Here is a 71224-nt window from a genome sequence, read left to right as displayed (position 1 = left end):
CGTTCAAAAAAAACTTCCTTTTGCCAAAAATTGTTCAGAAATACAAAAACTGTTTGCACATTTTCAAATTACACACTTTAAAAGAAGTATACTTGAAAAAAACTATCACTGCAGTAACTATTTCTAGGTCGTTACATTAACTTATTCAAATTCGCTATAGTGGAGCAGCAGTTTCTATGCTAGTACTAGTTCTTTATGTTGCGCGGTCGTCACAGTGGTTTTTGCTATCTTTTTTCTGTCCTGCTGTACCTCTCGATGGGCCAGCCCAGTCTCGCTCTCTCCTGTGTGATCCGCCGCCAATTTGACGCAAAGAATGTCAAATAGGGGCTCCCTTAAGCGAGACCGGATCAAACGGGCACCCCTATTTTCGCCTTAAGTGAGGAGAGGGGAAACTATCGTGCCGATCGCTACAGTATCGGACTGGTCCACTATGGGGCATATTTTTTGAAATATACTGAGTTAAATGGTCCTACAGCGACGTATCTTCCCAGAGCTGCTAACCACCACGCCACAATCAACTTGTTGTACACCATGTAGAACGCGTCCTACTAGAAGGAAAATGAGTTGGGTTTTACCCTGTTTACTTTCTTTTCCTGTTCTTTTTTTTTCTTTTTCTTCAATTTTTCTCGGTTTTCTTCGTGTTTTTATTTTTCCCCTTTTCTTTTGTCTTTGTTTGGTTTCCCTTTTTCTTCTCCATTTTTTGCTTTTTCTTATGTCGATTTTTATTTTCCCTCTACATTTTTATATATGTCAAAAAACATTTTCTTAATATGCGATTCACATTTTTTGTATACGCATTCAACATTGTTCGAGCGCTTATTCAACATTTTTCAAATACTTATTTAACATTTCAATACTTGTTCAATATTTTTCAAATACTTGTTCAACATTTTTCAACATGAAGAATAACAAAAACACTCTTCAAAAACACATTTGAAAAATGTTGAACGAGTATTTAAAAATTATTGAACAAGTATTTAAAAAATATTGAATAAGTATCAAAAAATGTTGAACAAGTATTTAAAAAATATTGAGGAAGTATTAAAAAAAGTTGAACAATTTATAAAAAATGTTGAACTAGTATCATCTGTTGAATTTTTTGTTGGCATGTAATGAATTGTTGAATTATGGTTTATTTTAGTTTTGTCGAATTGAGGATGAATTTGTGGTATATGGTAGACGTGCATGTATTTGTAAGAATATGAGAAGTGTGGTTGTCTAAAAAGGCAAATAAAAAGATGGTTGACACTGTTTGTGAGTTCATCCCGTTGCATAAATATTTAGGTGGTCAAATTTGCTAGGTCATACCGTAGATGCTCTCACGACCCTTGAACACGCCCACAATGGCGTCATGTCCAAAACCATTCACGTGCGTGACGTGGTCATGCGCATGGGAGTCGTGTCAAGCGAGGGGTGGTTTTTTTCTTGAGAGGCGGGGACGCGGGAGAGCTGCGTCGGCACTAATTGCAATTAGCGCTAAAGATTGGATGACTTTTGACTGTAGGATTTTATGGATGGATAGGATAGATTTGGATCTCCGCACTTCGTGTTTTTATAGGGGTAGTTGATACATAGATAGGAGTGCAGAGATTCGGTGCCCAGACTCATCTGCATCTAGTCAAAAAATAATTCACAAAAAACTCAGATAATTCTAAAAATTCCAAAAAAAATTGCATGATATATTATTTGCTGCATGAGGTCCGCTTCAATTTTCAGATCATTTAGACGTAGGAGCTCTTAGCAAAGGGACAAATCGGGTCAGAACAATACATGAACACTGAACTTTTTTATAAACTTCAAATTTGTCTTTTTTTGTCAAGAGCTGTTCAGATGTCCAAATGATCCGAAAATTGAAATGGACCTCACGGTCAAATTGTCTACCATGCATTGAATTTTAAAATTTCCTAGTATTTATTTTGATTTTTGATTCAGGGCGGATGCAAACGAGACTGGGCTGAGGAAGTGAAGCACTCTCTTCCCCACCGCGACTCGGCGACAGGCCGACAGCCCACCCAAGCTCAATCCCCACGCGGCGCGAACGTCGACCTCTGCTCTTCATTTCCATGGGAGGACTCCCGCGCGGTCGCCTTCCACCTCCGTCGCGGCGACGCCCGCCGCCGACCTCGGGCCGGCGACGGTGCGTCAGTCTCTCTCTTCCTTCCCGATGGAACGCTGGTGGCTGCCTCTTCACCCCCTTCTCCGAACCGACTGGTACACTTCCCTTGTCTTCTTCGCACGGTGCTTTTCTTCTCACGCACATGTCCTGTTTGCTGAAATGCCTTCTTACATGGCGACACTCCTGATGGATCGGATTGGTGGTCCTGCGGCAAGCCTGAAACAACCTCCAATTGGTTGATGAATTATCCAATGCCAGAATTAGTAAAGCTAGGCTGTTCAAGTATGGACATGTTTAGATGACACTGACCAAGCATACTCTGTGGTTCCATTAATTCCTCTAGCCAATTCCTGTGGCATGCTTGCTTGCTTGATTTCTGAAGAGCTTCCAATCGGTTTTGACCGAACTGTTTACGCTCTGACATAGAGCTTATTACAATCCCCAGACATCACTTTATTGCATATGGTACAACTCTGCATCTCGTAATCTACTTGTACTCTACATTCTGCTACCTTATAATTTGTGTATACTGAATTGATGGGCCTCTCTTTCACCAAGCATACTAAAGTTGAGACCTGTTTTTCCATCTGTTGCGGAATGCATGTAGCAATGCATATGTATTTCCTATTTATCACGTAGCCATCCTTCAATTATATGCTGCCTTTTTTTTGCAGGCTGGTGGTACTTTTGTAGCATTTTACTTGTAATCTGGGGCTTTATTCCTACAAAAAAAAAGAGAACGATCCCCAAGCTCAAGCCAAAGAGGAATTTCACTTGGTCACTAGACTCGCTACAAATGGAGTGAGCACTATCGTAAACTCTCTTAATTAGTTGCAATTCTAATTAATTGACACCTAGCTTAGTTAGCCTTGGATCCGCTGGTCAAGTCTGACATGCAAATCTTGTGGAAAGACTTGACTAGAATGTCATGCATATTCATCCTGATTAAAAATTGGTACGTAGTATAATCCGTATGTGCAACTTTGGAACTTGTCAGAACGTGCAACCCCATCATATCATGTTCACTGCACGAGAGAACAGAAGAGGTATTTTCTTTTACATCCTAATGAATGACCTTTCATATTAGTGTATGTTTAACTCAACATCTGAAATTTTATCGGATTATCACATTCGAAATTACTTTAACTCCTCGTAGTTGAAATAAGCTCAAAGAATCCTCCTCCGGCCTGGTCCATGCATTTAATTCGTTCTCCCTTCAATTCTTGTCCCGTACTGCTCCTACTGTGTAGGCACATGCTGCATGCCCGGACTCACTGCGCAGTGTGAACGGCACAGACTCTCATCCACTCCTTTCCTCATGCCTGCCCGGACTCACTGCGCAGGGTGAACGGCAGAGACTGCTTTCCTCCTGCCTTCCTAGCTCCCTACCTTGGATTTTTCTCACTTGGAACATTTGATTGAGTACCGGCTCTAAAAGGATTTGATTTGCGGTTAAACCTATGGTGTTGTTCATCTACCTGCACTTACACCCCCTCTGTGAAGTATGATTATATTTTATTTTGTCTCAGTTTTCTCATGCAAATCTTCCTCTAAACATATTTTCTCGAATGGCACGAATAATTCCTGATAATAGAAAATAAATAAAAAATCGGCTGTATGACCATCATCTGTCCTATATAGACACAGAAAGTGTAGTTAATGTGATGGACCAGAACATTGATGCACAGTGTGTAACTGTGTGTATCATATGGTACATAGGACCCATCCATGGTCTGATTAATGTTGGCTGAGGGTGGAGCATAGTCTGAGTCTGTGAAAACTTAAGGCTCACTGAGCATTAAATTTCCTGCAGCGCTTGACTCCTCACTGGTGGAGTGAGTAACTACATTTTCCTTGCACCTAATTCTTAAGCCTCTCCTGCATACTTCTTCTTCTTGCTGTTCTTCCTTAGCTAGTCTGCCATTTGGATCGGTGTTGGTGGATCATTCTGCTGCCTCATTTCCCGGGTAATTTCCTTAATTTTTACATCCATCTTCTTCTCCAGATCCCTGGCTGCTGCTCTGGTAATGCTACTCTTAACTGCACCGTGATATACAGGTGGAAGAGGCAAATCAGAAACAAGAATCTATCGAGCAGGCCGGCCTGAGAGACTGAGAGAAAGAGAGAGGGGGGGCGTTGGGCTTGGGCATCCGGTCCTCCCCGAGCTGAGCGAGCTGCTCCTCAAGGAGTACAACCTCGAAGCAGAGGGAGAAGGATACTGTTAAGAAGGGGGTCATGGACCTCAAGGCCACGCAAAGCTGCTCTTGAGAAGGTCTCCAATGTGCATTAATTTGCTGTAGCGCTTGACTTCCACCTAAGGTATGAAAGTGCTTGACTTCCCTAACACTTTCTTAAGCTCTGCTTGATGCAACGTAATGAAGTATTGTGATGATAAAAAACTGCAGCTGGAGTGGTATAGAAAAGACTGATGTAGACTTGCTAGCTCATTTTTGTGTCCACCACATCACAAGAATCCTAGTATTAATTTGTGTCTCACCCACTGCATCCTGTCAGGTATGGTATCCATGATCCACATATGCGCATGCGCCATGCTAAGATAAGCCAGCGCATAATCACGGTCGCACCGGTGGAGACTCTCCGATCGAGTTGAGTTCCAGTGATGGCTGAGCTCGCCGGGGGCGCCGTCCGCTCGCTGCTTGGCGTCATCCATGACGAGGCTAAGTTACTAGGCGGCGTCCGTGGCGATGTGCAGTTCATCAAAGAGGAGATGGAGAGCATGAACAGCTTCCTCCTGCACCTCGCCAGGAAGACGCCCCGCAGCGGGGAGCACGACGAGCAGGTCCGCACGTGGATGAAGCAGGTCCGCGACCTCGCTCATGACTGCAGCAACTGCATCGATGTCTACCTACGGCGCGGCAATCCGGCAGTCTACCGTGCCAGAGGAATACTGCTGGGTTACGTGTGGTGGGTGCCTTGGTTCGTGAAGAAGACGCTCGCTCAGCACCTCGCAGCCACCCAGCTGCGCGACCTCAAAGCCCGGGCTCGTGATGTTGGGGAGCGGCGGCTCAGGTACGGCGTTGAGGTCCCGGCGAAGCTGGACTTCGACCAAAAGCTGATGGAGGCGTCGTCGTCATCAACATTGTTCCAAGCTACTAGGGCAGTTGTAGCCGAAGGAGACCATGACTTCGAAGAAGACTACTACCGGATGATAAGTGATGATCCACGAAGGGAGCAAGCCTTTTCCGAGCCTCGCATTTCTGACAAGTGCACTGAAAAGCTAGTCCGCTGGCTTGAACAACAACAAGAGGATGGTCCATTCCAAGCCATTGCCATTGCAGCACCAGATGAAGAGGATGGAAACGAAATACCAAATGAAGCTTTATCTCATGTTGCCGTTAAGGAAAAATTCGACCACATCTTCTCTCTATATGACCGGTCTTGCCTGCAAGAACCCTGGGATTTTCTTGGTGATATCTTGGAGAACCTTGAAGAGGAATCCAACAAATCCGTCGAAGAATTTGGTGAGGAAGCTATCGACAAGAAGATTAGGAAAATCGAGGAGAAGATCGAAGAGTACCTGGAGAAAGCTGGTAATAAAGGTTACCCGGTTGAACCCTTAGCAGTACTCTGTGGCATCTTGGGGGTGCTGCTCCAGGATGCAACTGCCGGTGAGGATCAAAGTCAAACCCAGGAAAAGATCCTTGACGAGACAGTGGATAAGATGAAAAGGTATCTGGAATCAACGGGTGAATCGAGTTCCTGCAGGATTGGTGTTGAGCATCGCCAATACATAGCCATCCTACAGGAGCTGCTTCCCAAGCAGCACACCACACAGGCAAAAGTAGCCACAAATAAGCAAGCCGGCGAGGATCATATCGTGAAAAATATTAAAGACATCACGTTGAAGATTCATGTGCAGATCACTCCGGAGCTGCTGCTGCCAGTGTCACTTCATCAGCTAGATAAATCAATGGGAGAATCAGGCCAAGACCAGCTGTTGGCAGGCGAGGAGGACTGCAGGGAGATGATTGAACATGTCCTGGAGAGGATCAAAGAGCATCTGTTAATTCAAGAAACCATGGGGAGGGTTAGAGAGCATCTGCAGGGTACAAGGACACTGGTCGTTCTCCACAATGCCTCTGGCTACAAATGGGATGAGACTTCAAAGGCCTTGCGAGATTTGGGTTGCAGTTCAATGGCAGTGGTAGTTACCACAAAATACATGCAGAGGGCCAACGAGTTTTGCTATGGGACAGAACCCATCATATACTCTTCTATTGAATACTATCGCGAAACAGCACTCCAACTTACAAATCGGCATGTGAATGATGACGAGAAGTACAGCGCTGAAATCTACCATGAGATCTTGGAGAAATGTAGGGTGGATGAGTTCTGCATAAAGATGTTCATCCATGCTCTGTTTGCCAATCCAATGAGGAGCAGAGAAGAACTGGACAAATTGAGCAACAGCCTCGTGTTTGAAGGATCCGTGGAGACCAATGGCTACAAGATGATCAAGTTCTCGTACAATGATCTGCCTAGGGAATACAAGACCTGCTTGCTGTACCTAGCCATCTTCCATAAAGACGAGAAGATAAACCGGACAAGGTTAATTGGGCGGTGGGTTGCGGAAGGACTGATAACTAGACAAGACTGGCCCAGTTCAGTCAGTCAGGCCGAGCATTGTTTTGAGGTACTTGCCGACCTATGGCTTCTCTGTCCTTGCGACATTGGTACTGCAGGGAAGGTCAAGAGCATTACGTTGCATCCACTAGTGTACAACTTCATCACTAGGATGGCCAGGAAAGAACACATTCTGGACACACGCCTATCTTGGCACCTGGCTCGCCACTTCTCCGTTCTCAGCAACATCCGGCTCCGTCCCTCGGATAGCATCCTCAACTTCTTGAAGCAACCATCCCGAGCATCATCTCAGTTAAATCTCGTCAAGGTCCTGGATCTGGAAGGTTGTCCATCCCTTAGGGATAACCAACGATGGCTCAGGAATGTGTGCACCTCATTAATACTGCTCAAGTATCTGAGCCTAAGGAACACAGATGTCACTCAGCTGCCGAAGGAGATCAACATGCTCCAGCAGCTGGAGGTGTTGGACATTCGGCACACTCCTATGAATGCCTGCGCCACAAAACTGCTCATGCTACTGAAGCTAAAGCGTCTGCTGGCTGGTCACACCGGCACTGGTGGTTGTGATGCTAGCACACTTTCCACTGTCCAGATGCCTCACAAGGTCAGAAAAATGATGGACCTGGAAGTGCTGTCCCATGTACAGGCTTCGAAACATCATGCTACAGAGCTGAGAGAGATTGGCCAGCTATGGCAACTAAGGGTTCTTGGTGTGACCATTTATGATTGGAAAGCTCAACTTGAGAACTTACTCCAAGGGATTAGCGATCTGAATGAGTGCCTTCGGTCTTTGTCGATCGAGATCAAGCCTCCGCCTACCAGGCAGGCTGCTACTCCTCCTGACGTACCTGTAGCCGATGCTATCAGTGCACACTGTAAAAACACACCCAAGCTTCTCGAAATCCTGAGCATCAGTGGAGTCACGATGTATGGGCATCTTCTCCCATTGTTCGCAAGAGGCTGCCACAAACTTGCTGAGGTAACTCTTCATAACACCTCGTTAGACCACAATGATATGGAATCCCTCGCAGATTTGCCCAACCTACGCGGCCTCAGGCTCCAGCATGTTAATTTACACACTGAGGGAAAGCTTATAATCCAGACTGATGGGTTCCAAAATCTCAAGTATCTTGTCGTTGAGGGGGGCGGCATCACCGACATCAACTTTGAACTTGGAGAAGCTCCTAAGCTTGAAAACATCACCTGGCTCATCGATGGGATAGTGTCTCTGTCGGGAATCAACAACCTTCCCAAGTTGAAGGAAATGGTGTTCAATGATGGTGTCAGGCTACCAGATCAAGTGATACAAGCCATAGAAGCACATCCAAACTTCATTGATACCAATGGAATATGGGAATTATGCTAATCAGGAGTGAATCTATGGTTCCTTGATTTCAACCTTACAATGTGGTCAGCAAGGATTGCTTCATCCATTCATTCAAGCTCTACTATGATTCTGCTTTGTGTGTGAACTTGATTATGCTCGTATATCTGTTTGTGTTAAAAAAACGCGAGTTCATTTCTATACAGCCAATAGGGGTGTCTGAATGTAACGATAATGTGTCATGATTCATGAGCGTGGGTGTATGCTTATTTGTCCTAAACTAGCACAGCAGCCCACGAAATGCATGAGCCACATCTTTGGTGTCTATTTTTGTACTTACATATTTGACATTATATTAGGTAAAAAACAATTATAATTTCATATTTGTTTTGTTGTTTGAGACTTTCTGTTGCCTCGTGTTCTTAATTTTCCTCTTTCTCCCTACCATTGTTTAATTTGAAGTTTAATACCTGTCAGACGGATCCGTCATATAAGATTGAATTCTACCAGCAGTGTCGGTTCATCCAGCCGCTGGATGCATATATGAGCATGTTTCTTGTTATATGAAAAATCACTATTCCAACTGCAGTTCTTCTCTTATCAACAAAGTTCATCATTCCCTCGACCCAGTACAGCGTTTCAGCATTCTCAAAACGCTTCTTTCAGTTATACTCCTAAAAAATTCTCCATTTTCTTCTTATCTGTTTGTGGTTAACCATAATTGCCCAAAGCAGTTATCCATGTGGAGTGCACAACTCTACTCCAGTATAGCAGGATTTTCTGGTCTGTTTTTTTTTTCCCATGGTAACAAACTGATCGACGGCGATTAGATCGGTTTCAAGAACGGATGAAATGAACAACCAGCCAGGCCCAGGCTGGTACCCAAACCTTACTGAACCACCACACCTATATTTGAAGGCAGAGTGGCGTGTAAATTATTGCATTACAGGAGCTACACATAACGCGCAAGTAATACACAAAGGACTGGACAATGCATTGCTAAATAATTTAATCCAGGTTTTAACAGCAATGGGATTGGTTCAAGTTCAGAACAATTGGATCGGGTTCAGTATTACAAATGGTTCATGTTGCATTGGATGATGGAGTTATTCAGCATTACGGATGTCAGAATAAGCAACGATTTATTCAGGGCATTAGATGATTGAATTATTCAGAACATCAGGTGATGGAATGGTTAATGTTGCAGCAGCCATCAGGTTCAGCGGTAGCGTCCAGTCCAGGTGTTTACATTAGATAGAGTCCCATGAACACAACATATATGTCCACTGAAGTTTTATTGGTATCACAACAGACAATTGTGGTTCAGAAAATTCATGTCTATCCAGCAACAGAAACATCAGGCAAGTGCTTCTTACCAAATAAGTAAATTTTAACCACCACCCTATGTTGCCTTTAAAGCAAGGTTAGGACTTTGCCGTTTCGGCAGTCCATGACATGTCGCTCGGGCAGGTCTCCAAGCTAAAACTTGAGCGATGGATGACGTCGACGAGTTCTGGAGGCTGAGGCGGTGGCATCGGGACGAAGCTTGGACCGGCGGGTACCAACCCTTCATCATAAAGGATTGAAGGTAGAAGCCAAGGAGACAGGGTGGATGGAGCTCGCGAAAATGGCGCAGAAACTCACGGTCGGAGACAAAGCCAAGCCAGCGCCTGCACACGACGGCTGCGCGGACGACAGCGGTGGGGAAGCAGGATGTCGATGAGGAGGTCGTTGTTTTCCAGAACCCTGGACACGGCATCTGGTGTCAAAGCTGATTTTTTGAGCATGGTGTCAAAGCTGATGACGTCACCGCCTTCATTTTGATTTCTTCAGTGGCGGGTTTGGGTTGATATAGCAGGCAGAAAAGAGACCCTGTTGGCCTCGTATCTAAATAAAAGAATTAAAACTGCTACCTCTGTCCGGGTTTATTAGGCCCCTTAGTATTTTGAGCCAAAATTTGACCATCCATATTCCAAATAAAATATAAAATATATGCTACAAAAGGTACAAGGTTAGATTTGTATTTGAAAGAGCTTTCCGACGGTGTAATTTTTTTGACATATAGTTTATATTTTATTACTTAAATTTATTGGTCAAATTTTAGCCCAAAATGAGAGGGGGGCTAATAAACCCGGAAGGAGGGAGTACTAAGCTATCCCTGCTCTCATGCATTTGAAGTACTTTGGTGTCAGTGTAGCTGACACGTGTTGTACTACGCTTTGTACTACTAGATTTTTTAGGATGAACACAGTACAACGCTTTGTACTACTTTCTTTGGTTTTTATTAGGGGGTGATTATTGTCGGTACTAAAACCGGCGGATCTCGGGTAGGGGGTCCCGAACTATGCATTTAGGATCGATGGTGAACAAGAGACAAGGGACACAGTATTTACCCAGCTTCAGGCTCTCTCAAAGAAGTAAAACCCTACATCCGCTTTGATTGTATTGATGATGGAGTATCGAGTACATGATGATCTACCTTGAGATTGTATATTGTGTCTAAACCCTAAGGTAGGTAGTCATTCTGTCTCCATGGACTGAACCCCATGGTTTATATAGGAACCGGAGGTATCTAGGCATACACATGGTCGGTCGCCAACTAGGAATAAACATGCTGACAGGTGAAGTAGTCCTTGAAGTACATGTCAAATCTTTGACAGAGACCGTCTTGATCACGTCTGGGTTCGGGGCTTTCGGAGTCTTTCCTTATGAGATGGGCGAACCATAAGCTAGCTCGGACCTTATGAGATGGGACTGTGGGCCAACTAGGTTGTTACCCCTTAGTCTAGGACACCATCAGTAGCCCCTGAACTTGTCTTCAAAGTCGGGGTCTTCCTCAGACTAATGTCTTCGGTTTGGAGTCTTTGGCTTGACGGGCAAGTTCTCTCCTGGATGGTCTTTATGTGAACCCAAATCTCCTTTATTCAAAGCAATCATCGAGCTTCCCCTTAACGGGAGTGCCTGCCACCACATGTCTTAAGGTCCGCAAATCGTAGCTGGAGTTCTAGGGATTTCTCGTCGGAGGAGAGGTTTCATGGCGGAGGTGGATGGGGGAGAAACGGGAAGCGAACCCTAAATCGACCTGCAGCCGACATACATACCGAAATCGCGAGCGGTTTATGGGCCTCCCCTAAACAATTTACGGGCCAGGCCCTTTTTAGCGGACCTGATCGGGCCGTCTTTTTGAACTATCCCATAAAAGGGTCGGAAAAATGCACTTCACCAGGCAGTGCTAGAGATACTCTAAGCGTATATGCTTTTCCTGCTGGCAGTCGCATGCCCATCGCCCACCAGGCAGCAGCCCCGATTTAGTTTGGTTTCCTTTGTTCCTTTTTTTCTTTTCTCCCAAGACAAGAAAGTAGCCGCCTCCAGTTTTTAGAAAGAAGAAAGTTTAACAGCCCCTCTCCATATCATAAAACGCGATGTAACTTTCTCTCTAATTTTTCTCTCCACGAGACGGTACTTATAGCGTTGGAATTAGGGCAAACGGAGGCTCGAGGGGCCCACGAGCTCATAGAGCGCGCCCTCGGGTGTGGGCGCCCCCTAAGCTCGTGGCTCCTGGGTGGCCCCCCTCCAGTAGTTCTCTTCGCCGTTATTTTTTATATATTCTGGAAATAATCTCCATAAATTTTCAGCTCAATCCGAGAACTTTTATTTTTGTACAAAAATAACACCATCGCAATTCTGCTGAAAACAGCGTCAGTACGGGTTAGTTTCATTCAAATCATGCAAATTAGAGTCCAAATCAAGAGCAAACGTGTTTCGAAAAAGTAGATACGTTTCGGACGTATCAGTTACGGTAAGTAATTGACCAGAACCAAAGTGCATTGGAGTACAAAGCCATGCAATTTTGGCAGCGAGTTTATACCAACAAACCAAGAAGAAGCCATTCACTTTGTCATATTGTTGGTTGAAATTGAATGAGAAAACAAAGTGGCAAACCATCATTGAGGAGCTCCAAAATAGCACCAAAAAGTTAAAGAAAAATGATGGCACTAGCTCCAATCAATCTATTGCATTGGATGACAGGGGCAAATGTACAATCCACCATGCCAAAGATGGAATCAACAGTGATGGGAAACGTGAGGGAGAAGAAGAGGGTTGCACGTGATGGTGCGGCGAGCAAAATATTCATCGCATGGATCGGCATTTTTCTGCCAAGGTGAAGAAGGAGGGGAGGCACAAGTTCTTCATAGATGTGCAAGGAGAGATGATGGAGTTTGATGGGGAAAGGGTAAAAGAGAAGTTGAACATTGAGAGGAAGAACATAGACTTGAAGAAACAAGAGACATGCAAAATGGGAGCTCGAAAAGGAGGCGACATTGCAAGGATTGAGCTTAAGGGAAAGAAAGGCTTGCGAGAGAAATGGAGGAGTATAGCCTCTTGGATGATGAAGGCAACAAGTGGTTGATTGATCAACCTGAAGAAGAGGATCGGCGAGTGCAACAATGGAGGTGTTTGATTCATTCTTTTATCGCCTATCTATTTCTGTTGGCACGCAATGAATTGTTGAATTATGGTTTATTTTGTTTTTGTCAAATTGAGGATGATTTTTTTATATACGGTGGGCGTGCATGTATTTGTACGAATATAAGAAGTGTGATTGTCCGAAAGGGCAAATGAAAAGCTGGTTGACGTTGTTTTGTGGGTTTGTTTCGTCGCGTTGGAAGACATTTAGGGGTCAAATTTTCCCGGTCATATTGAAGGTGCTCTCATGAAGCTTGAACAAGCCCTTAACGCGATTTTCAGTCTGACTCTTACGCTCGTAACCCAGCCACCTCCTCCCCAATTAGGGTTTCTTTGCCAGCATCGGCCCGTGCTATTTCTTGAGCTTGCGTTGGTTTTTTCTTTTGAAGATGAAAGGGTGGTGCAGCAAAGTAGAGATAAATATTTCTCTCAATTAGAGAACCAGGGTATCAATCCAATAGGAGGTACGAGCTGTTGGGGAACGCAGTAATTTCAAAAAAATTCCTACGCACACGCAAGATCATGGTGATGCATAGCAATGAGAGGTGAGAGTATTATCTATGTACCCTCGTGTTGGGGAACGTAGTAATTTCAAAAAATTTCCTACACACACGCAAGATCATGGTGATGCATAGCAACGAGAGGGGAGAGTGTGATCTACGTACCCTTGTAGATCGACAACGGAAGCGTTTGGTTGATGTAGTCGTACGTCTCCACGGCCCGACCGATCAAGCACCGAAACTACGGCACCTCCGAGTTCTAGCACACGTTCAGCTCGATGACAATCCCCGGACTCCGATCCAGCAAAGTGTCGGGGAAGAGTTCCGTCAGCACGACGGCGTGGTGACGATCTTGATGTACTACCGTCGCAGGGCTTCGCCTAAGCACCGCTACAATATTATTGAGGACTATGGTGGAGGGGGGCACCGCACACGGTTAAGAATATGATCACGCGGATCAACTTGTGTATCTAGGGGTGCCCCCCTGCCCCTGTATATAAAGGAGCAAGGGGAGGAGGCCGGCCGGCCCCTATAGGCGCGCCAGGAGGAGTCCTCCTCCTAGTAGGACTCCTACTAGGAGGGGGAAAGAAGTGGGGAGGGAGAGGGAAAGGGGGGGCGCCGCCCCCCTCTCCTAGTCCAATTCGGACCAGGGGGAGGAGGCGCGCAGCCCACCTCTGGCTGCCCCCCTCTCTCTCTCTCCACTAAGGCCCATATGGCCCATTACTTCTCCCGGGGGGGTTCCGGTAACCCTCCGGCTCTCCGGTTTTCTCCGAAATCACCCGGAACACTTCTGGTGTCCGAATATAGCCGTCCAATATATCAATCTTTATATCTCGACCATTTCGAGACTCCTCGTCATGTCCGTGATCACATCCGGGACTCCGAACTAACTTCGGTACATCAAAACTCATAAACTCATAATATAACTATCATCGAAACCATAAGCGTGCGGACCCTACGGGTTCGAGAACAATGTAGACATGACCGAGACACGTCTCCGGTCAATAACCAATAGCGGAACCTGGATGCTCATATTTGCTCCTACATATTCTACGAAGATCTTTATCGGTCAGACCGCAAAACAACATACGTTGTTCCCTTTGTCATCGGTATGTTACTTGCCCGAGATTCGATCGTCGGTATCTCAATACCTAGTTCAATCTCGTTACCGGCAAGTCTCTTTACTCGTTTCGTAATACATCATCTCGCAACTAACTCATTAGTTGCAATGCTTGCAAGGCTTATGTGATGTGTATTACCGAGAGGCCCAGAGATACCTCTCCGACAATCGGAGTGACAAATCCTAATCTCGAAATACGCCAACCCAACATGTACCTTTGGAGACACCTGTAGAGCACCTTTATAATCACCCAGTTACGTTGTGACGTTTGGTAGCACACAAAGTGTTCCTCCGGCAAACGGGAGTTGCATAATCTCATAGTCATAGGAACATGTATAAGTCATGAAGAAAGCAATAGCAACATACTAAACGATCGGGTGCTAAGCTAATGGAATGGGTCATGTCAATCAGATCATTCACCTAATGATGTGATCTCGTTAATCAAATAACAACTCCTTGTTCATGGTTAGGAAACATAACCATCTTTGATTAACGAGCTAGTCAAGTAGAGGCATACTAGTGACACTCTATTTGTCTATGTATTCACACATGTATTATGTTTCCGGTTAATACAATTCTAGCATGAATAATAAACATTTATCATGATATAAGGAAATAAATAATAACTTTATTATTGCCTCTAGGGCATATTTCCTTCAGTCTCCCACTTGCACTAGAGTCAATAATCTAGATTACACAGTAATGATTCTAACACCCATGGAGCCTTGGTGCTGATCATGTTTTGCTCGTGGAAGAGGCTTAGTCAACGGGTCTGCAACATTCAGATCCGTATGTATCTTGCAAATCTCTATGTCTCCCACCTGGATTAGATCCCGGATGGAATTGAAGCGTCTCTTGATGTGCTTGGTTCTCTTGTGAAATCTGGATTCCTTTGCCAAGGCAATTGCACCAGTATTGTCACAAAAGATTTTCATTGGACCCGATGCACTAGGTATGACACCTAGATCGGATATGAACTCCTTCATCCAGACTCCTTCATTTGCTGCTTCCGAAGCAGTTATGTACTCCGCTTCACATGTAGATCCTGCTACAACGCTCTGTTTAGAACTGCACCAACTGACAGCTCCACCGTTTAATGTAAACACGTATCCGGTTTGCGATTTAGAATCATTCGAATCAGTGTCAAAGCTTGCATCAACGTAACCGTTTATGATTAGCTCTTTGTCACCTCCATATACGAGAAACATGTCCTTAGTCCTTTTCAGGTACTTCAGGATGTTCTTAACCGCTGTCCAGTGATCCAATCCTGGATTACTTTGGTACCTCCCTGCTAGACTTATAGTAAGGCACACATCAGGTCTGGTACACAGCATTGCATACATGATAGAGCCTATGGCTGAAGCATAGGGAACATCTTTCATTTTCTCTCTATCTTCTGCAGTGGTCGGGCATTGAGTCTGACTCAACTTCACACCTTGTAACACAGGCAAGAACCCTTTCTTTGCTTGATCCATTTTGAATTTCTTCAAAATCTTGTCAAGGTATGTGCTTTGTGAAAGTCCAATTAAACGTCTTGATCTATCTCTATAGATCTTTATGGCTAATATGTAAGAAGCTTCACCGAGGTCTTTCATTGAAAAACTCTTATTCAAGTATCCCTTTATGCTATCCAGAAATTCTATATCATTTCCAATCAGTAATATGTCATCCACATATAATATCAGAAAAGCTATAGAGCTCCCACTCACTTTCTTGTAAATACAGGCTTCTCCAAAAGTCTGTATAAAACCAAATGCTTTGATCACACTATCAAAGCGTTTATTCCAACTCCGAGAGGCTTGCACCAGTCCATAAATGGATCGCTGGAGCTTGCACACTTTGTTAGCTCCCTTTGGATCGACAAAACCTTCCGGTTGCATCATATACAACTCTTCTTCCAGAAATCCATTCAGGAATGCAGTTTTGACATCCATCTGCCAAATTTCATAATCATAAAATGCGGCAATTGCTAACATGATTCAGACAGACTTAAGCATCGCTACGGGTGAGAAGGTCTCATCGTAGTCAATCCCTTGAACTTGCCTAAACCCTTTTGCGACAAGTCGAGCTTTGTAGACAGTAATATTACCGTCGGCGTCAGTCTTCTTCTTGAAGATCCATTTATTCTCAATTGCTTGCCGATCATTGGGCAAGTCAACCAAAGTCCATACTTTGTTCTCATACATGGATCCCATCTCAGATTTCATGGCTTCAAGCCATTTTGCGGAATCTGGGCTCACCATCGCTTCTTCATAGTTCGTAGGTTCATCATGATCTAGTAGCATGACTTTCAGAACAGGATTACCGTATCACTCTGGTGCGGATCTCACTCTGGTTGATCTACGAGGTTCAGTAGTATCTTGTTCTGAAGTTTCATGATCATTATCATTAGCTTCCTCACTAATTGGTGTAGGTGTCACAGAAACAGTTTTCTGTGATGCACTACTTTCCAATAAGGGAGCAGGTACAGTTACCTCGTCAAGTTCTACTTTCCTCCCACTCACTTCTTTCGAGAGAAACTCCTTCTCCAGAAAGTTTCCGAACTTAGAAACAAAAGTCTTGCCTTCGGATCTGTGATAGAAGGTGTATCCAATAGTCTCCTTTGGATATCCTATGAAGACACATTTCTCCGATTTGGGTTCGAGCTTATCAGGTTGAAGCTTTTTCACATAAGCATCGCAGCCCCAAATTTTCAGAAACGACAACTTTGGTTTCTTGCCAAACCATAGTTCATAAGGCGTCGTCTCAACGGATTTTGATGGTGCCCTATTTAACGTGAATGCGGCCATCTCCAAAGCATAACCCCAAAACGATAGCGGTAAATCAGTAAGAGACATCATAGATCGCACCATATCTAGTAAAGTACGATTACGACGTTCGGACACATCATTACGCTGTGGTGTTCCGGGTGGCGTGAGTTGCGAAACTATTCCGTATTGTTTCAGATGTATACCAAACTCGTAACTCAAATATTCTCCTCCACGATCAGATCGTAGAAACTTTATTTTCTTGTTACGATGATTTTCAACTTCACTCTGAAATTCTTTGAACTTTTCAAATGTTTCAGACTTATGTTTCATTAAGTAGATATACCCATATCTGCTTAAGTCATCTGTGAAGGTGAGAAAATAACGATATCCGCCACGAGCCTCAATATTCATCGGACCACATACATCTGTATGTATGATTTCCAACAAATCTGTTGCTCTCTCCATAGTACCGGAGAACGGTGTTTTAGTCATCTTGCCCATGAGGCACGGTTCGCAAGTACCAAGTGATTCATAATCAAGTGGTTACAAAAGTCCATCAGTATGGAGTTTCTTCATGCGCTTTACACCGATATGACCTAAACGGCAGTGCCACAAATAGGTTGTACTATCATTATCAACTCTGCATCTTTTGGCTTCAACATTATGAATATGTGTGTTACTACTATCGAGATTCAATAAGAATAGACCACTCTTCAAGGGTGCATGACCATAAAAGATATTACTCATATAAATAGAACAACCATTATTCTCCGATTTAAATGAATAACCGTCTCGCATCAAACAAGATCCAGATATAATGTTCATGCTTAACGCTGACACCAAATAACAATTATTTAGGTCTAATATTAATCCCGAAGATAGATGTAGAGGTAGCGTGCCGACTGCGATCACATCGACTTTGGAACCGTTTCCTACGCGCATCGTCACCTCGTCCTTAGCCAATCTTCGCTTAATCCGTAGTCCCTGTTTCGAGTTGCAAATATTAGCAACTGAACCAGTATCAAATACCCAGGTGCTACTGCGAGCATTAGTAAGGTACACATCAATAACATGTATATCACATATACCTTTGTTCACCTTGCCATCCTTCTTATCCGCCAAATACTTGGGGCAGTTCCGCTTCCAGTGACCAGTCTGCTTGCAGTAGAAGCACTCAGTTTCAGGCTTAGGTCCAGACTTGGGTTTCTTCTCTTGAGCAGCAACTTGCTTGCTGTTCTTCTTGAAGTTCCCTTTCTTCTTCCCTTTGCCCTTTTTCTTGAAACTAGTGGTCTTGTTGACCATCAACACTTGATGCTCCTTTTTGATTTCTACCTCCGCAGCTTTTAGCATTGCGAAGAGCTCGAGAATAGTCTTATTCATCCCTTGCATATTATAGTTCATCACGAAGCTCTTGTAGCTTGGTGGCAGTGATTGGAGAATTCTGTCAATGACGCAATCATCTGGAAGATTAACTCCCAATTGAATCAAGTGATTATTATACCCAGACATTTTGAGTATATGCTCACTGACAGAACTGTTCTCCTCCATCTTGCAGCTATAGAACTTATTGGAGACTTCATATCTCTCAATCCGGGCATTTGCTTGAAATATTAACTTCAACTCCTGGAACATCTCATATGCTCCATGACGTTCAAAACGTCGTTGAAGTCCCGATTCTAAGCCGTAAATCATGGCACACTGAACTATCGAGTAGTCATCAGCTTTGCTCTGCCAGACGTTCACAACATCTGGTGTTGCTCCAGCAGCAGGCCTAGCACCCAGCGGTGCTTCCAGAACGTAATTCTTCTGTGCAGCAATGAGGATAATCCTCAAGTTACAGACCCAGTCCGTGTAATTGCTACCATCATCTTTCAACTTTGCTTTCTCAAGAAACGCATTAAAATTCAACGGAACAACAGCACGAGCCATCTATCTACAATCAATCATAAACAAGCAAGATACTATCAGGTACTAAGTTTCATGATAAATTTAGGTTCAATTAATTTACTTAAAGAACTCCCACTTAGATAGACATCCCTCTAATCCTCTAAGTGATTACGTGATCCAAATCAACTAAACCATGTCCGATCATCACATGAGATGGAGTAGTTTCATTGGTGAACATCACTATGTTGATCATATCTACTATATGATTCACGCTCGACCTTTCGGTCTCCGTGTTCCGAGGCCATATCTGTATATGCTTGGCTCGTCAAGTATAACCTGAGTATTCCGCGTGTGCAACTGTTTTGCACCCGTTGTATTTGAACGTAGAGCCTATCACACCCGATCATCACGTGGTGTCTCAGCACGAAGAACTTTCGCAACGGTGCATACTCAGGGAGAACACTTCTTGATAATTTAGTGAGAGATCATCTTATAATGCTACCGTCAATCAAAGCAAGATAAGATGCATAAAAGATAAACATCACATGCAATCAATATAAGTGATATGATATGGCCATCATCATCTTGTGCTTGTGATCTCCATCTCCGAAGCACCGTCATGATCACCATCGTCACCGGCGCGACACCTTGATCTCCATTGTAGCATCGTTGTCGTCTCTCCAATCTTATGCTTCCACGACTATCGCTACCGCTTAGTGATAAAGTAAAGCATTACAGCGCGATTGCATTGCATACAATAAAGCGACAACCATATGGCTCCTGCCAGTTGCCGATAACTCGGTTACAAAACATGATCATCTCATACAATAAAATTTAGCATCATGTCTTGACCATATCACATCACAACATGCCCTGCAAAAACAAGTTAGACGTCCTCTACTTTGTTGTTGCAAGTTTTACGTGGCTGCTACGGGCTTAAGCAAGAACCAATCTCACCTACGCATCAAAACCACAACGATAGTTTGTCAAGTTGGTGTTGTTTTAACCTTCGCAAGGACCAGGCGTAGCCACACTCGGTTCAACTAAAGTTGGAGAAACTGTCACCCGCAAGCCACCTATGTGCAAAGCACGTCAGGAGAACCGGTCTCGCGTAAGCGTACGCGTAATGTCGGTCCGGGCCGCTTCGTCCAACAATACCGCCGAACCAAAGTATGACATGCTGGTAAGCAGTATGACTTATATCGCCCATAACTCACTTGTGTTCTACTCGTGCATATAACATCAACATATAAAACCTAGGCTCGGATGCCACTGTTGGGTTTCGTAGTAATTTCAAAAAATTTCCTACGCACACGCAAGATCATGGTGATGCATAGCAACGAGAGGGGAGAGTGTGATCTACGTACCCTTGTAGATCGACAACGGAAGCGTTTGGTTGATGTAGTCGTACGTCTCCACGGCCCGACCGATCAAGCACCGAAACTACGGCACCTCCGAGTTCTAGCACACGTTCAGCTCGATGACGATCCCCGGACTCCGATCCAGCAAAGTGTCGGGGAAGAGTTCCATCAGCACGACGGTGTGGTGACGATCTTGATGTACTACCGTCGCAGGGCTTCGCCTAAGCACCGCTACAATATTATCGAGGACTATGGTGGAGGGGGGCACCGCACACGGTTAAGAATATGATCACGCGGATCAACTTGTGTATCTAGGGGTGCCCCCATGCCCCCGTATATAAAGGAGCAAGGGAAGGAGGCCGGCCGGCCCCTATAGGCGCACCAGGAGGAGTCCTCCTCCTAGTAGGAGTAGGACTCCTACTGGGAGGGGGAAAGAAGTGGGGAGGGAGAGGGAAAGGGGGGGCGCCGCCCCCCTCTCCTAGTCCAATTCGGACCAGGGGGGAGGAGGCGCGCAGCCCACCTCTGGCTGCCCCTCTCTCTCCACTAAGGCCCATATGGCCCATTACTTCTCCCGGGGGGGTTCCGGTAACCCTCCAGCTCTCCGGTTTTCTCCGAAATCACCCGGAACACTTCCGGTGTCCGAATATAGCCGTCCAATATATCAATCTTTATGTCTCGACCATTTCGAGACTCCTCGTCATGTCCGTGATCACATCCGGGACTCCGAACTAACTTCGGTACATCAAAACTCATAAACTCATAATATAACTGTCATCGAAACCTTAAGCGTGCGGACCCTACGGGTTCGAGAACAATGTAGACATGACCGAGACACGTCTCCGGTCAATAACCAATAGCGGAACCTGGATGCTCATATTGGCTCCTACATATTCTACGAAGATCTTTATCGGTCAGACCGCAAAACAACATACGTTGTTCCCTTTGTCATCGGTATGTTACTTGCCCGAGATTCGATCGTTGGTATCTCAATACCTAGTTCAATCTCGTTACCGGCAAGTCTCTTTACTCGTTTCGTAATACATCATCTCGCAACTAACTCATTAGTTGCAATGCTTGCAAGGCTTATGTGATGTGTATTACCGAGAGGGCCCAGAGATACCTCTCCGACAATCGGAGTGACAAATCTTAATCTCGAAATACGCCAACCCAACATGTACCTTTGGAGACACCTGTAGAGCACCTTTATAATCACCCATTTACGTTGTGACGTTTGGTAGCACACAAAGTGTTCCTCCGGCAAACGGGAGTTGCATAATCTCATAGTCATAGGAACATGTATAAGTCATGAAGAAAGCAATAGCAACATACTAAACGATCGGGTGCTAAGCTAATGGAATGGGTCATGTCAATCAGATCATTCACCTAATGATGTGATCTCGTTAATCAAATAACAACTCCTTGTTCATGGTTAGGAAACATAACCATCTTTGATTAACGAGCTAGTCAAGTAGAGGCATACTAGTGACACTCTGTTTGTCTATGTATTCACACATGTATTATGTTTCCGGTTAATACAATTCTAGCATGAATAATAAACATTTATCATGATATAAGGAAATAAATAATAACTTTATTATTGCCTCTAGGGCATATTTCCTTCACCTCGTAGACCATAAGCGGAAGCGTTATGATAATGCGGTTGATGTAGTCGTACGTCTTCATGATCGACTGATCCTAGTACCGAAAGTACGACACCTCCGTGATCTGCACACGTTCGGCTCGGTGACGTCCCATGAACTCACGATCCAGCAGAGTGTTGAGGGAGAGCTTCGTCGGCACGACAGCGTGATGACGGTGATGATGATGCTACCGGAACAGGGCTTCGCCTAAGCACCGCTACGATATGATCGAGATGGATTATAGTGGAGGGGGCACCGCATAAGGCTAAGATATCAATGATCAACTTGTGTGTCTATGGGGTGCCCCTTGGCCACGTATATAAAGGATGGAGGGAGGAGGAGGCCGGCCCTCATAAGGTGCGCCCAAAGTGTGGAGTCCTATTAGGACTCCCTAGTCCTAGTAGGATTCCACCTCCTACATGGAATAGGAAAAAGGGAAGGGAGGAGGTGCCCCCTTTCCCTAGTCCAATTCGGACCAGTCCATGGGGAAGGGGCGCGGCCACCCTTTAGGTCATTCTCTCCTTTTCCGCATAGCCCATTAAGGCCCAATACGAATTCCCGTAACTCTCCGGTACTCCAAAAAATACCCGAATCACTCGGAATCTTTCCGATGTCCGAATATAGCCTTCCAATATATCGATCTTTACATCTCGACCATTTCGAGACTCCTCGTCATGTCCCCGATCTCATCCGGGACTCCGAACAAACTTCGGTCATCAAATCACATAACTCATAATACAAATCGTCACAGAACATTAAGCGTGCGGACCCTATGGATTCGAGAACTATGTAGACATGACCGAGACACATCTCCGGTCAATAACCAATAGCGGAACCTGGATGCTCATATTGGCCCATACATGTTTTACGAAGATCTTTATCGGTCAAACCGCATAACAACATACGTTGTTCCCTTTGTCATCGGTATGTTACTTGCCCGAGATTCGATCGTCGGTATCCTCATACCAAGTTCAATCTCGTTAACGGCAAGTCTCTTTACTCGTTCCGTAATGCATCATCTCGCAACTAACTCATTAGTCACAATGCTTGCAAGGCTTAGAAGGATGTGCATTATCGAGAGGGCCCAGAGATACCTCTCCGATACACGGAGTGACAAATCCTAATCTCGATCTATGCCAACTCAACAAACACCATCAGAGACACCTGTAGAGCATCTTTATAATCACCCAGTTATGTTGTGACGTTTGATAGCACACAAGGTGTTCCTCCGGTATTCGGGAGTTGTATAATCTCATAGTCAGAGGAACATGTATAGTCATGAAGAAAGCGCAGTAGCAATAAAACTGAACGATCATTATGCTAAGCTAAGGATGGGTCTTGTCCATCACATCATTCTCTAATGATGTGATCCCGTTCATCAAATGACAACACATATCCATGGTTAGGAAACTTAACCATCTTTGATTAACGAGCTAGTCAAGTAGAGGCATACTAGGGACACTCTGTTTGTCTATGTATTCACACATGTACTAAGTTTCTAGTTAATAAAATTCTAGCATAAATAGTAAACATTTATCATGATATAAGGAAATATAAATAACAAATTTATTATTTCCTCTAGGGCATATTTCCTTCACAAGCAAGTCCCCAATCTATGCACCTGCACAAACAATCAAACACTTGCACCCAACGCAATAAAAGGGTTGTCAATCTCTTCATGGTCAATTGCAAAGGTGAGATCTGATAGAGATAGATAAAACTAAACAAAAAATAAAATATTTTGGGTTTTTTGGTTTATAGATCTGAAAATAAAAGATTGCAAAATAGTAGATCGGAAACAAATATGATGAAAAATAGACCCGGGGGCCATAGGTTTCACTAGAGGCTTCTCTCATGAAGGCAAATAATACGGTGGGTGAACAAATTACTGTCGAGCAATTGATAGAAAAGCGCAAAGTTATGACGATATCCAAGACAATGATTATGCGTATAGGCATCACATCCGTGTCAAGTAGACCAACTCCTGCCTGCATCTACTACTATTACTCCACATATCAACCGCTATCCAGCATGCATCTAGAGTATTAAGTTCATAAAGAATGGAGTAACACCTTAAGAAAGATGACATGATGTAGAAGGATAAACTCAAGCAATATGATGAAAACCTCATCTTTTTATCCTTGATGGCAACAATACAAATACATGCCTCGTTACCCCTACCTTGTCACTGGGTGAGGACACCGCAAGATTGAACCTAAAACTAAGCATCTCTCTCATTGCAAGAAATACCAATCTAGTTGGCCAAACCAAACCGATAATTTGAAGAGAAATACAAAGATATCAAATCATGCATATAAGAATTCAAATAATATTCATAGATAATCTGATCATAAATCCACAATTCATCGGATCTCGACAAACACACCGCAAAAAAATATTACATCGGATAGATCTCCAAGAACATCAAGGAGAACATGGTATTGAGAATCAAAGAGAGAGAAGAAGCCATCTATGTTGGGGAACGTAGCATAAATTCAAAATTTTCCTACGTGTCACCAAGATCTATCTATGGAGTCATCTAGCAACGAGGGAGGAGTGGATCTACATACCCTTGTAGATCACGCGCGGAAGCGTTCAAGAGAACGGGGTTGATGGAGTCGTACTCGTCGTGATCCAAATCACCGATGATCCTAGCGCCAAACGGACGGCACCTCCGCGTTCAACACACGTACAGAGCAGCAACGTCTCCTCCTTCTTGATCCAGCAAGGGGGGGAGGAGAGGTTGATGGAGATCCAGCAGCACGACGGCGTGGTGGTGGAAGTAGTGGGATTCCAACAGGGCTTCGCCTAGCGCTGCGGGAGGAGGGAGATGTGTCATGGGAGGGAGAGGGAGGCGCCAGGGCTTAGGTATTACTGCCCTCCCTTCCCCCCACTATATATAGGGCCAAGGGAGAGGGGGGGGCGCAGCCTTGGCCCTTCCTCCAAGGAAGGGTGTGGCCAGGGAGGAGTCCATCCTCCCCAAGGCACCTAGGAGGTGCCTTCCCCCTTTAGGACTCTTCCTTTCCCTTATCTCTTGGCGCATGGGCCTCTTGGGGATGGTGCCCTTGGCCCATATAGGCCAAGGCGCACACCCCTACAACCCATGTGGCCCCCCGGGGCAGGTGGACCCCCTTGGTGGACCCCCGGACCCCTTTTGGCACTCCCGGTACAATACCGATAATGCGCGAAACTTTTCTGGCGACCAAAACAAGACTTCCCATATATAAATCTTTACCTCCGGACCATTCCGGAACTCCTCGTGATGTCCGGGATCTCATCCGGGACTCTGAACAACTTTTGGGTTACCGCATACTAATATCTCTATAACCCTAGCGTCACCGAACCTTAAGTGTGTAGACCCTACGGGTTCGGGAGACATGCAGACATGACCGAGATGACTCTCCGGTCAATAACCAACAACGGGATCTGGATACCTATGTTGGCTCCCACATGTTCCACGATGATCTCATCGGATGAACCACGATGTCAAGGACTTAATCAATCCCGTATACAATTCCCTTGTCTAGCGGTACGATACTTGCCCGAGATTCGATCGTCGGTATCCCGATACCTTGTTCAATCTCGTTACCGGCAAGTCTCTTTACTCGTTTCGTAACACATCATCCCGTGATCAACTCCTTGATCACATTGTGCACATTATGATGATGTCCTACCGAGTGGGCCCAGAGATACCTCTCCGTTTACACGGAGTGACAAATCCCAGTCTTGATTCGTGCCAACCCAACAGACACTTTCGTAGATACCTGTAGTGTACCTTTATAGCCACCCAGTTACGTTGTGACGTTTGGCACACCCAAAGCACTCCTACGGTATTTGGGAGTTGCACAATCTCATGGTCTAAGGAAATGATACTTGACATTAGAAAAGCTTTAGCATACGAACTACATGATCTTGTGCTAGGCTTAGGATTGGGTCTTTGTCCATCACATCATTCTCCTAATGATGTGATCCCGTTATCAATGACATCCAATGTCCATGGTCAGGAAACCGTAACCATCTATTGATCAACGAGCTAGTCAACTAGAGGCTTACTAGGGACATGGCGTTGTCTATGTATCCACACATGTATCTGAGTTTCCTATCAATACAATTCTAGCATGGATAATAAACGATTATCATGAACAAGGAAATATAATAATAACTAATTTATTATTGCCTCTAGGGCATATTTCCAACAATCTAGCTACTAGCTATGGACCCGTAGGTCTGAGGTAAACTACTCATGCTTCATCGAAAGGGCAAATAGGGTTGATGTAGATGCCCTTCGTGATCGAATCCCCCTCCGGTAGGATGCCGGAAAAGGCCCCAAGATGGGATCTCACAGGAACAGAAGGCTGCAGCAGCGGAAAAGTATTTTCGTGGCTCCCTCTGAGGGTTTTGAAATATATGCGAATATATAGGACGAAGAGGTAGGTCAGAGGAGTCCCGAGGGGGCCACAAGGTAGCCCCCCCAATAGGGCGCGCCCTCCACCCTTGCCTCCGCCTCGTGGCTCTTTTGGCTTGGAGACGTATCAGCCTGCCTCCTCTCCGATGGCTCATGGAGGCGTGGTGGATCCCGGCCCTTATCGGTGGGAGGGCCCCGTTTTTACATATGCCTTCGAGATTTGTTAGGGTTTGTGTCCTGCTCAGGAAGGCGAGACGACATCAGCTACCTGAAGACGGAATACGGTTCTCCCCGCCTAGCCCCCGTTTTGGTGGTACGTCTAGCATCATCGGTGGGCGTGCGAAGGTGTGTCTCCGGCAGATCTGTCCTTGACGGATTTGCTCGGATCTGCTTGTCGTTCTTGTACGTTCGTGTGTCTTCATGTTGGATCCTTCCGTTCTACGCTACACTTTACCGGCGGCGGTTGTTGTTTTGGTGCACTGATCCTTCGAGGCCTTAGCACGACGAATTCCCGACCGTCTACTACAACAAGTTTTGCCCCGGCTCCGATGAGATAGGGGCGATGACGGCGGCGCGCCTTCGGCTCGCTTCGGTGCTCGTAGTCGTCGCTAGGTGGTCTACGGATCTGGATGTAGTTTGTATTATTTCTAATGCTGATAGAGGCGAGGGTCCCGATCTTTCGATGAGATGATAACTATCGATTTGGTGGAGACGACTTTGACGATCTGACTACAAACATGCACGACGTTGCGCCTTAGCAACCGCTAAACCAATCTCCTGAGGTTACTGACGATGCTGGAAGCACGGTCAGCCTGACCACGAAGGTCTATTCCTGCAAGCAATCGAAGAACGAGCAAGAATATGATAAAGCAATCTGAATATCACAAATATATATGAAGTATTGATAATGGTGGGGATCCGGAAGCGGTTTTGGTCTGGTCGTTGGACACAAACGAAGTACACGAAGTTGCAATGACTAACTTTTAACTAAACAAATCCCTAGAAAAAAACTACTAGATGGATCTACTTATATAGGAGCAATGGGTGGCGGCCAAGGAGGTGGGAGGACGTCCCAAGGCAGCCTAAGACTAACCCTAGGTTGTACAAGGCTCATGGGCCCAAGTGGAGGTGATGCAACACCTTTGGGCTTGTAGTTTGACTCGAATTCTGCTGCAACGTTAGATTGTTTCGTCCGTAACTCAACGCTCCGGACGAATTTGAAGGTGAATCCAATTGGGTTGGAAAGAGCACGAAATCTAGTTTCCAACAAAAAAAGAATCACCCAATTCGAAGTCCGTATGAAAAAGTTGTTGGCGTTTTGAGTCAGGTATGTCTGTGCAGTCCGAATCTGAATCCTGAACGTGAGAGACTTGGACTCTATCTTCTCTTGGTCCAAAAGTGATGTGAGAGGACTTTTTGAACACAATCTAAACTTCTCCTTTCCCCTTATCTTCATATGTGGATTGTACAAATGTCCCATACACCTGTAATAATTAGACAAAATACAAAAGTGTGTGAAGTATTTTTGTTCTGGATAACATAAATAGATTATTGAATAGTTTGCATTAGAAATCACCTGACAAATATGCATGTATGCAATATTTTTGGTCGTATCCAAGGTAGTCATGTCCTCATCAGATGCTTTTCGTTGCAGTCTTATGATTGAAGATGTGTAGATTGGATGTTTAAAAAAAAAAAGAGAACGAGTCCTCAACGGTGACCCGTCCAAAACCATCCACACGTGACGTGGCCGCGCAAAGCTGACGACGTGACGCAGCCCCCGGTTTGGTCTCCCTTTTCTCTTGTCCCAAGACAAGACAAGAAAGTAGCCCCTCTCGGTGTCCGCATCGATTTTTAACCCTTTTTATTTATCGAAGGACTGTTGGCCAGCCGTTCTCTGGCAGGCGGGCCCCGCAAATACGGCACGGACACGGCCCACCCCGATTATATTACACGCCCTCCTCCTCCCCCTCCTCCTCCCCGCTTCTATTCTCTTCCACCACCGATCCGTCATCTCCTCCGCGACCGCGCCCCGTTCTCCGGCAGCCCGCCGTCCGTCGACATCCTCCAGGGGTACGCACCTACCGCGATCCGAACCAATTGCTCCTCTTCTATCTCTTCCTCCCCAATCCACCCGTCCGCCTTTATTACTATTTTTTGCTGGGATTAAAGGCAGCTTATCCTCCGCCTCAATTCCGCCAGGTCCGCCCGGCCATGGCGTCGCCGGCGCTCATCTCCGACACCGACCAGTGGAAGGCCCTCCAGGTGCGGGTTGCCTCCGCCCGTCACCCGCGGATTTCTCCCCACTCTTCCCCGCTCTTGTGTGTGCTTCCGATTGGATTGGCAGGATCTCACCGTGTGTGTGTGTGTGTGTGTGTGTGTGTGTTTCGTGACCGCAGGCGCACGTCGGCGCGATCCACAAGACGCACCTGCGCGATCTCATGACGGACGCCGACCGATGCAAGGCAATGACGGCGTAAGCACCCGCCCCTCTTTGTTTTCCGATCTTCTTTCCCGCGTGTCTGAGATATTGATGGTCCGTTCGTTGGATTGGATTTTGCCAGGGAGTTCGAAGGCGTCTTCCTGGACTACTCGAGGCAGCAGGCCACCACGGAGACCGTCGACAAGCTCTTCAAGCTGGCAGAGGTGAGACGCTTGTTTCGATTAATTTCTTTTTCTTTTTCTGTCTTTGTAAGTGGGGAGAGTAATTTGGGATGTACTGGATTTATTATTGCAGACCGCAAAGCTCAAGGAGAAGATTGACAAGATGTTTAAAGGCGAGAAGGTCAGTGTCGTGCCCTGCAACCGTTCTTCAGTTATTCCATCACATCGCATGTGCCTATTCGGCATATACTACTTTTATCTGTACATGCCATTCAGACGAATATTAATATTGGGAAAAGTAGTTATGAGCCATGGCAACTTCTCTACTTTAATGTATCCACTTCATAGTAACAAACAATTTGGGGTGGATGGTATTACCGTATACATGTCTCAGTTGACTTGATTGATCTGTCTGTCAGATAAATACCACGGAGAACAGATCAGTGCTCCATGTGGCTCTCAGGGCTCCAAGAGACGCAGTCATAAACAGTGACGGGGTGAACGTGGTCCCCGAAGTTTGGGCTGTTAAGGATAAAATCAAGCAGTTTTCTGAGACTTTCAGAAGTGGCTCATGGGTAAATTTTCTTCAGAAAAACTTCTTAACCTGTCAAATTTAGCAGAAACGGTAAAAATTGATCACTGCTACTTCTTGGAATGCAGGTTGGGGCAACTGGGAAACCGTTGACAAATGTTGTCTCAGTTGGGATTGGTGGTAGCTTCCTTGGACCTCTGTTTGTGCATACGGCTCTCCAGACTGGTAAAGGAATATGTCATCCACTCCTTCTCTATGTCTTCTAAACTGAAGATTATTTACTGCCAGATTCTGATCTGATATGCCATGAAAATGTTACTACTTTTCAGACCCAGAAGCAGCAGAATGTGCCAAAGGCCGACAACTGAGATTGTAAGTGTGTAACTGGGGCATCTCTCTGTTTTTCTTTTGCCGGCACCTGTCGTACCTTTTGTGTTGGCACTTCCTATAGATGCTAAAAGTAAAATAAAATGTGATCGAGCGGCTATGTTTTTGACTTTCTGTACCATTCATGAATCTTTCTAGTTGTCCCTTCTTGAATATTGTGATTGAGTGGCTATATTTTTCACTTCTCGTACCGTTCATGCAATCGATATGCTCTTCATCTAGTAATATGTGCTCAATTGTGGTTATACTGCAGTCTTGCAAATGTTGATCCAGTTGATGTTGCACGGAGCATCAAAGATTTAGACCCTGCAACTACTCTTGGTAATCATCATGTTTCACTAGTATTAACTCTCAGCACAGATACTCTCTCTGCTTCTACAAATATCATCAGAAGTTCTGATCCTTCTTGTCGAACAAATGTGCAGTTGTAGTTGTCTCAAAGACCTTCACGACAGCTGAAACAATGTTGAATGCTCGAACTATCAAGGAGTGGATTGTCTCTGCTCTTGGGTAAGTCTGTTTAATACCTTAAACATCTTTAGCCCTGCTGTGAACCCTTATTGCTCAGTGATTGATGTGAAATTTGTTAATTCAGACCTCAGGCTGTTTCCAAACACATGATTGCTGTCAGTACTAATCTTAAGGTACTTTTCGACCTTTAAGTTTTCCAGCCAATTTTCACATGATCATATTCTGTTTTCACATATCTGCAGTTCTGCTGCTGCGTTTTCCATGTTTGGCTAAGTTGTTAGAGCATTCCCCATGCCATATTCTTCGTCAAGAACCCTGATCCTAATGTGATAATTTTCTAACTGTACCTTTTTCTTTTGAAAAAGCTTGTCAAGGAGTTCGGAATTGACCCTAACAATGCTTTTGCATTTTGGGACTGGGTTGGCGGCCGCTATAGTGGTGAGAACTGCTCTTTTCATTAAAGTTACTAATACTAATATATCTTATGTTCTGCATCATAACTCTAGTCAAATATTGCAGTTTGCAGTGCTGTCGGTGTTCTGCCCTTGTCTCTTCAGTATGGATTTCCAATTGTTCAGAAGTATGTTACTCCATCTTAACCTATAATTACACCCTGAAGTGAAATTCATGTTTTGGCAATAGGCAATAGAAATATAAAGGACAATAGTTGTTTCAATTTTAGAACATCGGTTCAATTTCATGACTGCCAAACGAGTTTGTGCTTTAGTGGATGGGGAATCATGGCAGTAAACAATTCTAAGAAAAGTAACCTCAGAGATGCCCATCTCACTTGTCTGGTCAACAAGTGAGTATCATGACCCATTGGCCTGGTGTCATTGCCTAAATACTATCAAGCCTTTCTTACTTGAGATAAATTCCAAATCTCCAATGCATGATTGTAACACTTTTTCTCATTAGAAAATAAAACATTTCCCTTAAGAATTATCTCTGCTTAAATCAGGATGAACTTTTGCTGTTTCAGACTAGAGCAAGTACTTCATATATGCATAGTCATTCACGACAGCTGTCACAGTATTACGGGTGCTTTACAAAAAGGATACTACACATCTGTGTTCATCACCATTGACCAATACTTGTGGGTATAAAAAAGATACGACATTTCTGACGAGAAAAAAAATAACTGGGCCTGATACCTTTCCCAGCAAAACTTATCAAGATAGCTGCACTATTCTTTCATAGTATTATGGAAATTTGTGTAAGACGTGATATTTTTGTGTTAATCACAAGTAGAAATGGAAAGATAGGATAAGTTAAATTCTGCTGGAACACTATGAGCATCTACTGCTTGGAGGATCTTGAATAGTTTAGTGCACAAACCATGCAAAGTAAACACATGTTAGATGATTTGAACTCCGGGACAACTTATCCAGGTAACATAAAGCCATAAACCCACACTTAATTAGAAAGGTCAAACTCCTGTCCTCGTCCTTTCAAGGTTAGATTTGGTGGGTTTTAGGATACATCAAGCCCCTCAAAGCTCCAAAGAGGGTTTATAAGTAAATAATCCGTGTTTAACATTTTTACCGTCAAAATGTGGATGACAATGCCAATGCCAATGCCGAAGTCTGGAAATGTTCATTCGCATTGTAAACAGAGATGATAATTGATCCTGCTCTGGTTTCTTTTCTTTCTGAAGATTTCTGGAGGGTGCTTCCAGCATTGACAACCACTTCCACACATCTTCATTTGAGAAAAATATACCTGTAAGTGAGTTGTATATGGCGATCAGTGATGCACCATTAACCATTCTTGTAACAGGGTCTTTCTTTTTGTTTAGGTACTCCTTGGTTTGTTGAGTGTGTGGAATGTTTCATTTCTCGGATATCCGGCTAGGGTGAGCTACTCAGTCCCATTGTCTTGTTATTTCCTATTACAATTTATATCTAATTCTCCATCTGAGTACTTCAATTTTCTCTAATTATTGTTTCTAGGCAATATTGCCGTACTCTCAAGCACTTGAGAAACTAGCACCACATATTCAGCAGGTACATTACTAGCTTTGCTTTTTAACAGCTGCCATCATGCAGATTGTCTTTTGTTCTTTTTTTATCATAATAACATATGCATATTTATGTTGTATAGCTTAGCATGGAGAGTAATGGAAAGGGTGTCTCCATTGATGGTGTTCGACTTCCATATGAGGCTGGTGAAATTGATTTTGGTGAACCTGGAACAAACGGGCAACACAGCTTCTATCAATTAATCCATCAGGTAAATACTAGCTTCACATTCGCTAGTAATGTTGCCAAGTGCTGTAGCGGTTTGCAATTTGTATCAACTAAACTATATAGGGAGATATTGCATATCATAGTTAGTATTTCCAGGAAGATTTGTATCAACTAAACTGTACAAGGAGATATTGCATAGCACAATTAGTATTTCCAGGAAGTCATGACCTTAATTACTTCATCTGTTAAAGTAACAAATTTGATAATGCCATATGGATTAGGATTTCATATGCTCACGGTTACCTTAATGATTTATGTGTGTTACATTTTGGCACCTCTTACATCTGTCTCTTGTCTACTTGATTACTTTCATGTGTTATAAGTTCTGGCAACCATATATTTCAATGGATATGCACCTTTGTTGATAATGGTTGTACCTAAACTTCCAGGGAAGAGTTATTCCTTGTGATTTCATTGGCGTCATAAAAAGCCAGCAGCCTGTTTACTTGAAAGGTATGTCATTGAAATATCTCTTTTGGAGTTGAAAACTTAAGATGCAGCCTCTTAGGCTTGTGGTTCTTCAAATGCCCTTTCAAAGACTTCTATGGTGCATTTTTATCAGGGGAAACTGTCAGCAATCATGATGAGTTGATGTCCAATTTCTTTGCTCAGCCTGACGCACTTGCTTATGGAAAGGTAAATAGCTCAACAACATTTTGGAGAACATGCTTTTCATGAACTATTTTGGTTTCTTATTAGAGTTGACTTCATCTTTTCAGACTCCTGAACAATTACAGAGCGAGAAAGTTCCCGAAAATCTTATCTCTCATAAGGTGATGATTATTCACTTATTTCGAACATGGTTATTCCACTGCATCAAGCTTGTCACCATAAATGTTGCCTTTCTGATTGAGCATTCTTGTTGTTTTGGTGTCTTCAGACTTTTCAGGGCAACCGGCCATCACTGAGTTTCTTGCTGTCTTCATTATCTGCCTATGAGATTGGACAGGTATGCAGATAATATTCTCTCTACTCATCTGAAGTTGCAGGCTGTTCAGCCCTGAATTCAGTATAGTACACCCCCTTCTTTTTCAGTGGCAAGATTCTGATTATGTTGTATGAATCATGCATCATTTAAAAATAATAACATAAGATTAGGATTTTGCTGTTCACAATGGGTATCATGGTTGTGTTGATTGGTTTCTTTCCCTGATTAAATATTAGAACTTAAGAAAGCAAATTTGAGATGTCCTGGTATCTGTTGGGCAGATTATGCTGGTGGAAGCTGCACATGTTTTCCACCACAAACTTTGCGCTGCCTCCTCATTTTTTCTTGCTTATGATCTTGCTGTGCAAGGTGATTGAAGTGGCTGTTTTTGTTCCGCCTTCATGAAGCCTATATCATGAATTATTTCATGAGATTTGGATCAGCAATCCTGTCACTATGCACTCTTGTCACTGTTTGCCCTTTCCAAGATTGCACGGTGCTGTCAAAATCCCCTTTTCACTGTTTTTGTAAATGTACTAATACAGTTTGTACCTTTCAGCTTTTATCCATCTATGAGCACCGGATCGCAGTTCAGGGTTTCATATGGGGAATCAACTCGTTTGACCAGTGGGGAGTGGAGCTGGGCAAGGTCTGTGCATGATATATTTACTTCATCCAATATTTTCCATTTTTCATTCAAAAGCATAGTCTTTGTGCTCCATTTGGCTCGTTGCTTAACTTCATCTAAACCTGTGATCTATCTATGGAACTTGTTGTTTCAGTCACTGGCTTCTACAGTGAGGAAACAGTTGCATGCATCACGCATGGAAGGAAAGCCCGTCGAGGGCTTCAACCCCAGCAGCGCAAGTTTGCTCACACGGTTTCTTGCGGTATGCCCTTTTGCTTGTTCTGCCATGTTATGTCATCTATTACCTCCGTCCCAAATTAGTTGTCTTAGATTTGTCTAGATACGGATGTACCTAACACTAAAATGTGTCTAGATACATTCGTATCTAGGCAAATCCTGTTAAGACTATGAAATACTCTTCGATCACTCTGGGAATTGATTGTTCTTACACCGGAGTTATTATCTTTGTTTTTGTAGGTTAAACCATCAACCCCATATGACACGACAGTGCTTCCAAAAGTGTAAGCTGAGGGAGGTTTAGTAGTCCTACAAAGAAGTGTAACCTGAGGTTGAGATTGATAATCGACAAGCTAGGTTGAGCTTGTGGCATAACAAGTTTTCTTCCTTCTTTCTTGCGACTTGTTACAACCAGTCTGGTTGTACTGTAATTTTGAAGTTCCTCTTGCTTCAGCTTGGAGAAAGACAAGTAAACTATCACAATATAATGAAATAAATATATCGACTTGTGACACCAAAAGCGGAAAGCACTCTGGGAATACCGAGGATGAAAGGTTCTCTTTGCTCTATACTGTATATCTTTTAGAATTTTCTTTGTTGTTGGATGCAAAGCAAAACGCCGTTAGGGTCATGCAGAAAACATGTGATGTTGAGGGCCCGTGGCATCCACATGTGCTGTTGCGCCGCTTGCATAGCAATGTTGCATAATGTTTCCTCCTCCTTTTTTGTATGCTTGTAAGCAATCTTTATAGTTGTTTAAATGCGGATGTTTTTGCATGCTTGACGCCCATACATAATGGGACTTCGTACTTGAATCAGAGGTTGGATATGCAAACACTTTTTTGCTAGATCTGCCACTCCAACTAGATGTGTGGTTTCGCTCTATTTGGCGAGGTTCGGTAACGTCAACCTGAGCAATGTCACAGATGTGGAAGAGCAAGTTTGCAATGTTCCTTCCTCTTGTAGGTCATAAAGTGATTCACAGCATCCCCAACAGATCCATCGAGACAATTCTATTTTTTTCAAGCAAGTGTTTTTTATGCAAACGGTTAGCTTGGACAAGATGACGAGTAACGCCTTGCTATTTGATCGAAGTGTTGTGCTGTTATTTGTTGGTAAGCTCACCACTCTTGAGAAAAGATGACCACAAACAATATGATGCATGCAATCAAACATGGTGCGATAGAATCTTGAGCACTAGATGCAATGCAACGTCGTGGGTGTTAAATCTCAAGCGGGCCTAGCTGAGAGGGGCCTCCTGGCTCATGACTTGATGCATGCAACCGGGTGCGACCACTGTGGACGCCTGATGATTTTCCTGCCACACAACCCAAATGTGTGTGTATATGACACATACCCAGGCTATGTCTATTATTAGCAGCTGCAACAACTCCCAGTGCAGCAACATAAAGAACCGAGGAGTCATTCTTGTGTGCAATAATAGTTTTAAATATGCCCTATACATCACTCTATTCTATGGTGCCTAGATATACTGGCACATTTCCTCCCAGATCTCAAAAGAAAAAAGGAAAAATTCTATATGGTGTCTATAATCCAGTTCTCATATTATACTATGGCATATATTTACTTGAATGACCCTTTCTGCCACACAAAAAGAAACCCTGCAGTGCCAATGATACATGAGAATAACTAACACACACTCATAATTTTGATCTGTTTCAGCAAACAAGTTGGGTTCAATGCAGGTTGGGACCAGGCTAGAATCCTGATTATATGACCGATGTTATAAAAAAATGCATTACAAAGTGTGGCAGGTGGCACTAGAGTTGGAAAGCAGCAAGGCGAAAAAGACTGCAAAAGCCAATAAGCCTATGAAATTCCTACATTACACTCCCTTCGACCTTATTCAGGAAGAGCAGCATACTTAATCAACAGCTTGGCCTCATCAAACAAAAAAGGGAGACTAGTTTCATTGTGCGCAGAATATGTTTATATTAAGAGTTCCTTCCCGATTGCCACAACAAACGGTAGAATCACCAGCAGGCCAGTCCCTAAGTAGCCTTTGCTGCTGCCGCCTCCTCCTCTTTCATCTTTTTATCCCATCTGCGTTTCTGCAGAAATAACAATTTGTGCAAACACAGACAAAAGAAGAACCAGTTAGATGCTTCCTTTCAAGGCACAGAGAAGTTGTACGCAATCACATTAATCATTGCCATGGTGAACACAATGATCACAAGTGCACAACATGTAGCCTTAAAGTACAAGGTATGCTGTCTTCAGTAAGAACTCAACTAAACTGGCAGCATAGTTTTCACAAGAAAATATATTTCTCCCAAATCGAGCCCTTAATAATTGATCCATGTTCAATGATAAGATGAACTATAACTAGCAATTATCAAGAAATTTAATTACCAGCACAGATATTTAATTCCAGTGCTCCATAGCCATTCTAGCAGCTGACCAGAATAGGTTGTCTCATCTTGCAGGCAAGCGCTTACTGGGCTTTACACATTGTTGCACAAAATGTATAGTGCAAACACTTGTGAACTCATAAGACCAGGGAGCAAACTCTTTAGAAGTTTAGCTAAGCCTCCAATGATGAATCAAGCTGATTTGAATGGTATGCCAGCAACTGAAAGCCCAGCTGCAGCCTAAGTATCTCATGCTGCTGCATTTGGGAGAAATGGGGCTTAAGTGTAAATTTTCAAGGAAGATCCACGAGCAAGTGCCGAGAAAGATCATAACACTAGTTGGCTTGAAATCCCTTGTACTTAGAGCCTGTTGGGACTCTCTCCCCGCTCCAACTCCGCTCTGGAGCGGAGCAGCATCCAGTTCAAATTTTCAGAGTCGCTCAAGGGCCACTCCGTGCGCTCCGCTCCGCGCTGAAGGAGCGGAGGGTTGCCGAACAGGGCCTTAATGTCTCGTGGCTTATATCTAAGCAAAGTCTGCAGTGCGCATGACTCCAGTTATGGCTATGCTTACAACAGATTAAGCAGTGATAACTAAAACACTGATAATGTGACTTGCGTCGAGCAAATAAACCCTGATGATTGAAACAGCACACTCAAGCTACTGATACCAGCCAGGAAACACATGGTTACATACAACTATACAAGGATTGCTCAGCACGGCATTGATTATACACGGCAAGGATTGCTACACAATTGCAATGCGCAGGCACACCGGATGGCAAACTGAGACAACATGAAGCACAGAAGGGCGAGGCGAGGAGGCGAACCTTGTAGTCGAGGAGCATCTGGGGCATCTTCTTCATCAGCTCGACGGTGTTGGCACGCCTGCGGAAACAAACCAAACCAAACCAAGTTAACCAGGCATCGAGAAGAGAAATGGCGCAGATTGGGAGGGGTGGAGGGAAATGGGGGAGGCTCATTACTTCTCGGCGGCGATGCGGTCGACCTTGTGGCCCTTGCGCTTGGTGCGCATCTCGCCGCGGGGCGGGTCGTAGGTCCAGTCCTCGCCGGCGAGGAGCACCTCCTTGCGGAGCCGCGCGCGCTGCCGGCCGCTGATCCCCAGCGGCTTCCACGCCCCGAGCTCCCAGTACCCCCACACCCCCTTGCTCAGCTCCCCCTTGTACTTGGCCAGCTTCTCCTTCCACGGGTACCCCTCCGCCCACTTCGCCGCCGTCGCCGCCGCCATCTTGCCCCCGGCCATCGCGCTCTCTCGCTAGGGTTGCGGCGGCGGCCTAGGGTAAGAGAAGAGCAGAGATCGATCCCCCGTCGGGCCGGGCCGGGTCGTCCCTTGATGGGCCGAACCGCACGTTCGATCAATGTAAGGCCCACATCAGCCCGGCCCACTATAAACCTCGCCGTCTCGTCTCGTCTCGTCCCGTCCTCTCTTCCTCTCCCCTCTTTCTGTCTTTCTCTCCAGTCCGCCGCCGCCGCCGCCATGGTGCTCGCGCGCAAGAAGCTGAAGCAGAAGCTCCACGCGCTCCTCCCCGGCGGGGGCGCCGAGGGGGAGGCTGCCGCGGAGGCGAAGAAGATAAAGGTGCGGCTGGTGGCCTCCAAGCGGCCCCGGCCCAAGCGCCCGGGGCCCCGCCCTCCCCGGACCAAGAGCGCCAAGAACAAGAAGGCGTCTCCGGAGAAATCACCCGCTCCGGCGGTGGAGGCGGAGGGCCCGGAGGAGAAGGCGGAGGGCCTGGAGGAGCCGGCCGTGGACGAGGCGGACCCTGCGTCGAAGGCGGAGCTGGAGCGGCGGAGGAAGGAGAGGAGGAAGGAGGAGAAGGAGAAGAGGAAGAAGAAGAAGGAGAAGATGCGGGCCAGGAAGTTGGCGGAGGCCGAGGCGGCGGCGAGCAAGAAGTCTGACGGAGAGCCGGGGAAGCATGGTCTGGAAGTGGATGGTGGTGACGACCTTGAGGAGCCGGCGGTGGTGGACGAGGCCGCCCTGGCGCAGAGGGCGGAGGTGATGCGGCGGAGGGAGGAGAGGAGGAAGGAGAAGAAGGAGAAGAGGAGGGTCAGGAGGCTGATGGAGGCGGAGGCCGCGGCTAACAAGAAGTCTGATGATGAGGCGGAGAAGCAGGACGTGGAGGTGGCCGGCGCTGATGCAGCTGTGTCAGATGATAGGTGAGTTGGCGCTTCGACAAATTGGTGCATTTGTGCTCGAGTACCTCTTTTGCTGTTAGGTTCATGCCATGTAGATAGGAACTGTGTTGAACTCTTGATGTTAAGATGCCATTGCTTAGTTTTATCATTCAGAAGTAGTCATAACATTGTAAATGCCTTCATCCATCTAGTTTGGTAACTTCATCATGTTGGAAGAGCTGTAGTACGTAAGCAACTATCTGGTTATCTAGTTTGGGTTTGATCTGAGAAAAACACCTTTTGCTTGCCTTCCATGCTGGAAGATAACACTTCATTTTGTGAAGTGGCACTTTAATTGCTTTCTAGGGTTGTTTTTGGCATGCTGAATCTCGATGAGGTGTAAGACGGTGGTGTTTACCTGTCTGGTCCTTGCATTAACATTTGTTATGTAATGTTTTTTGTACTTGTTTCAGTGAACACAATCTAGACGCCACAAAGATGGAAGGAGAAGCGAAGGAAATTAAGTCAGAAGAGGTGAAGAAAATCAAGTCAGAAGAGCCTGGCCAGGCAGGTGTATCTGACAATCCAATTGTGTCGCAAGATAGGTGAGTTAAAACTGTAAAGGGCAGAGTTCTTGAGTACCTTCTTTCTCATTAGATAGGTATGAGGACAGACGATATCACATAACAGAGGCATGTAAGACAAGACACTGTTTCTGCAAATAATTAGAGGGATTAAAATAACACAGTGAGTTAGTGACTAAGAATAGCATAGCAGGATGGGACTTATTGCATAGTTAGAAGTTGCTCGGACTTGGACTGTCTAGCTTTGCTGTTGACTCAAATAGTGATGTAACTGTACAGTACATCAGAAATTGTTTGCTCATCAGACTTTGTTGTGAGCTTTGTTCTTCCACGAAAAAACTGTTTGGTCTGGAAGTTTCTTTGTGAAATGATATGGCAATTTTATTGCTTTCTGGTTGTATGTTTATTGATTTGTTAAGGAGTGCAGTACACAGGGTGGAGATAAGGTTCTTATAGGATGTTCGCAGCTGTTTAATAATTTGCTTCCTTGTTTCAGTGAGCAAAGTATAAAGAAGGTGTATGTTGGTGGCATCCCGTACTATTCATCTGAGGATGACATTAGAAGTTTCTTTGAAGGATGTGGCAGTATCACTGCGCTGGACTGCATGACTTTTCCTGACACCGGGAAGTTCAGGGGTATTGCCATTCTCACATTCAAGGTCAGCTTCGAAACGTAGTACCCTTTGTTCTAGTGTTGTGTTCATGTTCATGCAGGCATGTTCAATTTACAAGTATATTGAACAATCTAAGACATCTTCTTAGTGTACTGAATGTTTAAGGTTTGATGACATTGGCGTTTTGATTCAATTAACTGTGTATGTATGGCAGTCTGACTTGTGTAGAAATTGTTGGTTTTATTTCCAAACCTCTAGTGCATTCATCTTTAAGGTCTTTTGGTGGTAAGCGGTGGTGTACCCTTGCGTCTTATGTTACTACAATGTTTGAGCAGAACTCTCATCGACCATTTAATTTTTTGTAATAAATTGGAGTTGGCTCGATACCAACATAAGATGCTCTTAATCTGCTTGGTAGAGCACATGACTTATCAGCAGTGTGTTTCAGTCATTGTCGTCGTTTGGAGGATCTGCCTGTAGCTTGAATCTTGTGGTACAACTTTTGAACAGTGCTCTTATCTACATTTTTTTAGTTTCATTTTAGTCCATCGGAGTCAGCTTGTACCACCACAAGATGCTCTTAATCTGTTATCACGAGTAGAGTAATTCACATGGCTCATCAGCAGCATGCTTTTAGAGTTGTTTGGAAGTTGAAACCTGACAGAGTTTTCTTGTGCAGACTGATGCCGCCGCAAAAAGGGCATTGGCCCTTGATGGTGCAGATATGTAAGCACATCTCCTTAATGTTACCCCTTGTTTGTTTCAGTTGTGATTCATAAGTGACGTCATTTTTGTTAAACAACCACAGGGGAGGATTCCTTTTGAAAGTCCAGCCTTACAAGGCTAACCGCGAAAAGGTCAAATCTAACCATGAGAAGGAAGATTTTGCCCCAAAGATGATAGAGGGATACAATAGGACATATGTTGGAAACCTAGCTTGGGACGTAACAGAGGATGATCTGAGGAAGTTCTTTTCTGATTGCAAGATCTCATCCATCCGTTTTGGAACAGACAAGGAGACAGGTGAATTCAAAGGCTTTGCACATGTTGATTTTTCTGATAGCACATCTCTTGCTATTGGTCTGAAGCTTGACCAGAACGTGATTAAGGGGAGACCAGCCAGAATCAGATGTGCTGTTCCAAAGAAAGAAAACCAGAAACCAGATGACAAAGCAACTTCAGACTCATCAAAGAACAACATCCGTACATGTTATGAATGTGGCACTCCTGGCCATCTCTCTTTTGCTTGCCCTAATAAGAAGGTTTCTGAAGTCATATCCAGTGAAAATAAGGATAATACTGATTCAGCTGAAGCATTGTCGAAGAAGAGACGCACGTGTTATGAATGTGGCGTTCCTGGCCATATATCGTCAGCTTGCCCCAACAAAAAGGCTTCTGAAGTCATAGCTGATGAAACTAAGGCCAATATTGACTCAGCCACAACATCATCGAAGAAGAGACGGACATGCTATGAATGTGGCATTCCTGGTCATCTATCATCTGCTTGCCCAAATAAAAGTGCTCCTGAAGTCATAGCTGATGAAACTAAGGCCAATACCGAATCTGCCACAACAGCGTCGAAGAAGAGACGGACATGCTATGAATGTGGCATTCCTGGTCATCTATCATCTGCTTGCCCAAATAAAAGTGCTCCTGAAGTCATAGCTGATGAAAATAAGGCCAATACTGAATCTGCCTCGACAGCGTCGAAGAAGAGACGGACATGCTATGAATGTGGCGTCTCCGGTCATCTCTCGTCAGCTTGCCCCAACAAAAAGGCCACTGAGATTAATCCCGAGGAAGCAGTTAAACCTGTTGGTGGCTCAAGTACGGAACCTTCAGCTGTTTCTGGTGAAAATAAACCTAGTGACGACACAAGCTCGGCGCCTCCAAAGAAAAAGAAGAGACGGACGTGCTATGAATGCGGCATAGCTGGTCATCTCTCATCAGAATGCCCCAACAAGGCCAAATGATCACGGTGGACCAGTTACTTTTTGATTGGTAGTGCCCCTTCGTTCGAGCCGCACCAAGAATTTTCTCCTCTAAAGGAGAGGAAATGATTCCTCAATAGGATGATCACGAGACATTTTACAGAGCAATCTTGTATGTCAGTAGACACATGTTGTATCTTCCATTTACCCTTATCAAATTTTGACTGCGTCATATTCTTTTATGCGTGGAAAAGTTTGGCTGCGTGATGAATTAGGCAGTCCAGTACTCAATCTATGTGCACTGTATTTGCTATTACAGCTTATTAATACCAGGAACAAATTGCAGTATCTGAAATATGTTGTTCTAACCATTATTTCGTTCCTGTGCTAACTAGCATTCGGTTTTGAAGATACATCTGAAAAAATTACTAGAGATAGTATTGGCTTGTCAACTCAAATGGAGAAACCAAACAAAAAATATAAGACCGTGAGATCTTACAAAGCATTAGGATGTCAACATAAATGTGCTTACTACTACTGGATGCTGACTGAATCAATCACTACTGACCACTTGCTTTTGTATGTGTGTGATGACATGTATGGATATCTAGGTGCATTGCACTAACTATGCCTGATACTCCAACATGCAGTGCCGTCTGCATCACACCGGTGGCGACCTACGTGGAGATGGCGACAAGAACCCTAGAAAATCCAGGCAGAAGCAAAGTGCTCTCTCTCCTCCCAGGCAGGGAGGTTCTAACAGTGTGAGTTCCAGCCCCGAACGCAGCAACCCGCTGCTGCTCTTTTCTCTGACAATGACTTAACTCTTTCTCAAAAAGCAAGTTTTTCTTCACCCAGTTTGTCACTCATGAGAGCAACGGGTTGTTCATGACGATGATTTGTGTTTGTCAACTTTCAATTGCCTTCTTTATCCATTGGCAGAACAAAGAAAAAAAATATCACTTTCCATTATTTCTTTGGTAGGTGGTTTCGGTTTACCTATGAGGATTTTGGCGCCTCGCAAATGCCGCACATAACCCCACTATGTTGCAATGAGGTGAGATGGATCCTAATCCTATCGAAAGAAAGGATCATCATCCTTTCCTTATAAGGATCATATTTGGTGCATCGGGCGCCCCGTGGTGCACCCGACCTTGGTTGCCCTATTTAGAATTGTTCAAAAATTCTTAAAATTTTGTGGATGTAGAAAAGGAATATTTCTACTGTGTTACAAGATTCCAAATCTCAACTCCAAATATAGCTCGAGAAACAAAACAAAAAGGCAAACCTCGTGTGAATAGCTAATCCAAATCGGGCAATGAATGTGGCATGTTTTCCTTGTTAGCACTGGATGTGTGTATGACTTGAATTTATTTTGGAAATCCCGAACACTACTTGATAGGGAAACCGAGATCAGATGCACCAGTTGCAACAAACACACCCCAAAAAAGATATTTGGAATTGAATTCTGAGCAGTACGGCAAAAAAAAAAAAATCTATATATTTGAGTTTAAATTTGATTGCTGGATGGAACTGTCCGTAAAAGAAAAACTAGTTACCGCCCATATTTAACCGGTATTTTCTGGTATCCGGTTTTGGAATCCTTGCTTACGACTGATTCTACTAAAAAAGTCACGCATCTTTGTTATCCCGTGTGCTGTGCTAATCAGATATTTCTCTTTCAACGGATAAAAACAATTGCACTGATGCTTAGTTGCATCACAGCACTACTAGCTCCAACTATACAATTCATAGTTGCTTTTGAACCCCACCTTGTTTTTTTTTCTAATTGTAGTTGGTGCAGATTAGAGCTGCACCACATAATTGAAGTGGATAGAACGTGGCAAGCTAACTGAATCAACAAAACAGTATCTTAGGGTTCTAAACAGGGCACTACTGCCTAGCCTATAGCAGGTCATTGTTTTCTGATTTGCCAGTCCAATTCAAGTTTTCAAGATTTGGAGAAAATCAATGAGAAGTATAGCTGTCCCGATTCCTCTTCTCTCATTTCTTCATAAAATTAGGATGCTGGCTCTTATGTAGCAAGGGGTTGCAATTAGTGGTGCTAATTCTGCCCCCTGAATCATCAAGGAATATTCTGCCCCTTCGCGACCCCAAACTGCAATCTCAAGCGGTGACGCACGCCTAATATCATATGGTGTACTAGCTAACCTTTGGAATCAGTCAGCAGCATCTAAAGTAGTGCCCCTTCCCTTGAAGATTCTTATGCATCGGTGGTCAGCACATTGCTTACTCAGAAAGTAGATGCAGAAAACTGGAACCGCTCGACGCCTCGATCGCTCTTACCGGCCTTTCTAGTTTTTTTTCCTTCAGAAATGATGGCTGACATTGCTTCTTCAATTTATATTTTAGTGATGTATGTTGTGCCCGGCATGCTAGACAAAGTGAGAAAACAATTACCACAAAGGTACCAAACATTTGCTTTGATTCTTTGGTACCAAGACATCAGATAAGTATAACTAGCATAGGAAGCAAGTCAACACAAGCAATTCTGAGCATTGGGCACCAAAGCCGTGTGCCAGTTAGCAATCTGCGTAGGTTTGACATGATGATACAGGGGTTTGAGAATCTCAGATGTTGCTGAATCTTGAGGCAAACCAAGAAGCAAACTTCTACTTTTGAGCATTTTATGCGGCAAATAGCGGGGCTTGTTCTTGTTGTTTATGCTGAGAGGGAAGCAAACTTGTATCTTTGCTCAATTATGCGGGGAACGGCATATGCAGCGCAAGCTCCAAGTTCAGATTCTGACTTGAGAGGGACAAAGAAGTAACTTATGTTAACATGTTATGTGCTGTCAGGGTGATTATTATTACTAAACCAATGAGCGTAAGTTGCTGGGGCGAATAGAACTCCAGCCTCGAAACGCCAATCATCGGCAGCATCTAGATGTGTGCTCAGCAAACTGCAAATTGGCCATTTCTGTTCCTCAGGCAAATGTGTGCTCAGCAAGTTATCTGAATCTTCTATATCAACTGGACAGTTGGCGAGCAGAGAATAATTGCTCCTTTTATAATACTGGCTTGAGCGTACCGTCGGCACCGAAGGATCATGTTACTTGAGGGTGCACAAAGGACCATCTTGCCTACTGGCCTTTGCGAATTCTTTTGCATTGCATCCAGCATTATGAGACGCAGCGAACGGATTCGAAAAAATGTGCGTTGTCATCTGTGTACTACTAGCAGTGCCACTACTTATCTGGAGAATCTCAAGTACTGAGAAGCAGGTACATGATGGATTTCCTAGACTCTTAATTTAGTCTTAAGTACTAATTACTCTCAAAAAAGGTTTAAACATCACATAACCAAGAGTCTGATGAGATCCATGACATAGAATCTTCATTTAGTAATTTCATTTCTTATCTCTGAAATGTGAACAGGGGCAAGATTCCATTTGATGCCCATCAAACACTTCCACTGTGTGGAACAAACCGAGACGCCACAAACTCTCAAGTCCTGAAGTAGCAACAGAAGACACTATTTAACACAAGTTGCAATTAGAAAACTAGAAAGTAGAGGATGCACAACTAAGCCAAGCTACTTTCTTGCTGACATCAAGCAGCAATTATTGATCAGTTCAGTCCAATCAGCTAGTGCGGTGTGGACGGAAGCAACCCCGAGAACCAATCATCGGTGATAACCGCTAATTTTAACATGAAGAGTTGGATTTGTTTAATGTCCAGTCTCAGATGCCACTACTTGATGGTAGTTTAGCCTGGCTACTTTTGACTGGAAGAGCCATCTATGACACTGTGCCAGCATTGCAAGTGCAAAAGGTATTAGATGCCCCTAACGAAAAAATAAGGAAAATAAGAAGAGATCTAGAGATACTGTTTCATGTGCCATTTGGAGCAGGCATGAGACGTTTGATAAGAGCATCATTAAGCAGGCGATCTTCAGCGATCTTCGGTGTGATACTAATTTAATTGCAATTCTAGGTTGCCATACCAATCAGCCTAGGTAGTCACGACCAAAACTGATGGGACTGACAGAAGTAAACTCTGCAGGATTCAGTGGACCACAATTTATCCCAGGAAAAGGAAAATGGGATCTTCGTTGACACAAAGTACCGTGTCGTCATAATCTACAAAAAAAGGAATAAAAAGTTTTGACACAAAGTAGCATGTCATAATCTCATCTCAGTTCTCAACTGATCCTTTTTTTCCTTTCTGATATGAAGTGCACTTGTTGATATGCTATCCTGCCACATTTCAAAGATTCTGCTATTGAAATTTTCAGTCTCTCCAAAACAAGACAGGACACTAGAGGAGGAAACAGTTGACCTTGAGAATATATTAAGGCCCTCATGAGTCATGTGCACAGGTCAAACCTGAATAAGCCCCTTTGGTTGATCTGAACTGAACTACTGAAGCGGCCGTGCACAGGTATGTGCATCATCATGCTACATATATTTTCTGTTAATCCAAGGGATGCACTGAGCTCACGACGCGTTGCATGAGGCTCTAGAGTGGCTTGATTTCGAACCACTTGCATTGCATCTGAGGTGAGCAGCGGCTTCGAGGAGATACTCGACGCCGTTGCTTCCCTCTTCATCTATCTCTAGGGCCAAGTCGTGCATTTCTTTAACTGGAGAAACATATACTAGATTAAGTGTCACTACTGCCTAGCTACTACTGGCTTATTTGTTTTATGGTGCAAATGGCCTATAAATACAGCTGCGGCTTGATGCACTTCTTCTTCATCAGCTTCTTCATCTTCATCATCATCATCTTTAGAGTTTCAGAGATTGATCAATTGGGTCCAGAGCAATGACAAAGAGGTATGCTTTTGAGGAGAAGGAGATGGCGCGCATGCTGCTGCTCGTGTCGCGGGAGCAGGCGATGCCCATGCCGATGCCGATGGCGGTGCGCGGTGACCGCGCCCCGGAGCGGGTGTTCGTGTGCAAGACGTGCGACCGCGTGTTCCCGTCGTTCCAGGCGCTGGGCGGGCACCGGGCCAGCCACAAGAAGCCACGGCTGGACGACGGGGGCAACCTCAAGCCCAAGTTGCACGGATGCTCCGTCTGCGGGCTGGAGTTCGCCATCGGACAGGCGCTCGGTGGCCACATGCGGCGCCACCGTGCCATGGCCGTAGGCGGAGGTGGTGGCGTCATGGCTATTACGCCGCCGACAGCAGCGATCAAGAAGCACGGCGACAGCAGCGACGACGCCGTTGTCGGCATGAAGCGTGGGCTGTGGCTCGACTTGAACCATCCACCTTGCGATGAGTATGGCACCAGCAGCGAGAGCGACGACGAGTGCGGCCACGACGCAGCTGCCGGCGGGTACACGTTCCACCAGTTCCTGGATACCGGCACCATGGCGGTGGACTGCGTCTAGCTACCCCATCTCCCACTCCGTTGCCGGGTTTTTGCCGGATAGTACAATATTTTCCTGTGTGTACTTTGGCAGTAACTTCTTTTTTACCCCTTTTCTATTCCTTTTTCATGCATGGATAAATCCATATTTTGTAGCAGTAGACGAGTGCCCAGTGAAAGGCATGCCATGGCACATAAATCATTTCTTTGAGATGATTAATTTTGTGCTTAATTTGGTGGCTTGGAGGCTCACCAGAGCTATTTCCCTCAGGTTTTCCGGTTATTATTTGCCCGGTTATTATTGACAAAAAAACCTTTGGTCAAGTGGCTCAACATGTAATTATCCAATTGTAGTAAAGTATATATGGATCTCGTGATTTATCAATTCATGCCCCATGTCATCTTCCCTCTTTTAGTAGGTGTTCATTATTACCTTTTTTTGATATTTTTAAATTGTCCGCTTTGAACCATAAATTATCGTGCGTTCCAAATTGGACCGTGACCTATGCAACTGTCCACCACATTAAACCCAGAAAACTCTAAAACCATTTAACATGAACTCACACCTAGTATTGAAGAGTGTCTTGCATTTGAGGCATTTCAAAAAAGGCGAAAGGTTCCATATATTCAGGAAACACTCTGACTTGACAGTCAGCACAAATTCGTCCAAAAATATGACTATTTATGTCATGTGAAGCAATCAAGAAATTTTCAATTACCTATTGTGTTTAGTTGTGTGTTTACATGGAACACAAATGATCATATTAGTTGGTTGATTTTTCATGTTTTCCTTTTTAGAATTAATTCTCTATGCCCTAAATTACTTTCCACTTTTAGGATCTCTTTTAGTTAGTTGATTTTTTCATGTTGATTTTGTGTACTTTGGTACTAAATTGTTTTAATATTTTTTCATGAAGGATAAATCCATATTTTGTAGCACTAGAGGGGTGCCTAATGGGAGGCATGCCATAGCACATAAATCATCTCTTTGAGATAATTAATTTTGTGCTTAATTTGGTAGTTTTGGAGGCTCACCAGAGCTATTTACCTCAGGTTTTTCGGTTATTATTTGTCCGGTTAATATTGACAAAAAATATTCTTTGGCCAAGTAGCTCAATGTTGTCTTGACTCTCTTAGTATGTGCTCAATATTACCAAACTATTTTTTTATAAATGCCCACTTTGAAACATAAATTTTCATGTGGTCCAACACTTCAAATTGAACCACGAGCTCTGAAACTATCCACAGTAAAACCCTGAAAATTCAAAAGCTGATTAAAATGAACTAAAACATGGTTATGAAGAGTGCCTTGTATTTTTGGCCTTCCAAAAAAGGGTAAACTAATTCACATATTTAGGAAACTCTATGGCATGATAAGCTACAGAAATCCAACCTAAAATATAACTATTTAAGTCATGTGAAGAAATTAATTAAGGGAAGTTCATTTATCACGTTTATTTGCATGGGACACAAATGATCATACTAGTTGGTTGTTTCTCCCCATGGTTTCAATTTTAGTATTAATTCTCAATGTCATAAATTTCTTTGGAAATAGTTTGGAAAGATTGTGCACGTTAGGAATTTCATGAGAAATAATTAAAAGGACATGAAAGGGCGGTAGATGCGTGCCGAATTGAGGGCATGCCATGGAACATAAATAGTTTCTTTGGGGTGATTAATTTTGTGCTTCATTAATTTGGTGGCTTTGGTTGCTCGCTAGAGCTACTTACCGCAGATTTTCTGGGTATTGAAAAAATCCTTTGGTCAAGTGGCTCAATGTAAGTATATAATTGGAGTAAAGTAAATATGAAGCTCGTGGTTTATCAGTTGCCTCTTTTAGTATGGCATTCATGATTACCAAAAAGATCTGAATAGTTTCCACTATGAACCATAAACTATCCCTATGATACTAAAACAATTTAACAGGAACACTTGGACCCCATTTTGAAGAGTTGCTTGTATTTGTGGTCTTCTAAAAAGGGTGACAGGTTCTGTATGTTAAAGAAATGTTATGACATGATCATTTGCAGAACTTGATAAAAAATATATGGATATTGTGCCATCTAAAAAAATCAAGAAAAACTTATTATCTCGTGAATTTGTATGGAAAACAAATAATCATGTTAGTTGTTCGGGCTTCCAGGTTTCCATATTTATCATTAATTCTGTATGTCCTAAATATCTTTGGATTTTAGGACTATTTTTGGACGAAGCTACACATTAGGATTTCCAAGAAAATGAATTAAAAACATGAAACAAGGCAAATCTAGGAATTGGGAGCATGTGAAAAATCATTCAAAAAAACTAAAAGTCATATTCTACATAAAATAAGAGGAACCTATATCTCTCGTCGTTTCTGCACATGACATAAAAGGTCATATTTTTTAGATAAACTACTACTCGCAATTCCTAGATCTCATCGAATTCGTTAAATTTATGAATTGTTTTCACATTATTTGATACCCCAAAATTCCAAAATATTACCCAAACAAAGTTAGGTTGGAATGGAACAGTTTTAGAAAGTTTAGGGTAATCTGTATTGTTTCATAGTTTAGGTTCAAGTTGGACCTAGCACCATAGTTTGAGTTTTAGGATAAACTTGTTGAACTTTGAAATGCGTATCAAAATGGAAATTTAGTACACTATCAGGGCTGGCTAGCTGGTACTATATTACTTAAAGAATATACATATTAAACTGTTTTTGATGATGAGAACTTTGCATTGGTGTTCTTCTCCTTATTTTAACAAGTTACTTTGATGTAGCGCACATTAGCTATTATTCTATATTAAATGCTTTTTGTAGTAGCAAGGATATCTTGACTTGCCAACTGTTGTTACAAGCCGAATTCTTCACATAATTATACACCTAGATATTCCTGTACATATGACTACAATTTGCATTCTATGGATAGTTCTACAATGACGCATGGCTTATGCATGGCTTGTCTCAAGAATAAAATTGTGTTGAATAATGTGAATGAGAGTTAATACATAGTTCAAAACATATTAATGGTTAGATAATTCGCTAAAGCTTCATGAATTAATTACAATTATTAGTTATGTAGGATTAGTATATATCATGGGAGGATATATATTTGACCTTAGGCCATCTCTTTACACCATTTTACGGAGACGCTATTCAGTGACGACACCAGTTTAAAGAAATAAATGATTCACTAGTTTCTTTATCGTGGATATTAGTAGATCATTTTTTTAAACGTGTCTGGTATCACGGGATTAAGGTTTTTAACCTTAATTTTTTGTTTGATTTCATATACATATATAGTGGAGACATTGTCTCTTAAAAAATACTTTCTGACTTTATTCTATTTCATTTTGCAAGATAACCCACATTTTCTCTCCATGTTAGCCAGGAATGGACACATTGTGGGATATGAAGAATTGATATTCCATAAGGAGGGTTTTGACAGATTCCTAAAAATAATTCGATACCGGGTGCCTTACAAGTGTAGTAGTTATCCTAGCCTTCTCCTGTCGCTAGGTAGTTGCATGTACTAGTAAAGAAAGCTGGTATTCCCTTAATCATGTAATGCTTGATGAGGTTGTCATGAGCACACAAATGTTGACAAATGCAAAGCATCCCTAATTAATATTTCTAACACAAGAATTGATGCCTCGGTGATTCCATCATCAAGGAGAAGCGCGTAGAACTGTTACTTACTATACTAAAGCGATCGAATCTTGAGGCCTGAATTTCCCTAGCTAGTTTAGTTTAGCCCATAGTACGTAGTGCTTCTCATGTGTGCATGCAAATAAGTATCCCTCCTTGCTCAAGGTTAAACAAGTGTTAATCAAGAAGCAAATTTGCATTGCAACTCTCCTTGCAGCTTTACACATATGATTAATAATGGTGGTGTACATACGTATGCAGAAAACTGAAGCTGTTCAAGCATGCTCCAGGTGATTAATAAACTGCTGGCTGCTAACGTGGAAGGGAGCTAGATCAGGCTCAACTCAGCTGCAGGTTTGGATTGAGATGGATATGGTAGCAAAATTTCGTGTTTTGACCATTTTCTCAAAGTTGATCGAGATCTGACCCTAGTTTATAAACATTTCGAGATCTGACCTTTTTGCTACCACCAAGGTCCATGGCGTTAGGGTGTAACAGCCTACCGCCAGGGACCCTGATGGTAGGAAACACCCCTACCGCCAAACAGACTGCCGGTAGGCTATACAACTCTACGGTCAAAGTGTCCGGCGGTAGGTGCGAGCACACACTGTGTTTCATACTTAGAAAAAAAAATTACAATAGGGCATGCAACCCTACCGCCATATGGACCTTGGCGGTAGCAAAAGCGTCAGATCCCAAAATTTTTACAAAGTAGGGTCAAATCTCGATCAACCTTTAGAAAAGGGTCAAACACGAAATTTAGCCGGATATGGTCCAGAGGCTCACACATCACACATGCTACCAATTACCAAACCAATGCAAAGCTGCATGATGCATGAACTGTCTAACAGACTAAGTGACGTCGATGCCATGCAAAGATGGTGGCTAATGCCCTACCTGTACCTTAAAAAAAACCTTGTTCATGGGAAATAGAACTCTGGAAACTTTCTCGGCATGCCAGAGTAATTTCGTGTAGAAAGCCCCGTTTTGACGAAGATTACATTGGTGTTGTTCACGGTTAAATGCACTAGAGCAATCCTGTGACCAGATTGTATAAATGGAGCAAAGGTTTGATGGAACTACTCAGGGAGCAGTGCTTATGGCGTGTGCCATAGTTACGTGTATTTTTTCTCACCAGGTTGAGAAGGCGTAAATATTGTCTAGAAAGTGGAGTGTATCCCAACCAAGTCAATCCAAAACCAAATTAATTTGGGTTCACTATGGATATGAAAGGAGTCATTTCAGAATGGCGTGGATTTCATTTTCTTAAGCCGACCCAGAAGTGGGAATCCCCTGGCTTGCCATTGAGTCGTGAAATCGCGGTCAGAGTTTTATTTTTAGGTACTTTATACTGAGTATTGAGGAGCCTGGAAATCACTCGCAAAGCAGCCTTCTCAAGCCAACATGATATCGGTGCCTACATAATATCGGTGCCTACATAATATCGGTGCCTACATAATATGTAATACTAAAAAAATACACCTAGTATATCATTTATGCATGCCATTTATTAAGGAGTGATCGAGCTTTTTATGTACCACTTGGCATCTCGAAAAAAGATATATAATGTACAATACTACATAGGAAGGCTGATGAGTATGGGATTTATTAACACCAAGCGTCTCCAACTAAGAGATGCTTTTCTTAGGAAGTACATACACTTAGGCGCTTCTCAAAGCTATCCAGTCTCTTTTTCGTCAGCATCCCTGAGTTTCTTGAAGTGGATAGGAAAACTCGGATACTTGAAGGGACAAGTTCTGAATTTGCAGGGAAAGAGTCTTCACCAAGAAAAAAAAACTCACGTAGAATTTATTTTACGGAAATGCTCTTGCAGAAGTTAATTTTGAGCATAGACAACTTGTTGAAAGCACATAAAATTAGGTTAAGATGTGCTGCTTGGTACGGGCCAGATAATATATATATATATATATATATATATATATATATATATATATAGCCCGTCTATTCTGGTAATATTATCAGAATAGTTATTCTGATAACACTTCTGCACTGCATGCTCAACGCGAGGGCACTGCACTTTCTTTAGCAAGAGCACTGCATTACAGAGACTAGTGAACTTCGTGTCGCAAAAAACTACGCGTAGTGTTTTTTCGGTACTGTTTTCGCTCTAATTTTTTAACCGTTTATCGGAACGAGGCGTGTAATATACCGTTGGAAATCTACGGATTAGGCACAACATCGCCATGTTGAACACTTTTTGAGATTCCCCGCGGTTTAAGAGCAGTTTCGAAAACGGTGCGGCCCACAAAGAGTGACAGCAAGCATTTTTTCGCGTTTTTTTCTAAACCGCTCGTCGGAATGAGGCAAATGATACACCGTTGGATAGATATCGTCGAGGCGCATCTTTTTCATAACTATTGTTTTCTCTAATTCATTATGGTTTAAGAGCAATTTCAAATTTACTAAATCGCAGAATTCTGTTTTTCAAAAAAAAAATTCAAATTTTCGGTACTGTTTTCGCTCCAGTTTTCTAACCGTTTGTCGAAACGAGGCATGTAATATACCGTTGAAAAGCTATGGACGAGGCGCAACTTTCATATGTTGAATTGTTTTTGAGATTCCTTACAGTTTTAAGTTAATTTTGAAAATCGTAAGGCGGACGACGAGTGGCAGCGGCCGTTTTTATTGAATTTTTTACAAACCGCTAGTCGGAATGATTCAAACGATACGCCCTTGGAAAGATATCAACGAGGCACAACTTTTTCATGTAGAACACTCTCTCTAATTCTTTACGGTTTAAGAGGAATTTCGAATTACCGAAATGGGGACATTCTGTTTTTCGCGACACCCAAATCGACGTGCGTACTTCATCTGACTGAAAACCGTACTGCAACCGACGAAAAGCCGCACTGCATGAGACGGGTAAGAGAACTGCATGGTTTCTGTTTTGTGGGACGTCAATTTTTGAAGACGAGGAAGAAACCGCACTGCCTTTAGAGTGAAAACCGCACTGCATTAGATGGACTAGCGGACTGCATGATTTCTATTTTGTGGGACGTAAATTTTTGAAGACAAGGAAGAAAACTGCACTGCTTTTAAACTGAAAACCGCACTGCATCAAACGGGCAAGCGAACTTCATGATTTCTTTTATTAAGACGTAAATTTTCTCAGGCGAGCAAGTGGACCGCACTTCACGTTGGGCGTAAGTAAAACGCAAAAGTATGGAGAAGCGAACCTCATTACCTTTTTTTTATCGTTTCGGTAACATTTTTTCTCTACTCCACATTGGGCGTAAGTGAACCGCATGAGTTTTTTGTTGTCTTTTTCTTTCTATTTTTTTATGAATAAGAGTGTACTGTAGAGAAGAGGTTAAGTGAACCACATCAAGCGAAAAATGAACCTAGACACAAGTCTAAGTGCATCGCATGATTTTTCTTGTCTTTTTCTAGCATGATTTTTCTTGTCCTTTTCTAACTTGATTCATAGGGTTAAGTGGACCCTATTAGTGTGCTGCATCAGACGGGAAAACGCACTGCAATGTCATGATAGAGGACTGCGCGCGATTCTTTTTGTTATTTTTCAAAACGAAAAGGAACGCATAGTACAGTTGAGCAAACCTCAAGAAAACAAAAAGGCATGAAGTGAACCTCTCACGCAATAGAAACTGAACCTCTGTGGACAAAAGTGAATCTCTCGACACAGTTATTTTGTATGTCCAATGTATATCGAGGGGAACTGAAACTTGGATACAACAGCAGTGCACTTCATTTTTATGCTATTTTTGCATTTGTATAGGAACATAGGCCTCTGGCTGGGTACCATGCAAAACACACACATACACACAAGACCATCATGAGCACACTGTACTACTGTGGCGATGGCATCGACAGCAACCAAAACAAATTGAAGGCCGTCGCCAGTGAACTGCATGTTGGGGAAGGAGAGAGCTGCGAGGGGGTGCTCTGGTGAACCTCCGGTGATGTGTGCAAGCAGCAGCAAAAACACCAGCGATTTGGGTACTGCATCAACGATCCAACCGACCTGCAATGAAGAGCAACCTGCACTGCTTGCCGTCAACGAAGAACATGGAAGGGGACTGCCGGAGTCCAGGGAGGGGGATCCCGCATGGGTGAGCGCCATGGGACGCGTCCATGCTGGGAGGTGCGGGGTCGCGTGGCTGGAAGAGGGAGCCGAGCTTGACGGATCCAGGGGTTCTTCGCTCCACCACAGACGAGAGGAAGCAGAGGTGAGGAGCGCGGCAGCGGGTCGTGTCGCGGAGGCAAAGTGGCGGGTCGGGGATGCGGTGGCGGGACCTCCTGAGTGTCGATGTTGCTGGCGAAGGCCGGATCCGGTGAGGAAGACAAGGGATCCAGAGCATGGCCACGCGGGGGCTCCCCTGTTGCCCGATCCAGAGCAGCTCGACGGCGACGGCTGAGGCACCGCGCGGTGGTTCCTCACCGGATCTGGGGTCGGGACAGGGGATGGAGGAGCTGCGGGGGACACACGGAGCACGGTCGCGCGCGGCACCTCTTGCGCCAGGAGGAAGAAGACAGGGGCGCTCCGGCGTTGGGAGGAAGGAGGCCAGGGGCCTAGAGGCAATAGAATGGGTGCCGCGGCTCGCGGGATCAGGGGGTGTGAATCGTGTGGTGGCCGGTGGAGGTTGGGAGTAGGGAGGGAGGCTAGGAGAGGAAGCGACGGTAGGAGGGAGAGAAGGCGGCCGGCTAGCTGGGGAGGGCAGGTTGGGCGGCGCCGACCAACTCCTGATCCAGATCGGGAGAGGAGAGAGCAAGGAAGGTAGGTGGGGGAAAGAAGGTGGTTAACCGGGGTGGGGTTTGTGCGTGGTAGAAGGTGGGGTGGGTTTATAGCAACTACAGTTTTTCGGGGGGTTTCTGTGCGGTCCGGTTATCATTGACCAGCGGTGCTCAAGTGTTATCAGAATAAGCTAGGTATTATTAGAATAATACTCTTAAGGGGTGTTATCATAATAGACCTATATATATATATATATACGGCTAGCTATTACTACTACTCCGATGGTTGTTTAACGCCAGTTTTAACTAAGGTGGCTTTTCGGCTGGATGAAGCCACAAGCTGGAAGAGGCCTTTTCTTGATACTGCCAGCCAGCACAGTTGGCGACTGAGTGAGTGCACAAGCTACGTATCAGATTCAAGATACTGTTTCATGTGGCTACTTGGGACAGCGATGAGGCGTTTCATGAGCTCATCATTCATCAAGCAGCAACTAATTATTCATCAAGCATAATTGTCTTTCCAGATTGCGATGTTGGTCTAGTCATTCATGAGTCACGGCCAAACTCATGGAGCTCACACAAGTAAGCTCTGCAGGATCTATTCATGGGGAGCAGATGAGCCTGGGCTCAGATAGCACTTACCGTGCAACGTATACTTAGGTAGTTTGGTGGGCCCACCAAGTTCCAGTTAAAATGCATGAGTTTCCAGTAGTATCATCTTCCATTTTGTGAAATGAAGTTTCATTGTTGTTGTGCCAGGCTTCACTGAATCTTGGCAAGAATCTGCAAGTGGTGTCTATCCAAATTCATATTGGATAGTGAATTTGTTTTCTCGGTTTCTCTGGAACGGGACATGTTTCTAGAAGAGGGAACAGTTGACCCAGAATCTAATTGGCCGCCTGCATCATGCATCATCATCATCATGCACGATCTGCTACTGCTAGCTGCTGCATATTTATCCATTAGCTAGCCCAAGAGAAGAGAAGAGATGCATCATGCATGGTTCCATGGCGCCGCGTTACGTGCTCCTGCAGAAGGCGGCAGCTGCTTCTTGGTCTTGTTGTAGGGGTAGCTTGTGCTGTTTGTTTAATCAGAAACTCATGCAGAGATGGTTAGAGTCACTGCTGCGTTGCTACTTGCTGGTTACTTTATGGCCTAATTCCTCGTCTATAAATACAGACGAAGTTCGATGCGCTTCTTCTTCATCCACCTGTCCATTGCCAATCCCAGCTGCTTCTTCTTCTTCTTCCATCTGTCCATCTCAGCTTCTTCTTCAGTGATTAGCAAGCAATGATGAAGAGATTTGCGTTCGAGGAGAGGGAGATGGCGCGCGTGCTGCTGCTCGTGTCGCGCGAGCAGGCGATGCCCATGCCGATGCCATCGTCGGTAGGTGTGAGTGTGACCGGGCGCGGTGACCGCGCCCCGGAGCGGGCGTTCATGTGCAAGACGTGCGACCGCGTGTTCCCGTCGTTCCAAGCGCTGGGCGGCCACCGCGCTAGCCACAAGAAGCCGCGGCTTGATGGCGACGGCGACTTCAAGCCCAAGATGCACGGCTGCTCCATCTGCGGCCTTGAGTTCGCTGTCGGTCAGGCGCTCGGCGGCCACATGAGGCGTCACCGTGCCATGGTTGCAGGAGGCCATGGCGTCACGGCCGGGCCGCCGGCGAAAACGGTCAACAACCTTGACGACAGCAGCAACGCCGTTGTGGTTGTTGGCAGCGGAGGCGGCATCAAGCCCGGGCTATGGCTCGACCTGAACCAACCGCCGTGTGACGATGTGGGTGGCAGCGGCGTCGATCACGGCGAGTGCGGCCATGACGCCACAGCCGCTGGGTACACGTTCCACCAGTTCTTGGATGCCGGCACCATGCCGGTGGACTGCGTCGGCTACTAGCCCCTCTCCCTCTATTGCCGGTTTTTGCCAGACAGTACAGTTAATATCATGTGTGTGTACTTACCACTTTAGGTTCTCTTTTCTCTTTTTTTCTTCTTGGATGAAGACATTAATCCACATTTTGTAGTACCTAGTTGAGTGCCTAATGGAAAGTCATGACGCACATAGATCATTTCCTTTTGAGATGACAGTCTGCTCAATTTGGTGGCTTGGAGGCCCACCAAAACTAATTACCTTGGGTTTTGCTGTTATTATTATTGATGAAAAAACCTTTGGTCAAGTGGCCCAATGTAATTATTTTGTCATTGTAAAATACACATGGAGCTCGTGGGTTTTCCATTTGGTGCAAGTGAGGATGTTATGTTTTCTCTCTTCTTTTTCTTTGACATGCAAGCCAGGATCACTGCCAATTTCATTAAGATAGAAAAACCAAAAACAAAGTGGCCTAGTTTATAAGGGAAGCCAGGCTGAAAATCATACACCGTATGATGATTAAGGGACAACCGTGCAAAACCCCCACAACCATGATGACATCGGCCAACTCGAACTCGACCACTAACATGACCACAACCCGAAGATGTGTGGGCAAACTCTTCGAAGACGCCTTCAACAAGGATAGTTACACCCAAAGGTGTCGCCGCCACCTGCATCGACCCCCCATCTAAGACCGAAACTTTCGCCCAGAGCCACCCATACCAAACCTGGGGAAAAGTTCGGCCACACCAACCACCAGCACGACAACTGTCAAACCAACAAGCCATGATCTAGCGGAGAGAAGGAACCCTTCGGCGGTAGCTCCAAGAGCATCGTCGCCAGTATCCTTCCATCCCCATCGAACCAAGGCTTTCTCCTAGAGCCATAAGCCCCTCCAACTACCCCTGAGCCCCGGGGAAGGGGTCGAACCACTTCCAGCAGAGAGGAAGCCAAAGCCGAGTTGAACCGACAATAGTAGACCATGTCCGTCCTAATAACACAAGCTGATGGTTTTGTCTACTAGTATATTCTTATTCTCTCACAGCAATCACTACCGGAATAACACAAAGTTGAGTATCCAGTATACTCGGCTAATTTTAGAAAAAAGATCAATTTTAACCCTAAATTATTTTATTTTTGAACATGAACATTAAGCTAGTGATCTCTTGACATTAAGCATTGAAATTTCTGATAGCAGTTAACACGAGCTCAACCCTTGTCTAAAACTGCTTTGCACTTGAGGTCTTTCGAATTAGGTGGAAATTTTCATTTATAAAGGAAATTCTACGAACTGGTTAAGAAACCATAAAAAATATTACCATATACTGTTATGAAAAAATGACAAGAAAAATTCATTATCCCTAATACTTTTGCATGGAACAAAAATAATCATACTTGTTTGATTTTTCGCCCTTCTTGTGTAATAGATGCTTTACATATTAAAGAGAATATAGATTCCCCGTATTTAGGAAGATAAACGACCCTGCAAACCATAACCTAGTTATTTAGGGTGGGTTCACGCCTTAAAGTTTTCAGAAAATTGAACAGTAAAAATGTGAATACATCAGATGCTACAGATTGGGTACCTACAAAAACTCATCCATTAATATGACAACTAGTCTTCCGCATAGTAATCCCATAGCATTTCATAAATTTATACCGCTTTCCATTTTTTTCACAACAAACCCAATGTAATTACTTAATTAGAGTGCAGTTTATATATGGCTTATGGTTTTTAACCTGGTGCATGTAATGTTGCATAATCTATAATGTTTTTATTCTTCCAAAAATATTAGTTTGAAATAAATATTAAATCTAGTTGGTGCTCCATTGAAATAAAAATGCTTCAAAGTTGTTTGGGTCTTCTTTACTCCCACTAGTGAACTGAAGAAATATGCAAAAGCAGATTGCATGTTTAGAATATTTTTCTACAGATAATCTGAGAAATATTAGTTTTAAATATATATTAAATCTAGCTGGTGCTCCATTTTTCAAATAAAAAAGCTTCAAAGTTATTTTTTCTTCCAAAAATCTTAGTTTGAAATACATATTAAATATAGCTGGTGCCCCATTTTTATTCTTCCAAAAAATATTAGTTTGAAATACATATTAAATCTAGCTGGTGCTCTGTTCTTAAAGGAAAAAAATGCTTCAAAGTTATTCATGTCTTCCTTACTTCGACTAGTGAATTGAAGAAATGTTCAAAATTATGTTGCATGTTTAGAACTATTTTTGATTGTAGATAATATAAGAAATTCACCGTTCTCTAACTATTTTTAATAATAAAAATACGTTAATATTTCCTTCCTTTAATAATATATTGTTTAATTTGATGTAGTAAATACACATTACCTGGAAAACCCAAATGGATTTTTGTCTCTTGTGAACCCTTTTGAAAGAAATATCTGACAAATAAATTAACATCTAAGTACTATATACGCAAACTATGCACCAATAAAGGTGTACTAATATTTTTTATTGTGGGCCACGAAAGAAAGAAAAATAATACGATGGATAATATATATAACTACCATTTTTGCTATTATAGATCAAGCCCAAAAAGTAAGGCATTTCTAAATGGTATTCTGCATAGACATGTACATCCACATACAAATATAATGTTTTGTTAATTTCTTTGGAACTTTTATGGTGATTTCAAGTGTTTTTAATTTTGGAGCTCAATGAGCCGGATCCACTGAATGCTTGCTACTATCGTGATGGAATCTTACTCATTGCTTGTATCACAAGATGAATTCCTCCTCAAATCTTCTAAAACTACTTTCCATGCAATATTGCATGCATTTTAAGTCATTGTGGCCACCATGTAAAAATATGTACTTAACATGTGTTATGTTTTACACTTTGCTTTCAGGAGGTAAAAAAGCTAACTTATTGCCTTAATGAGAGAAAAAAAGCATGACCATTAACTTTTTTTGTGAAGTCCAAATGCTACATATTTAACCAAATTCAAACCTTACAAGAACACCCCTCACGATTTTTGTACAAAAGAAGTTTGAGGGGAATTCACTACCATCTCTGACTAGCACAAGCTGATGGCACACCATGACTGTAAGTTTTTGGCACTAGCTCCGCATCGCCGGTGCCAAGTACTCATTGTAACTACGTACGTAGGGAGTCACCAGGTGTTGATGCCAATGACAAGTAACTGACGGACAATATTATATATACATTCTTGCTCACACTCTTAGTTTTTGTCACGATCCTAAAATGCCTTATATATTGAAATAGATAGACCATGCAACCAGAAATTTGCAATGGTTTACAGATTAAGGCTCATCACAACAACACAATCTTGTGTAGTGTGTTGAGAATTGAGACAAAAACGGAAAGACTATGCAAGTAAGAGATGGAATTGGGTTAGAATATTGGTTTGGTTTTTATCAAAGCTTTTATGGTTCTATTAAACTGATAAACCAGGCAAAACACCGATTGACAATATAATTACAAGAGCTACTAAATCATCTATCTATAAGACAAACGAAATAATTTCCACACGGAGACCCACAAAAAACATGCAAAAACACGAAACTAAGTCCAATCAAACTAGTTGAAATCTTTAATTATCAACGTAACAAACCTTCTTGAATTCACACTCTAGCCGGAATATGACAGAAGGTCTGTTTAAATCAACAACGAGAAGAGTCTGGCGGGACCAGAAAATACCCTATGCACATGTTCAAGGGGGCGCATCATCCGAGCTTGAGGATCATCTCCCCGCTCTCGGAAACTGGGATCCACGCCATAGATCATCAAGTCTAAATAAGCTGAAGAAAAGTATTACCATGGTTTACCAGAACACGCGACCTAGAACCTCAAATTGACACGACATAAATTTCACATCTCGACCGGCGCCTAGCAGCAAGGTCACCATATCTAAGGAAAAGAAGGACAACTGATAAGCTGATATTATCACTGTCAGAACCGAGACGAACAACAAAAACACACCTAAAAGAATAACCAGAAAATAGTCAGCCTCCCCCAACCTCACGACGCTATGCATGCCGTTGGAGGGTGGGCGGGGTGGGGGGGGGGGATGTTTCACCATTGTAAAGTGATGGGATATTTAGAGGTAGTATAGGGTTTCTGAAAATTAGTCTGCCTAGTTTTGAAATATTGATGTGTGACGATGATGTATTTGTTGGGTTTCGTAGTAATTTCAAAAAAATTCCTACACACACGCAAGATCATGTGATGCATAGCAACGAGATGGGAGAGTGTTGTCTACGTACCCACGCAGACCGACTGCGGAAGCGTTGACGCAACGTAGAGGAAGTAGTCGTACGTCTTCCCCGACCGACCGATCCAAGCACCGTTACTCCGGCACCTCCGAGTTCTTAGCACACGTACAGCTCGATGACGCTCCCCGGGCTCCGATCCAGCAAAGCTTCGGGGATGAGTTCCGTCAGCACGACGGCATGGTGACGATGATGATGTTCTACCGACGCAGGGCTTCGCCTAAGCACTACAACGATATGACCGAGGTGGAATATGGTGGCAGGGGGCACCGCACACGGCTAAGGAACGATCACGAGGATCAACTTGTGTGTTCTGGGGTGCCTCTGCCTCAGTATATAAAGGATTAGAGGGGGGAGGCGGCCGGCCACAGGAGGGCGCGCCAGGAGAGTCCTACTCCCTCTGGGAGTAGGATTCCCCCCCCCCAATCCTAGTTGGAATAGGATCCTTGAGGGGGGAAGAGAGAGAGGGGGCCGGCCACCTCTCCTTGTCCTAATAGGACTAGGGGAGGGGGAGGCGCGCGGCCCACCTTGTGCTGCCCCTTTCTCCTTTCCACTAAAGCCCACTAAGGCCCATATAGCTCCCGGGGGGTTCCGGTAACCTCCCGGTACTCCGGTAAAATCCTGATTTCACCCGGAACACTTCCGATATCCAAACATAGGCTTCCAATATATCAATCTTTATGTCTCGACCATTTCGAGACTCCTCGTCATGTCCGTGATCACATCCGGGACTCCGAACAACCTTCGGTACATCAAAATGCATAAACTCATAATATAACTGTCATCGTAACCTTAAGCGTGCGGACCCTACGGGTTCGAGAACAAATGTAGACATGACCGAGACACGTCTCCGGTCAATAACCAATAGCGGGACCTGGATGCCCATATTGGCTCCTACATATTCTACGAAGATCTTTATCGGTCAGACCGCATAACAACATACGTTGTTCCCTTTGTCATCGGTATGTTACTTGCCCGAGATTCGATTCCGGTATCCAATACCTAGTTCAATCTTGTTACCCAAGTCTCTTTACTCGTTCCGTTACATCATCCCGCAACTAACTCATAGTTGCAATGCTGCAAGGGCTTATGATGTGCATTAACGAGAGGGCCAGAGATACCTCTCGACACGGAGTGACAAAATCCTAATCTCGAAATACGCAACCCAACAATCTACCTTTGGAGGACACCTGTAGAGGCTCCTTTATAATCACCCAAGTTACGTTGTGACGTTTGGTAGCACCCAAAGTGTTCCTCCGGCAAACGGGAGATGCATAATCTCATAGTCATAGGAACATGTATAAGTCATGAAGAAAGCAATAGCAACATACTAAACGATCGGGTGCTAAGCTAATGGAATGGGTCATGTCAATCAGATCATTCTCTTAATGATGTGATCCCGTTAATCAAATAACAACTCATTGTTCATGGTTAGGAAACATAACCATCTTTGATTAACGAGCTAGTCAAGTAGAGGCATACTAGTGACACTTTGTTTGTCTATGTATTCACACATGTATTATGTTTCCGGTTAATACAATTCTAGCATGAATAATAAACATTTATCATGATATAAGGAAATAAATAATAACTTTATTATTGCCTCTAGGGCATATTTCCTTCAGTCTCCCACTTGCACTAGAGTCAATAATCTAGATCACATCACCATGTGATTAACATCGATAGTTCACATCATCATGTGATTAACACCCATAGTTCACATCGCCATGTGACCAACACCCAAAGGGTTTACTAGATTCAGTAATCTAGTTCACATCGCTATGTGATTAACACCCAAGGAGTACTAAGGTGTGATCATGTTTTGCTTGTGAGAGAATCTTAGTCAACGGGTCTGCCACATTCAGATCCGCATGTATTTTGCAAATTTCTATGTCAACAATGCTCTGCATGGAGCTACTCTAGCTAATTGCTCCCACTTTCAATATGTATCTAGACCGAGACTTAGAGTCATCTAGATTAGTGTCAAAACTTGCATCGGCGTAACCCTTTACGACGAACCTTTTTTCACTTTCATAATCGAGAAACATATCCTTATTCCACTAAGGATAATTTTGACCGCTGTCCAGTGATCTACTCTTAGATCACTATCGTACTCCCTTGCTTAACACAGTGTAGGGTATACAATAGATCTGGTACACAGCATGGCATACTTTATAGAATCTATGGCTGAGGCATAGGGAATGACTTTCATTCTATTTCTATCTTCTGCCGTGGTCGGGCTTCGAGTCTTACTCAATTTCACACCTTGTAACACAGGCAAGAAACTTTTTCTTTGACTATTCCATTTTAAACTACTTCAAAATCTTGTCAAGGTATGTACTCATTGAAAAACTTATCAAGCGTCTTGATCTATCTCTATAGATCTTGATACTTAATATGTAAGCAGCTTTACCGAGGTCTTTCTTTGAAAAATTCCTTTCAAGCACTCCTTTATGCTTTGCAGAATAATTCTACATTATTTCCGATCAACAATATGTCATTCACATATACTTATCAGAATTGTTGTAGTGCTCCCACTCACTTTCTTGTAAATACAGGCTTCATAGCAAGTCTGTATAAAACTATATGCTTTGATTAACTTATCAAAGCGTATATTCCAACTCCGAGATGCTTGCACCAGTCCATAGATGAGTCGCTGGAGCTTGCATATTTTGTTAGCACCTTTAGGATTGACAAAACCTTCTGGTTGTATCATATACAACTCTTCTTTAATAAATCTATTAAGGAATGCAGTTTTGTTTATCCATTTGCCAGATTTCATAAAACGCGGCAATTGCTAACATGATTCGGACAGACTTAAGCATAGATACGAGTGAGAAACTCTCATCGTAGTCAACACCTTGAACTTGTCGAAAACCTTTTGCGACAATTCTAGCTTTGTAGATAGTAACACTACTATCAGCGTCCGTCTTCCTCTTGAAGATCCATTTATTTTCTATGGCTTGCCGATCATCGGGCAAATCCATCAAAGTCCATACATGGATCATATCTCAGATTTCATGGCCTCAAACCATTTCGCGGAATCTGGGCTCATCATCGCTTCCTCATAGTTCGCAAGTTCGTCATGGTCTAGTAACATGACTTCCAGAACAGGATTACCGTACCACTCTGGTGCAGATCTCACTCTGGTTTACCTACGAGATTTGGTAGTAACTTGATCTGAAGTTACATGATCATCATTAGCTTCCTCACTAATTGGTGTAGTAGCCACAGGAACAGATTTCTATGATGAACTACTTTCCAATAAGGGAGAAGGTACAATTACCTTATCAAGTTCTACTTTCCTCCCACTCACTTCTTTCGAGAGAAACTCCTTCTCTAGAAAAACTCCGAATTTAGCAATAAAAGTCTTGCCTTCGGATTTGTGATAGAAGGTGTACCCAACAGTCTCCTTTGGGTATCCTATGAAGACATATTTCTCCGATTTGGGTTCGAGCTTATCATGTTGAAACTTTTTTCACATAAGCATCGCAGTCCCAAACTTTAAGAAACGACAGCTTAGGTTTCTTGCCAAACCATAGTTCATATGGTGTCGTCTCAGATTTAGATGGTGCCCTATTTAACGTGAATGCAGCTGTCTCTAATGCATAACTCCAAAACGATAGTGGTAGATCGGTAAGAGACATCATAGATCGCACTATATCCAATAAAGTACGGTTATGACGTTCGGACACACCATTATGCTGTGGTGTTCCATGTGGCATGAGTTTGTGAAACTATTCCACATTGTTTTAATTGAAGACCAAACTCGTAACTCAAATATTTTACCTCTGTGATCATATCGTAGAAACTTTTATTTTCTTGTCACGATGATTTTCCACTTCACTCTGAAATTCTTTGAACTGTTCAAATGTTTCAGACTTATGTTTCATCAAGTAGATATCCCTATATCTGCTCAAATCATCTGTGAAGGTCAGAAAATAATGATACCTGCTGCAAGCCTTAATATTCATCGGACCACATACATCAGTATGTATGATCTCCAACAAATCTGTTGCTTGCTTCATTGTTCCGGAGAACGGCGTTTTAGTCATCTTGCCCAAAAGGCATGGTTAGCAAGCATCAAGTGATTCATAATCAAGTGATTCCAAAATCCCATCAGTATGGAGTTTCTTCATGTGCTTTACACCAATATGACCTAAACGGCAGTGCTACAAATAAGTTGCACTTATCATTATTAACTTTGCATCTTTTTGGTTTCAATATTATGATTATGTGTATCACTACGATCGAGATCCAACGAACTATTTTCATTGGGTGTGTAACCATATAAGGTTTTATTCATGTAAACAGAACAACAATTTATTCTCTTACTTAAATGAATAACCGTATTACAATAAACATGATCAAATCATATTCATGCTTAACGCAAACACCAAATAACACTTATTCAGGTTCAACACTAATCCCGAAAGTATAGGGAGTGTGCGATGATGATCATATCAATCTTGGAACCACTTCCAACACACATCGTCACTTCACCCTTAACTAGTCTCTGTTTATTCTGCAACTCCCGTTTCGAGTTACTAATCTTAGCAACTGAACTAGTATCAAATACTGAGGGGTTGCTATAAACACTAGTAAAGTACACATCAATAACATGTATATCAAATATACTTATGTTCACTTTGCCATCCTTCTTTTCCGCCAATCACTTGGGGTAGTTCCGCTTCCAGTGACCAGTCCCTTTGCAGTAGAAGCACTTAGTCTCAGGCTTAGGACCAGACTTGGGCTTCTTCACTTGAGCAGCAACTTGCTTGCCGTTCTTCTTGAAGTTCCCATTCTTCCCTTTGCCCTTTTCTTGAAACTAGTGGTCTTGTCAACCATCAACACTTGATGTTTTTCTTGATTTCTATCTTCGTTGATTTCAGCATCACGAAGAGCTTGGGAGTTGTTTCCGTTATCCCTTGCATATTATAGTTCATCACGAAGTTCTACTAACTTGGTGATGGTGACTAGAGAATTCTGTCAATCACTATCTTATCTGGAAGATTAACTCCCACTTGATTCAAGCGATTGTAGTACCCAGACAATCTGAGCACATGCTCACTAGTTGAGCGATTCTCCTCCATTTTTTAGCTATAGAACTTGTTGGAGACTTCATATCTCTCAACTCGGGTATTTGCTTGAAATATTAACTTCAACTCCTGGAACATCTCATATGGTCCATGACGTTCAAAACGTCTTTGAAGTCCCGATTCCAAGCCGTTAAGCATGGTGCACTTAAACTATCAAGTAGTCATCATATTGAGCTAGCCAAACGTTCATAGCGTCTGCATCTGCTCCTGCAATAGGTCTGTCACCTAGCGGTGCATCAAGGACATAATTCTTCTGTGCAGCAATGAGGATAAACCTCAGATCACGGATCCAATCCGCATCATTGCTACTAACATCTTTCAACACAATTTTCTCTAGGAATATATCAAAATAAACACAGGGAAGCAACAACGCGAGCTATTGATCTACAACATGATTTGCAAAATACTACCAGGACTAAGTTCATGATAAATTTAAGTTCAATTTAATCATATTACTTAAGAACTCCCACTTAGATAGACATCCCTTTAATCCTCTAAGTGATTACGTGATCCAAATCAACTAAACCATGTCCGATCATCACGTGAGATGGAGTAATTTCATTGGTGAACATCACTATGTTGATCATATCTACTATATGATTCACGCTCGACCTTTCGGTCTCCGTGTTCCGAGGCCATATCTGTATATGCTTGGCTCGTCAAGTATAACCTGAGTATTCCGCGTGTGCAACTGTTTTGCACCCGTTGTATTTGAACGTGGAACCTATCACACCCGATCATCACGTGGTGTCTCAGCACGAAGAACTTTCGCAACGGTGCATACTCAGGGAGAACACTTCTTGATAATTTAGTGAGAGATCATCTTATAATGCTACCATCAATCAAAGCAAGATAAGATGCATAAAAGGATAAACATCACATGCAATCAATATAAGTGATATGATATGGCCATCATCATCTTGTGCTTGTGATCCCCATCTCCGAAGCACCGTCGTGATCACCATCGTCACCGACGTGACACCTTGATCTCCATCGTAGCATCGTTGTCGTCTCGCCAAGCTTGTGCTTCTACGACTATCGCTACCGCTTAGTGATAAAAGTAAAGCATTACATAGTGATTGCATTGCATACAATAAAACGACAACCATAAGGCTCCTGCCAGTTGCCGATAACTCAGTTACAAAACATGATCATCTCATACAATAAAATTCAGCATCATGTCTTGACCATATCATATCACAACATGCCCTGCAAAAACAAGTTAGACGTCCTCTACTTTGTTGTTGCAAGTTTTACGTGGCTGCTACGGGCTTAAGCAAGAACCAATCTCACCTACGCATCAAAACCACAACGATAGTTTGTCAAATAGACTCCGTTTTAACCTTCGCAAGGACCGGGCGTAGCCATACTTGGTTCAACTAAAGTTGGAGAGACAGTCGCCCGCAAGCCACCTATGTGCAAAGCACGTCGGGGGAACCGGTCTCGCGTAAGCGTACGCGTAATGTTGGTCCGGGTTGTCTCGTCCAACAATGCCGCCGAACCAAAGTATGACATGCTGGTAGGCAGTATGACTTATATCGCCCACAACTCACTTGTGTTCTACTCGTGCATATAACATCAACATAAATAACCTAGGCTCGGATGCCACTGTTGGGTTTCGTAGTAATTTCAAAAAAATTCCTACGCACACGCAAGATCATGTGATGCATAGCAACGAGATGGGAGAGTGTTGTCTACGTACCCACGCAGACCGACTGCGAAAGCATTGACGCAACGTAGAGGAAGTAGTCGTACGTCTTCACGATCCAACCGATCAAGCACCGAAACTACGGCACCTCCGAGTTCGAGCACACGTTCAGCTCGATGATGATCCCCGGACTCTGATCCAGCAAAGTGCCGGGGAAGAGTTCCGTCAGCACGACGGCGTGGTGACGATCTTGATGCACTACAGCAGCAGGGCTTCGCCTAAACTCCGCTACAGTATTATCGAGGACTATGGTGGCTGGGGGCACCGCACACGGCTAAGGAATAGATCACGTGGATCAACTTGTGTGTTTCTGGGGTGCCTCTGCCTCAGTATATAAAGGACCAAAGGGGGGGAGGCTGGCCGGCCACATAGGGCGCGCCAGGAGAGTCCTACTCCCTCTGGGAGTAGGATTCCCCCCCTAATCCTAGTTGGAATAGGACTCCTTGAGGGGGGGAAAGAGAGAGAGGGGGCCGGCCACCTCTCCTAGTCCTAATAGGACTAGGGGAAGGGGGGAGGCGCACAGCCACCTTGGGCTGCCCCTTTCTCCTTTCCACTAAAGCCCACTAAGGCCCATATAGCTCCCGGGGGGTTCCGGTAACCTCCCGGTACTCCGGTAAAATCCTGATTTCACCCGGAACACTTCCGATATCCAAACATAGGCTTCCAATATATCAATCTTTACGTCTCGACCATTTCGAGACTCCTCGTCATGTCCGTGATCACATCCGGGACTCCGAACAACCTTCGGTACATCAAAATGCATAAACTCATAATATAACTGTCATCGTAACCTTAAGCGTGCGGACCGTACGGGTTCGAGAACAATGTAGACATGACCGAGACACGCCTCCGGTCAATAACCAATAGCGGGACCTGGATGCCCATATTGGCTCCTACATATTCTACGAAGATCTTTATCGGTCAGGCCGCATAACAACATACGTTGTTCCCTTTGTCATCGGTATGTTACTTGCCCGAGATTCGATCATCGGTATCCAATACCTAGTTCAATCTTGTTACCGGCAAGTCTCTTTACTCGTTCCGTAATACATCATCTCGCAACTAACTCATTAGTTGCAATGCTTGCAAGGCTTATATGATGTGCATTAGCGAGAGGGCCCAGAGATACCTCTCCGACAATCGGAGTGACAAATCCTAATCTCGAAATACGCCAACCCAACATCTACCTTTGGAGACACCTGTAATTCTCCTTTATAATCACCCAGTTACGTTGTGACGTTTGGTAGCACCCAAAGTGTTCCTCCGGCAAACGGGAGTTGCATAATCTCATAGTCATAGGAACATGTATAAGTCATGAAGAAAGCAATAGCAACATACTTAACGATCGGGTGCTAAGCTAATGGAATGGGTCATGTCAATCAGATCATTCTCTTAATGATGTGATCCCGTTAATCAAATAACAACTCATTGTTCATGGTTAGGAAACATAACCATCTTTGATTAACGAGCTAGTCAAGTAGAGGCATACTAGTGACACTTTGTTTGTCTATGTATTCACACATGTATTATGTTTCCGGTTAATACAATTCTAGCATGAATAATAAACATTTATCATGATATAAGGAAATAAATAATAACTTTATTATTGCCTCTAGGGCATATTTCCTTCAGTCTCCCACTTGCACTAGAGTCAATAATCTAGATTACACAGCCATGTGATTAACATCGATAGTTCACATCATCATGTGATTAACACCCATAGTTCACATCGCCATGTGACCAACACCCAAAGGGTTTACTAGATTCAGTAATCTAGTTCACATCGCTATGTGATTAACACCCAAGGAGTACTAAGGTGTGATCATGTTTTGCTTGTGAGAGAATCTTAGTCAACGGGTCTGCCACATTCAGAACCGCATGTATTTTGCAAATTTCTATGTCAACAATGCTCTGCATGGAGCTACTCTAGCTAATTGCTCCCACTTTCAATATGTATCTAGACCGAGACTTAGAGTCATCTAGATTAGTGTCAAAACTTGCATCGGCGTAACCCTTTACGACGAACCTTTTTTCACTTTCATAATCGAGAAACATATCCTTATTCCACTAAGGATAATTTTGACCGCTGTCCAGTGATCTACTCTTAGATCACTATTGTACTCCCTTGCTTAACACAGTGTAGGGTATACAATAGATCTGGTACACAGCATGGCATACTTTATAGAATCTATGGCTGAGGCATAGGGAATGACTTTCATTCTATTTCTATCTTCTGCCGTGGTCGGGCTTCGAGTCTTACTCAATTTCACACCTTGTAACACAGGCAAGAAACTTTTTCTTTGACTATTCCATTTTAAACTACTTCAAAATCTTGTCAAGGTATGTACTCATTGAAAAACTTATCAAGCGTCTTGATCTATCTCTATAGATCTTGATACTTAATATGTAAGCAGCTTTACCGAGGTCTTTCTTTGAAAAATTCCTTTCAAGCACTCCTTTATGCTTTGCAGAATAATTCTACATTATTTCCGATCAACAATATGTCATTCACATATACTTATCAGAATTGTTGTAGTGCTCCCACTCACTTTCTTGTAAATACAGGCTTCATAGCAAGTCTGTATAAAACTATATGCTTTGATTAACTTATCAAAGCGTATATTCCAACTCCGAGATGCTTGCACCAGTCCATAGATGAGTCGCTGGAGCTTGCATATTTTGTTAGCACCTTTAGGATTGACAAAACCTTCTGGTTGTATCATATACAACTCTTCTTTAATAAATCTATTAAGGAATGCAGTTTTGTTTATCCATTTG

At 43.5% G+C, this 71224-nt stretch overlaps 6 protein-coding genes across 7 annotated transcripts; 5 read left to right on the top strand and 1 right to left on the bottom strand.

Moving 5' to 3' along the window:
- The first annotated feature begins 1979 nt into the window (after window positions 1-1979).
- Window positions 1980-8438, top strand: LOC125544389 (disease resistance protein Pik-2-like). 2 transcript variants are annotated; one of them, XM_048708060.1, is made up of 4 exons: window positions 1980-2211; window positions 2791-4083; window positions 4175-4435; window positions 4631-8438. In XM_048708060.1, the coding sequence occupies exon 4, from the start codon at window positions 4737-4739 to the stop codon at window positions 8085-8087; it is 3351 nt and encodes a 1116-aa protein (XP_048564017.1). In that variant the 5' UTR covers window positions 1980-2211; window positions 2791-4083; window positions 4175-4435; window positions 4631-4736; the 3' UTR covers window positions 8088-8438. The 2 variants fall into 2 exon arrangements, with proteins under 2 accessions (XP_048564017.1, XP_048564026.1); XM_048708069.1 differs by having other exon boundaries at window positions 1980-2581.
- Window positions 8439-28023: 19585 nt separating this feature from the next.
- Window positions 28024-34731, top strand: LOC125544371 (glucose-6-phosphate isomerase, cytosolic). Its single transcript, XM_048708036.1, has 24 exons — window positions 28024-28248; window positions 28378-28440; window positions 28575-28651; window positions 28740-28821; window positions 28913-28960; window positions 29199-29354; window positions 29440-29536; window positions 29641-29683; window positions 29952-30019; window positions 30124-30208; window positions 30294-30342; window positions 30535-30607; window positions 30689-30749; window positions 31827-31893; window positions 31968-32024; window positions 32122-32175; window positions 32273-32401; window positions 32808-32871; window positions 32981-33054; window positions 33138-33191; window positions 33299-33367; window positions 33906-33995; window positions 34129-34236; window positions 34452-34731. Exons 2-24 carry the CDS (start codon window positions 28390-28392, stop codon window positions 34497-34499), a joined length of 1704 nt encoding a protein of 567 aa, XP_048563993.1. The 5' UTR covers window positions 28024-28248; window positions 28378-28389; the 3' UTR covers window positions 34500-34731.
- Window positions 34732-35852: 1121 nt separating this feature from the next.
- On the bottom strand, window positions 35853-37864 carry LOC125544379. The gene is made up of 3 exons (XM_048708048.1): window positions 37567-37864; window positions 37411-37468; window positions 35853-36283 (listed from the first exon to the last, which is right to left on the bottom strand). The coding sequence occupies exons 1-3, from the start codon at window positions 37842-37844 to the stop codon at window positions 36224-36226; spliced, it is 396 nt and encodes a 131-aa protein (XP_048564005.1). The 5' UTR covers window positions 37845-37864; the 3' UTR covers window positions 35853-36223.
- A 143-nt stretch (window positions 37865-38007) lies between these two features.
- Window positions 38008-42187, top strand: LOC125544363 (phragmoplastin interacting protein 1-like). The gene is made up of 5 exons (XM_048708028.1): window positions 38008-38752; window positions 39184-39315; window positions 39791-39953; window positions 40588-40634; window positions 40717-42187. Exons 1-5 carry the CDS (start codon window positions 38079-38081, stop codon window positions 41879-41881), a joined length of 2181 nt encoding a protein of 726 aa, XP_048563985.1. The 5' UTR covers window positions 38008-38078; the 3' UTR covers window positions 41882-42187.
- A 4361-nt stretch (window positions 42188-46548) lies between these two features.
- Window positions 46549-47560, top strand: LOC125544355 (zinc finger protein ZAT12-like). Its single transcript, XM_048708017.1, has one exon. It carries the CDS (start codon window positions 46626-46628, stop codon window positions 47193-47195), a length of 570 nt encoding a protein of 189 aa, XP_048563974.1. The 5' UTR covers window positions 46549-46625; the 3' UTR covers window positions 47196-47560.
- An 8950-nt stretch (window positions 47561-56510) lies between these two features.
- LOC125544349 (zinc finger protein ZAT12-like) lies at window positions 56511-57707 on the top strand. The gene has a single exon (XM_048708004.1). It carries the CDS (start codon window positions 56808-56810, stop codon window positions 57408-57410), a length of 603 nt encoding a protein of 200 aa, XP_048563961.1. The 5' UTR covers window positions 56511-56807; the 3' UTR covers window positions 57411-57707.
- Window positions 57708-71224: the final 13517 nt, after the last annotated feature.

This window comes from Triticum urartu, chromosome 1 (assembly GCF_003073215.2).
Source record: "Triticum urartu cultivar G1812 chromosome 1, Tu2.1, whole genome shotgun sequence".
In the NCBI taxonomy this organism is placed as follows: Eukaryota; Viridiplantae; Streptophyta; class Magnoliopsida; order Poales; family Poaceae; genus Triticum; species Triticum urartu.
The sequence above is the reverse complement of the archived record's forward strand: the minus strand, read 5'-3'. Positions and strand labels throughout refer to the sequence as shown.

Bases quoted from the DNA above. Each gene is read 5' to 3' on its own strand.
- LOC125544389 (XM_048708060.1), top strand. From the start codon at position 4,737: ATGGCTGAGCTCGCCGGGGGCGCCGTCCGCTCGCTGCTTGGCGTCATC.
- LOC125544371 (XM_048708036.1), top strand. From the start codon at position 28,390: ATGGCGTCGCCGGCGCTCATCTCCGACACCGACCAGTGGAAGGCCCTC. The intron at 31,894-31,967 runs GTAAGTGAGTTG...CTTTTTGTTTAG, and splicing joins CATTTGAGAAAAATATACCT to GTACTCCTTGGTTTGTTGAG. The intron at 32,025-32,121 runs GTGAGCTACTCA...TATTGTTTCTAG, and splicing joins TTCTCGGATATCCGGCTAGG to GCAATATTGCCGTACTCTCA.
- LOC125544379 (XM_048708048.1), bottom strand. From the start codon at position 37,844: ATGGCCGGGGGCAAGATGGCGGCGGCGACGGCGGCGAAGTGGGCGGAG. The intron at 37,469-37,566 runs GTAATGAGCCTC...TTGTTTCCGCAG, and splicing joins GACCGCATCGCCGCCGAGAA to GCGTGCCAACACCGTCGAGC. The intron at 36,284-37,410 runs GTTCGCCTCCTC...TTATTTCTGCAG, and splicing joins AGATGCTCCTCGACTACAAG to AAACGCAGATGGGATAAAAA.
- LOC125544363 (XM_048708028.1), top strand. From the start codon at position 38,079: ATGGTGCTCGCGCGCAAGAAGCTGAAGCAGAAGCTCCACGCGCTCCTC. The intron at 39,316-39,790 runs GTGAGTTAAAAC...TCCTTGTTTCAG, and splicing joins CCAATTGTGTCGCAAGATAG to TGAGCAAAGTATAAAGAAGG. The intron at 39,954-40,587 runs GTCAGCTTCGAA...TTTCTTGTGCAG, and splicing joins TTGCCATTCTCACATTCAAG to ACTGATGCCGCCGCAAAAAG.
- LOC125544355 (XM_048708017.1), top strand. From the start codon at position 46,626: ATGACAAAGAGGTATGCTTTTGAGGAGAAGGAGATGGCGCGCATGCTG.
- LOC125544349 (XM_048708004.1), top strand. From the start codon at position 56,808: ATGATGAAGAGATTTGCGTTCGAGGAGAGGGAGATGGCGCGCGTGCTG.